Below are 72,089 nucleotides of genomic sequence, written 5' to 3'. Positions count from 1 at the left end.
TGCATGACATCTATTGTCCATCCCTCCCGTGGCAGCGGGGTCCAAAAGGACACTACGGGATATTAAGGTTCTCCTTTTAATAAAGAACTGGACCAATGCATTAGCACTTGGTGAACACATGAACTCCTCAAACTATGGTCGTCACCGGAAGTGGTTCTGGTTATTGTCACTCCAGGGTTGCCGGGTCATAACACATAGTAGGTAACTACAACTTGCAAGATCGGATCTAAAACACACATATATTGGTGACAACATAATAATTTCAGATCAGAAATCATGACACTCGGGCCCTAGTGACAAGCATTAAGCATGGCAAAGTAGTAGCAACATCAATCTCAGAACATAGTGGATACTAGGGATCAATCCCCGTCAAAACTAACTCGATTACGTGATAGATATCATCTTACTCATCACCGCCCAGCGAGCCTACAAATAGATTACTCATGAACGATGAAGAGCTTCATGGAATTGGAGAGGGAAGAAGGTTGATGATGACGATGGCGACGATTTCCCCTCTCCGGAGCCCAAAACGGACTCGAGATCTGCCCTCCAGATGAAGAACAGGATGTGGCGGCGCCTCCGTATCGCAAACGCGATGAAATCTTCTCTTCTTATTTTTTCTGGGATGAAAGTGAATTTATAGAGCTGAGTTTGGGGGCGGCAGGGCCACGTGGGCCCCACAAGCTTGCTAACCGCCACCAGGGGGGTGGCGGCTACAGGGCTTGTGGCCCACTGGCCCATCCCCTCCGGTGGATCTTTGCGCAGGTATTTTTCATATTTTCCAGAAATATTCTCCGTAAATTTTCAGGCCGTTCCGAGAACTTTCATTTCTGCATAAAAACAACACCAAGGCAATTCTGCTGAAAACAACGTCAGTCCAGGTTAGTTCCATTCAAATCATGCAAATTAGAGTCCAAAACAAGGGCAAACGAGTTTGGAAAAGTAGATACGATGGAGACGTATCAATTACCAGCAAGCAATCCATCGATTCAAGAGGAAAAGGAAAAAAGGAAAACGGCGAAGGTAACATAGAAAAGTTTAACGCCCTACAGGGCAGAGTTCATGATCCAACATTACAAGGGCAGGAAGACAAGAGCTGGGAGACGCCTAGGGGTAGAGGTCGCCGACACCACCCTTGGCACCGGCAGGCTCGGTGTCGGAGCCCTCCTCCTCACTGGAGACGGGAACACGGACGTACTGCTCCACCACGACGTCCACGTGAGGGCACACTTCGTCCTGGAGAAGACGTTGGGGCTCAGCGGGCACCGACTCGACGACGCGCTGGAGATCGAGCTTCGGGACGAGGTGGCGCAGGTTGGAGAAGATGAGCGTCAAGGCAAGGTCCAGATGCTCGTGCGCGTCGTACATGTTGTCCTCCTCCACACGGGAGACGCCGTTCTCCAACATCTCCACCACCTTCTGGAAAAAGGCGAGGTAGCCCCCGTCGCTGCTCACCCTTGGCAGCGCCGGGGCCTCCCCCATGAAGCGGTGCATTGCGCCCACCGCCCGGCCGGCGATGCCCTGGAATTGCTTGGCCCGCTAGGACGCCATCATCCGGGCGTACGCCGCCTCGTCCTAGGTGGCCTGGATAGCGTCGTCCGCCTCCTGGACCTATCGCTGCAGCGACACCAACTCCTCCTTGGCCTCCGCTTCGCCCTGGCGGCGGCCTAGAGGGGGCCTTGGCACTCTCGAGCCGAGCCCGCAGCCCCTCCGTTCCTCCTGAAGCTCGTTGAGCTTGAGCTTCTTGGCTGCAGGCACTATGAAGAAAAGGGAAGATCAACCACCAAGCAACGAACGGGACAATCGAAAAAGGAGATGCAGACCGGGGACTTCTCATCACTCAGGGGCGAGCGGTGGCGAACGCGCGGCGACCCTGAGGGCCCTCCGCTGCTCCTCCCGGGTGCGGACGAGGGCGTGAACGGATCCGAGCGATTCCCCCTGCCAGGGTCGCCACCTGGAGACGCCATGGAGGACGAAGGAGAAAAGGGGAGAAGAGGTTTTTCTCGGTGGATCAAGGGAAGCAGAGAGGAAGCTCAAGATCGCAGTGCCTCCCCCTTGACAGGGCGGGGCAGATTGATAGGCGAGCCGCGGCCACCAAGCGTCGTAGCAGCACGAGCGTCGCGCGCCCCTCGGGTGCCACGAGGTGGACCGGTAGGCGCGTTGCCGCCAACATCGCCTCACCTGACAACCGAGCGGACACGTCCGTGAGGGCCGTTGGGCGTGGGCCGGCCGCACCGATGCCATTCAATGAAACAATGACAACCGACACGGTTCATGGATATCGTGCCATCGTGGTTTGGCGCGCCCCGGACGCCTCGGGGAGCGAGGGCTTCGGTGCATGGCGGCTAGTCACATGTGCTGCCTAGCTCATAGGAATTTAGGGCCCACGATGCTTCAGGCCGCCCTCAAGGCTTCGCCACGAAGCCAGCCCGAGCGCGCCTTGGGCCCGGGGGCTACTGTCGGCGTTATAGGAATGGGGGTACCCAGACCTGCGTGCCTGTCGTCCAGGGTTGGCCCACTTGATCGACCAAAAACCAGCAGGCCCGGCACCACTCAGGACAAGGCCCTTGCGAGGAGCCAAGCCTCGCGACGAGGAACACCATCAAGACCCGTAGGGGTCCTCCTCTGGACCCCTCCGGAGTAGCGGATATTCCGTGGCGAGACCCGGCCTCAGGAGTCTAGGATGACGCGGGGAAAGGATGGACGAGCAACAGACATCAGGATGGTGGAGTTTCCCCTTTAGTGCAAAGGGGCAAGGACGCATGCAGGTCTCCAAGGCATCTCCCAAAGGTTTCCATTCTGGTGCAACAAGGCCACCACCGCCCGCCAGCACGGTGGACATCCTCCCTAGACAAGCCCCTGCTGCGCCAGCAGCCACTGTGCACGCGAAGACTACTTTTGGACACGGGGAGCATATTCCCCTATCCCCCTTCAAAATTGGCCGTTGTGGGATCCCTTCCAGCCGAATGATAAGGGAAGAGGACTGGGGCCATCACTATATATAGAGAGTAGGTTACTTTGTAGAGGGGGATACGATCCATTCATTCACCCACCGACACCACACACAGGCCACCCAGCCTCCGGAGGCTCTCGAACACTGTACTTGTTCATCCGCCAACCTCCACGAGAGGCAATCCACCAAACAGGAGTAGGATATTACACTTCTCAGCGGCCCGAACCTGGGTAAACTTCCGTATTCTGTGTCTTCCTCACCATCGAGTGAGTTCCCTACCATTTCCCGTGAGTAGCGAGTTAGGCGAGGCGAGCCGGTGAGAGATCTTCGTACACACCCCTGAGTTCGAATCTTTAGTGTTTTGTGGAGCCCGAAATCCGACAATCACCACTAAATCAAATCACTTACGCTGATAAAGGTAAAAGCAAGGTATTGGGACTTGGTAAAGTGGCTATCTCCAAGGACCGACACATGGAAAAAGTCATGCTTGTCGAATCCCTTGGGTTTAACCTCATGCCAGTCTCAATGCTTTATGATCTTGATATGATTGTCATCTTTGGAAAATATATATGTGTAGTCATCATGGAATCTAACAAATTCAAAGTCTGCGAAGGCTTTAGGAGAGGAGATTTGTATATTGTTGATTTTTTCACAGGTCCTCGACCAGCCACATGCTTACTGGCAAAAACCTCAGATGGCTGGCTATGGCATCGACGACTTGGTCATGCACGCATGCGGAATTTTCACACACTGGCGAAGAAGAAGCATGTCAATGGCATCGATTCCGTCAAATTCCTTGAGGACCATCTCTGCGGTGCTTGTGAGTGTGGAAAAATAACCAGATCCAAACGCCCCTCGAAGACTATCATGACTACTACTCGTCCGTTTGAATTGCTTCACGTGGATATGTTTGGACCTACTCATTATGCTACTCTATCAAATGCAACATCTTCATATGGCTTTGTCATCATTGATGACTATTCTCGCTATACTTGGGTACACATCATTCTGTATAAAACTGAAGTGCAGGAACTCTTCAAATGATTTTCCTCAAGGGCCTCGACCAACTTCGACTTCAAGATCAAACACATCAGGAGTGATAATGAAACATAATTCATAAATACTGGTCTTGATGATTATCTTTATGAACTTGGTATTACTCACAAATTGTCTGCTCCTTATACTCCTGAACAGAATGGCGTCGTTTAATGCAAGAACAAGACTCTGGTTGAAATGGCACGGACTATGCTTGAAGAATACCAGACCCCTCGTCGCTTTTGGCCTGAAGCAATCAACACTGCTTGCCACATCATCAACAGGGTATATCTTCACAAATTACTCAAGAAAACCTCACATGAACTCCTCATTGACAAGAAACCCAATGTAAGTTATTTCAAAGTCTTCGCTGCAAGATGCTCGATTAGAGATCCTCACCATAGCTCAAAGTTTGCACCTAAAGCACATGAGGGTTTTATTCTTGGTTACGGAAAGGACTCGCACACCTACAGAGTCTTCAACACCTATCACAACAAGGTTGTTGAAACTGTAGATGTGCGATTCGATGAAACTAATGGCTCGCAAAGAGAGCACCTGCCTCGTGTGCCACATAAGTTGACTCCTGAGGAAGCCATCAAGCTCAAAGCTACTGAAGATATCATTCCTACTGAGGAACAACCCCTTGTTGAAGAAGTCGTCCCCAACACTGAGGAAATTCAAGCAGGTGCACCTGAGGAAAATGCTACAAAACAAATTCCTGAGCCTAACCAAAGTCTTCAACTAGCTCATCCAAGGATTGCAAATGAAGTGGAACTTAACAAAATCCTCAATGACATCAATGCGCCATGTCCTCTCACATGCTCAAAAGCTTCACATTTAGCTAACTTTTGTGGGCATTCCTCGTTTGTGTCTATCACAGAACCCTCAAAACTTGCTGAAGCCTTCATGGAACCTGAGTGGATTCAAGGCATGCAAGATGAACTTCTTCAGTTCAAGCTAAATGACGTATGGGTACTCGTCAAAAGACCGGATCTTCGCAAGCACAATATCATCGACACCAAGTGGATCTACCGAAACAAGCAAGATGAGGATGGTCAGGTTGTGAGGAACAAGGCACGACTTGTAGCCCAAGGCTACACACAGGTTGAAGGAATTAACTTTGATGAAACTTTTGCACGTGTTGCTAGACTTGAAGCTATTCGAATATTACTTGCTTATGCTAACCATCACAATATTACTCTATATCAAATGGATGTGAAAAGTGCATTACACAATGGTAAGCTTGAGGAAGAAGTATATGTTGCTCAGCCCCCAGGTTTTGAAGACCCAAAGCATCCTCACAAAGTCTTCAGACTCAAAAAGGAACTCTATGGCCTCAAACAAGCCCCTCGGGCATGGTATGATACATTGAAGGAATTCCTCATGAAGAAAGGCTTCAAACCCGGTTCACTTGACCCTACTCTTTTCACAAGATCTTATGATAATGAATTATTTGTGTGCCAAATATATGTCGACGACATCATTTTTGGTTGTAATGACAAACGTTATAGTGATGAATTTGCCTACATGATGGGTGAAGAATATCAAATGCCCATGATGGGGGAGCTGAAATTCTTCTTAGGTCTTCAAATTCATCTACAACACAATGGCATCTTCATATCACAGGAGAAATACCTTAAGGATGTTCTGAGGAAATTCGGCAAGCATGAATGCAAAGGCGTCAAGATTCCTATGCCTACCAACAACCACCTATGCACTGACGAAAATGGTAAAGATTTCGATCAACAGGTATATCATTCTATGATTGGCTCTTTATTGTACGTCCCTGCGTTCTGAGAATGGGGCTACCCAGACCTGCCTGCATGTGGCCCAGGGTTGGCCCACTTCATCAAGCAAGCACAATCGGGCACGACACCACTCAAGGCAAGGCCCTCGCGAGGGGCCAAACCTCGTGAGGAGGAACGACATCAAGACCCGCAGGGGGCCTCCTCAGGACCCCTCCAGAGCGGCAGAAATTTCGAGGCAAGACCCGGCCTCAGGAGTCAAGGATGGCGTGGAGGAAGGACATGCGAGCAGCAGGCAGCAGGACGAAGCAGTTTCCCCTTTAGTGCAAAGAGGCCAAGGACGTACCGGGGTTCCCAAGGCATCTTCTAAAGGTTTCCCTTCTAGTGCAACAAGGCCGTCGCCGCCCGCCAGCAGGACAAACGTCATCCCTGGACCCGTCCCTGCAGCGCTGGCAACCACTTTGCAGGCGAAGACCACCTTTCGGCAGGGGAGCATGTTCCCCTGTTCCCCTTCAACATTGGCCGTTGTGGGATCCCTTCCCGCCGAAACGACAAGGGAAGAGGACCGGGGCCGCCACTATATTTAGAGAGAGTAAGGTACTTCATAGGAGGGAGAGATCCATTTATTCGCCCACTGGATTCACACAAAGGCCACCCAATCCCCGGAGGCCCTCGAGCACTGTACTAGTTCATTCACCGACCTCCACGAGAGGCAATCCACCAAAGCAGGAGTAGGGTATTACGCTTCTCAGCGGCCCGAACCTGGGTAAACTGCTGTGTTGTGTGTCTATCTCACCTTCGATAGAGTTCACTGCCATCCCCAGCGAGTAGCGAGTTAGGTGAGGCGAGCCCGACAGAGATCTTTGCACACGCCCGTGAGTTCGGATCTTTAGGGTTTTGCAGAGCCCGAAATGCGACATTTGGCGCGCTGGGTAGGGGGCTCTTCAAGGTTTCCTCCAAGCTCCGCCTTCATGTAGTGCCCCAGATGTAAACCTTGCCATACTTGGTACCTAACTCATGTGGTTCCACCTTGTCATGCTATGAGAGAGCCCATGCTCATTATTTCATGTGATGTCACCTTATTATTTTTCTCTTCCTTTGCATGCATGCATTCCTTATCATGCCATGTGTTCTTGTTGTTGCATTGTGTTCTTGTGATTTCATGTGTTGCCTTGTGGTGATGTTGCATGTGGTGTATAGCTTGTGTGGGGTGATGCTTGTGATAGTATTTGCTTAGGTTTCAAACCATCCTCCCTCTCTCTCTAATTTCTACTCTATGTCAAGATGCACTTCTTCCTTTCCCCTTTTAAAAATGCTCATGTGTTAGCTTTGAATTGTGGTGGATGAGAGATGTGAATTGCTGGTTTGAATGGGTGTTTTAAAGGTGCATAAAAATTACAAAACAGATCAACTAGTGCTGTTTTGTAAAATATTTACTTGCTCCTAAATTCTTGTTCTTATTTTTATTGATTAGGTCTTGATTTTCCATGCCCAGGGTTGTGCTTGTGTTATTTTTATCACTGGTATATTACCTTGGGCATTTCTTTCTACCCTAATTATTTCTGTAAATAGGAAACCAGCAGGGAAAGGTTTTCCCTTATCTGCCGCCCTGGTGGGATTGCTCCCGCGCAGGCGTGGCCCATCTACCCCCCACCTTGCGCACGGGAGCCCAGTCCCACGACGCCTCCCTCCTTCTTCTGACACCCCCCCCGCGCGCCTTCTTTTCGTCAGTAGCCGAGAGACCGAGAGAGTTGACGGCGCCATTGCACAAACGTCGAGGGGCCCCATATAACCTGGGCGTCCATGCCTCCCCCCTCGCCTAGGGTTCCCTCCATTCCCTTCTGCCGCCGCCATCTCTCTTCTTCCCCATCTCCATCTCTCCCTTCCTCCCCAAGGTAAGTGCTCTGTAGGAGTTAGCAGAGAAGTAGAGAAGTAGCCCGCCGTCGATCCCCTGCCTCCCGTCGTCTCCGGCGACGGCGGACATGTCCGGGAGCTCGGGGGTAGCCTCCGCGTTCCATTCCCGACCTTGGTGAGACCGGGGAACATCTTTGACGACGGCTAGCTTGACGTCAACCACCCTGCTCGGGTGCACCTCTTCTTCCTCGTCTCTACTTCATCTACATCACGTTCGGCGTCGGTTCTTCTTCCTCTCCAGCGCCACTTCCTCCGCAGATTGATCTCCTTCCTTCTCCAAGGTGAGGGACGTCTTCCCCTTGCTTCTTCCTCCTCGGACCCGTCATAGAACCGCCATGGAAGGTGCTCGCGTTTCTCTGTTCCTAGCAATCGGTAGCAGGGCGTGGTGCAGTTGCGGTGCAGTAGCAGTATATCGTGTGGTAGCAGCGTGTAGACGTGGTGCATAGCAGGCGCAGCCTTGCAGGGTGGTAGATCTCCTGCTGTGACGCAGCAGCAGCAGGCGTGCCCGGCGGCCTCCCTGTCGCTGGCAGCCTGTGTAGGCAGAGCAGAGAAGCACTACTAGATGACCTTGAACGCAACCCTCCTCTGATCAGTCATCGTTCTGTAGCGTAGTGGTAGTAGTAGTGGTACCAGTTGCCTGTTTCCTGTAGGAGGGCGTGGGTTCGAGTCCCCCCCTCGGCACCTTCTTTTGGTTGTTTGTTTTCGGGACAGAGATCTACAGGGAAGCCTTGCCCTGCTTATTCCATCCCTTTGTCAAAGGCAGTAGCAGTAGCGCAGTGGTTGTGTGTGCTGTGTTGCACCAGGGTCTCTAGGGTTCGAATCCCAGAGATACCCCATTTTTCTTTTCCTTCTTTCGAATATTTTTTTCCCTTGCTTTGTTTGCTATACTTGTGCCTAGATCAATGGGTTACAAGTGTCCTTATATATATATTTTTTCCTGTTGTTTGATGGAGGAGTGGCAGAGAGCATGTATGTAGTGTTCATGTGAGTTATGGTAGATGTGTGTGTTTATGTGTGGGTGTGTGAGTGCTTGAAAGTGAGTGTGTGTGCAAGTGTGTGTGTGGATCTACACACATGCTTGAGCAATTGCACAAGCACTTGAGATGAGCCTTGTGTTGTCTGTTCTAGTAGATTCATGTGCATGTGAAGATAGTGTGGTGATATGATGGTTCCATGTTTTATCTTGTTTAATAGATCCCCTTCATCTTGGTTCTTGCAAGTAAGTGCTTGCCTTGAGGTAGTGGTGGTGATATGTGTGTGGTGAGGCAGCTCCACTTTGCAACACTTGTGCTCCTCCTCATGTTCATATGAAAGAGGGCATGAGGTGTGTGTAAGATCTATGTGGTAGTAGTGTGTGGGTTGTTGATGTGCATGACACAAACATGGGGTTCAAACCCCCATGTCACTTTGTCATTGTGCACATGAACACAACCTTTGTAGTTGTTGTTGTCTTAGTAGGAACTACATGAAATGATGCACTAATTACTAGGCATGATTTGGAGTAGTTTCCTCTTCCTTAATTTGTGGTCATTTGTTCCAAGTAAGTGTCCACATATTATAGATGATTTTTGGGGTAGAATCTCCCAAGGAATCCAATGGTGAAGTTTGTTTTGCCATTAGGATACTTTATGGAGTTGACATATTCAGATTTGTTGCAAGTTTGTTCCTTGATTCCATGGATTAGGAGGAGTCAAAGGGCATGAGTTCTTGTGTGATAGTAGTAGCGATTTTGCTCTACACCATAGTGGAGTCATTTATCACTTGGTGTTATGTGTGTGCAAACTATGCCTAGACAAAGTGGGCATGTGGCTGAAAATTCGAGTTTAGTGAAATCTGGAATTTCACAATGTTTGGGATTCTGGAAACATTTTCTTCTCTTATAGATGAGGATGTGCTGGTCATTCTGTTGAGAACTAGCCTTAGTTCCGTGCTAGGGCTTTAGACCTGATATGTTTGTGAAGCTCCCTGTCAAATTTCAAATCATTTGGAGTCCAGTAGGTTGTGTTTTGGTTGCTGTCAAAAAGCTTCAGAACAAAGACAGAAACTCAGGTGCAGGAATTTTCACAAAGTCCCTGAGATCTGATGGTTTTGAGGAAGTTTGTGGCCTTGTATCTTCTAGAGTTTAATTCCTTTTGCTGTGATTCTTGCTAGTGCTTGCAGTGTTCTTGGTTGGCAACATCCACATATATCATTTGTCATGTTTGGAGGCATGTAGCTATGTTGCATGTAGCTCCCAAAGAGCTAAGATGCAGATTGGGGCAGATTATGTAGTATAGTCATTTTGATCAATGTGTGTGCTTGGTTGATGTTGTGGTGTTATTCCTTGCTCCAATCCATTCATGTTGGGTTGTTATATGTCTTGGCAACCTGGGAGTACCAGATTAGTGCCAATTGTGGGTGTGGTGTTGAATCTTCCATGTAGAGCTTCATATCTTGTTTCGTTGATTCCCGTTGATCCGTAGCTCCGTTTGCAAAGTTCTTTATATGGTTTTGCATCGTTTTCATGAGACGCATCTGATCATGCCATCCTCATGCATGTCAAAATAGCTTAGTGTACAGTTCTGTCCAGAAACTTGCAGCAGTTTAATTTGCTTGTGCTAGTGATAGAATTAGTGATGCATGCCCGTTTTTCATCTCATGCATCATGTGATTGTTGCATCTTGTGGTGCTGCTGTTCATTGGCTTTTATTATTATGTTGGGTAGCACCGGGATCGGAGAACGAATACGTGGAGTCAGGAGAGTACGTGCAGGACGAACCAGAACCATTCCAAGCTGAGGATATCACAGGCAAGATGATATGACCTTGATTCCATCTCTAGACTTGTTATGCTAGATTGCGTTTCCATGTCATATTGCTCGCTGCCTACCACTGAATTAAATTTCCTCTTGATATGCCATGAACCCAAACACCGTACTCCTTCCTAGCAAACTTGTATGGCTAAGCAGGCTTGCTCAGCTTCTAATGTTAGCGTTGCTAGTTGCAGGTGCTTTGACTCATGTGATAAACATGAGCTTGATATCATTATCTTAAATTATGTTATTAAATTAATTCACCTATATACTTGGTAAATGACGGGAGGCCTAGCGTTTTTCCGGGTGCTTTGTACCGTTATGGCCGCCTTAGTTACCGGTTACCGGTGTTTGATTCCATAATGATCGCTCCTAACACGTTCGGGGTTGTTATGGGGACCCCCTTGATAAGTCGCGTAGTGCTAAGGCTTGTCCGGCAGGACCCAACTTTGGTGTTAATTTGCTAATCACATAATAATAACCTGCATAGGGAATAGCTACCCCAAGGAATTTAATCAACAACCCGGGCCAGTGCTCCTCATGAGTGTTGGTCCAAACTGGGCAGACTATGGGGCCACCACAGGGCAACCCGAGGTTTGGTATACCTGTAGTGTGACTCATCCGGTGTGTCCTGAGACTGAGATACGCGACTCTTATCAGGGTCGTCGACACGTCGGGAGGTCCTGCTAGCCTTGTCTTACCTTAGCGGTATATCTTGCGAATAGGAATCCAAGTGAAGCTTTGGTTTCCCTCAGAGTTGAGGTTTTCCTCTAAGGAATCCGACGAGATCACGAGATTCGTGATAGAGGATGCATTTGCGGCCTGTGTTCGTTCATGATGGACTAGTTGGAGCACCCCTGCAGGGTTTAATCTTTCGGAAAGCCATGCCCGCGGTTATGTGGCAACTTGGAATATTTTATTAACATCCAGTATTAGAGAACTTAAACATAAGCTAATAAAATTGCCAGCTATGTGCGTAACCGTGACTGTCCCTTCGAAGCTCTCTTTTCGATCGGGAACATGGTGGGGTTATGAATGCCGTAGGTAGGTGTTCAGGATCACTTAGTGATCAAGTAAATCCGACCGCTAGTGTAGACCACCTTTCCTTCTAGTTTGCGTAAGTTAGCCACTTAATGAAGCATAGGATGCTGCAACCTGATACACTTCTCCCTTACCCTACCTAATAACATGACTAGTTCTGGCACCAAGGTCTTAGATTGTTCAGTCCCCGTGGATCACGGATTCCTCCGAAACTTCCAGCAGGTACAGGTACCCCAGAGACAGATGATCCCGACGGCACCCAACTGGCATGGCAGTACGACGAGGAGACAGACCGCCTCTACGTGAACTATCCAGAGGACTGAGGCGTGGTCGTGATCGTGGGCCTACAGTAGGGTAGCATAGCATTTTCCATGTTTTGTAGTCCGTAGCGGAACTACCTTGATTGTATCTATGTTGTACTCTGAGTTATTAATAAGAAGACAATTGAATCCCGAATTGTCTACTTTTATTATTGTTTGTGCTATGTTACTTGCTTGCGAAACGCTTAGATGCGCTTCTTTCCTATTCGGGGGCCTCGACCCCCAGATCGGAAAGGACCGCATCTTGGTCGTTACAAGTTGGTAATCAAAGCCTTACGACCATAGGAGCCTTTGTGTGATCGTACTTGGCCGAGTCGAGTCTAGAAAATGTTTCGAGTCTTAGTTATATCGGAGAGTAGGATTCTTTTTTATCCTCTTCTATGCTCTGGTGAGGTTCCCGTCTTAGGATATCTTTAACTCTACTCCTTTTCTCGCTCAAATTTTTTTAGGATCACGCGGGTATTTGTGAAATCTATATGATTTTGATGTGATGGAATCCTGTCCTGGTGCCTCCTATCTGCTCTAAGTATCAGGGGAGTTGAGTTCCAGGGATTCTTGCGCACATCGCCATCATTCAGCTTTCTGAGTATCTAAGAACGGAGGGTGTTCGTTATTGCTTCAATACGGGTAGTGGTGAGATAACCCCGATGTCCCCAGTACTGGTGTAGATTGTTCGGGGGTATTACCACACTTGGTATCGTTGTGATCACGAGGATCTGTTGTAGATGAAGGTCCGAGATGCTGGTTGTGTGTTGAAGGATGTGATATAGGTGACGGGTTAGTTTAGGAGTTGTGTGAAATATTCCTTGTATCCGTGTACCTGATTGCATGACCAGTTATTTCGGGAATTCATAGGTGGGATATCTAGTAGTATCTTATAGGACTATCTTCCTACAAACGCTTGATTGAGGTTTGGGAAATCTCGGTCTTATGTTTGTTCCGAGCAGTTCAAGCTCACACTTGTTTGCAGTGGTCCTTATCGGAATTTTGTCGTCTGTTACTTTGAGGATGCACTCTTGCTATGTTGTTCGAGTGCAATGCTAAATTCTGTTCAGATATTCCTATCTTTTGATTCAGCAATATCTTCAATTATTCTCTGGGCTAATATGTTGTCCGTCTTCAGGATGGCTCCACCGACTCGTCAGACCCCAGCGCGTGAGGATATGCCGCCTCCACCTCCTCCTCCTCCGCCGCCGCCTCCTCCTCCTGTAGAGGCCTGGCAGGCGATGATGGCAGCTACTAATGCAAACACTCAGATGCTGTTGCAGTTGATCCAGGAGAGAGCCAATCATCAGCAGGGCAATTTCCAGCAGGGTGGCAATCACTTCGCCAATCTGAGTCAGTTTTAGTCAAACCAGCCTAAGACATTCACTTCTTGCGACCAGCCGTTTGATGCGGAAGATTGGATCCGTGATATGAACAAGTATTTCGAGTGTAGCAATGTGCGTCCGGAGGACTATGTCAAGTTTGCAACATTTCAGTTGAAGGGGCAGGCTTCTATTTGGTGGCAGCAGCTTAAGGACTCCAGAGGTGGCAGGGTGATGTCTTGGGACGAGTTTTGTCGTGACTTCAGGTCCCATTACATCCCTTCCAGTTTTGTTGAGGAGATGCGTGAGAAGTTGAGGCGTTTGAAGCAGGGCAGCAATTCTGTGTACAAGTACAATGTCGAGTTCCACGAGCTGGCCTGTTACGCGTTGCAGGATGTCCCGGATCAGAAGAGAAAGATCTATCACTTCAGGGGTGGCTTAAAGGAGGATTTGCAGTTGGCACTTGCTTTGCATGATCCTGAGGAGTTTGACAAGTTCTACAACTTAGCTCTCAGAGCAGAGGTAGCCTTGCTCAGGGTGGAGAACTCCAAGAAGCGCTTCAGAGATTCCAGCTCTTCCTCGACTCAGGTGGTTCACAAGCAACAGAGGTTTTGGGTTTCTCCTCCTCCTCCTCGGCACTCACAGCAGCTGAAGCACTCAGGGGGACGTGGTTCTTCCCACCCACCCAACCCTGGCTTCCAACAGAGATTCCAGCATCAGAAGCAAGGGCCTCCTCAGACTCAGTTCCGGCAGCCAGCAGATGTCATTTGTCACAAATGTGGGCAGAAGGGTCACTATGCCAACAAATGTACTTCTCAGCTCCGTCTACCGCCTCCTCCTCCAGGCAAGCCTCCAAGCAACGCTCTTGTCAAATTCAACCCCAGATCAGCTCAAGTCAACATGGTGAATGCAGCTGAAGCAGACAACTCCTCTGATGTGATCATGGGTAACCTCCTCGTCAATGATATTCCTGCTAAAGTGTTATTCGATTCTGGTGCATCGCATTCTTTCTTGTCATATCCTTTTGCGGCAAAGCATGATTTCCATCTTCAAGAGTTGGCTAGGCCTTTGGACATTGTTTCTCCGGGTATGCTTATGAGTTCTCGTTGGGTTGCTCCGGATGCTTCTGTCAAGATAGGCAGTTATTCTTTTCTGGCCTCTCCATATGTGTTGGGCAAGTCCGACATCGACTTGATTTTCGGTATGGACTAGTTGGCCATGAACAAGGCGTCAATTGATTGTGAAGCTAAAGAAGTCAAGCTTACCCACTCTTCGGAGGATGTGATTATATTTGCGGCGCGCGATGATACAGTCCATTTGTTCTCCTTGAATGAAAAGGGGTGAGATCAATCCTATTGAGCAAGTTCCAGTAGTCTGCGAATATCAACATGTGTTTCCTGAAGAGCTACCAGGCATGCCTCAGAATCGTGAAGTTGAGTTCGTCATTGAGCTTGAGCCAGGCACAGAGCCAGTGTGCAAACGGCCATACAAGCTGGGTCCAGAAGAGTTGAAGGAACTCAAGAGGCAACTCGATGAGCAGGAGCGTTTGGGTTTGATCAGACCAAGCTCGTCTCCGTGGGGATGTGGTGTTCTATTTGTCAAGAAGAAGGATGGTTTGGACCGGCTGTGTGTCGATTACCGCCCATTGAACAAGAAGACAATCAAGAACAAGTATCCACTTCTGAACATAACTGAGTTGTTTGAACAGTTGAAAGGTGCTAAAGTATTCTCCAAGCTTGATCTCAGAATGGGCTATCATCAGATTCGCATTCGCGAGGAAGACATTCCGAAGACGGCATTCAGGACTAGTTTTGGCTCCTATGAGTATACGGTCATGTATTTTGGTCTGGCTAATGCTCCTTCGACTTTTTGTCGATTGATGAACTATATTTTCTCACCATACAAGAATGAATTTGTCTTGCTCTATCTCGACGACATTCTTGTTTTTTCTGAGGATGAGGAAGAACATGAGAAACATCTCAGGTTGGTGCTTGATAAACTAAGAGAATACAAGTTGTATGCCAAGTTTTCCAAGTGCGAGTTCTGGCTGAAAGAAGTGGTGTATCTTGGGCATATTATCTCTGCCGAGGGCATTAAGGTTGACCCGTTCAAGGTTCAAGCCATTGTTGAATGGGAACCTCCGCAGAATGTGAAGCAACTTCGAAGCTTTCTCGGTCTTGCCGGATATTGCAGAAGATTCGTTGAGAACTTCTCCAAAATCGCCAAGCCGCTCTCTAGTCTTCTTCAGAAGGGTGTCAAGTATGTTTGGTCTCCAGAGTGTCAACTGGCTTTCGATACACTCAAAGAGAAGCTTATCTCCACTCCGGTATTGGCCCCTCCGGATGATTCCAAGCCGTACCAGGTCTTTTGCGATGCTTCTCTCTAGGGTCTCGGTGCAGTCCTGATGCAAGATAGGAAGGTGGTTGCTTATACCTCCAGGCAGCTGAAGCCTGCGGAGAAGAACTATCCTGTGCACGATCTCGAGCTAGCAGCTATTGTGCACGCCTTGATGACTTGGAGACATCTCTTGTTGGAACATAAGGTTGAAGTGTTCACCGATCACAAGAGTCTCAAGTATATCTTCACTCAGCCTAACTTGAATCTTCGGCAAACACGTTGGGTGGAGATGCTCCAGGATTTTAATCCCAGTGTTGAGTACACGCCAGGCAAGGCAAATGTTGTGGCAGATGCATTGAGCAGGAAGGCATATTGCAACAGTCTGATTCTGCAACCTCTCCAGCCGGGTCTTTCTGAGTCTTTCAGGAAGCTCAATCTTCAGCTGGTTCCTCAGGGTTTTCTTGCGAACCTTCAGATCTCTCCTACCTTGGAAGATCAGGTCAGAGAAGCTCAACTACTTGACGCTATGGTGAAGAAGGTCAAGATTGGCGTGGGAAAGAGTCTTCCCAAGTATAAGTGTTTCACTGTTGATGCGAGGGACACGTTGTTTTTCGAGGACCGCCTTGTCGTCCCGAAAGGTGATCTCAGGAAGGTGATCATGGAAGAAGCTCATAACTCTCTGCTCTCTATTCATCCTGGAAGTTCCAAAATGTACCATGACTTGAAGCAGACTTTCTGGTGGACTCTTATGGAACGTGAAATTGCAAAATTCGTAAACGAGTGTGATGTATGTCGAAGGGTGAAAGCAGAACATCAAAGACCAGCGGGCCTCTTGCAGCCTTTGCCGATTCCCGAGTGGAAGTTTGATCACATTGAGGTGGACTTCGTCACCGGGTTTCCGAAGTCCAAGAAGGGCAATGACGATATCTTCATCGTCATCGACAAATTGAGTAAAGTGGCTCATTTCCTTCCAGTCAAGGAGTCCATTTCAGCAGCTCAGCTGGCAGAGTTGTACACCTCCAGGATTGTCTCTTTGCACGGCGTTCCTATGATGATCTCGTCAGATCGTGGAAGTATCTTCACTTCCAAGTTCTGGAACTCCTTTCAGTCTGCTATGGGCACGAAGATCCGCTTCAGCACAGCGTTCCATCCTCAGACTAGTGGTCAAGTGGAGAGAGTGAATCAAGTTCTTGAGGACATGCTGAGAGCCTGTGTTATCTCTTTTGGCATGAAGTGGGAGGATTGTCTGCCTTTCGCGGAGTTCTCGTATAACAACAGTTATCAAGCTAGTTCTGGCAAGGCTCCGTTTGAAATTCTCTATGGCAGGAAGTGCCGTACTCCGCTCAACTGGCCCCAGACAGGCGAGCATCAGATCCTTGGCAATGACATGATAGAAGAAGCTGAGGAGATGTGTCGGATCATTCGCGACAACCTCAGAGCAGCTCAGTCCCGTCAGAAGAGCTATTACGATAGCAAGCACCGTGACATGTCTTATGAGCTTGATGACTTTGTTTATCTCAAGGTGTCGCCTATGAAGGGTATGCAGTGTTTTGGCCTCAAAGGCAAGCTTGCGCCTCGTTTCGTTGGTCTGTTCAGAGTGGTTGGCAAGAGGGGTGACCTTGCGTACCAGCTCGAGCTTCCGTCAACCTTTGCAAATGTCCATGATGTGTTCCATGTTTCTCAGCTTTGGAGGTGTTTCAAGACCCCCGAGCGCACTGTGCATCTTCAAGATATCGACCTTCAGCCTGAACTTTCTTATCGTGAGCATCCAATTGTGGTTCTCGAGGCGACTGAGCGCAAGACCCGTAACAAGACTGTCAAGTTTCTCAAAGTGCAATGGTCTCACCATTCCGATAAAGAGGCTACGTGGGAACGCGAGGATCACCTCCGTTCCGAATTTCCCGATTTCTTTCAGTCTTAGATGTCGAGGGCGAGATCTTCTTTGTAGTGTGGGAGAGTTTGTAGTGCCCCAGATGTAAACCTTGCCATACTTGGTACCTAACTCATGTGGTTCCACCTTGTCATGCTATGAGAGAGCCCATGCTCATTATTTCATGTGATGTCACCTTATTATTTTTCTCTTCCTTTGCATGCATGCATTCCTTATCATGCCATGTGTTCTTGTTGTTGCATTGTGTTCTTGTGATTTCATGTGTTGCCTTGTGATGATGTTGCATGTGGTGTATAGCTTGTGTGAGGTGATGCTTGTGATAGTATTTGCTTAGGTTTCAAACCATCCTCCCTCTCTCTCTAACTTCTACTCTATGTCAAGATGCACTTCTTCCTTTCCCCTTTTAAAAATGCTCATGTGTTAGCTTTGAATTGTGGTGGATGAGAGATGTGAATTGCTGGTTTGAATGGGTGTTTTAAAGGTGCATAAAAATTACAAAACAGATCAACTAGTGCTGTTTTGTAAAATATTTACTTGCTCCTAAATTCTTGTTCTTATTTTTATTGATTAGGTCTTGATTTTCCATGCCCAGGGTTGTGCTTGTGTTATTTTTATCACTGGTATACTACCTTGGGTATTTCTTTCTAACCTAATTATTTTGTAAATAGGAAACCGGCATGGAAAGGTTTTTCCCTTATCTGCCGCCCTGGTGGGCTGCCTCCCGCGCAGGCGTGGCCCATCTACCCCCACCTTGCGCACGGGAGCCCAATCCCACGACGCCTCCCTCCTTCTTCTGACGCCGTCCCCCCCCCACGCGCGCCTTCTTTCCGTCAGTAGCCGAGAGACCGAGAGAGTTGACGGCGCCGTTGCACAAACGTCGAGGGGCCCCATATAATCTGGGCGTCCGTGCCTCCCCCTCGCCTAGGGTTCCCTCCATTCCCTCCTGCCGCCACCATCTCTCTTCTTCCCCATCTCCATCTCTCCCTTCCTCCCCAAGGTAAGTGCTCTGTAGTAGTTAGCAGAGAAGTAGAGAAGGAGCCCGCCGTCGATCCCCTGCCTCCCGTCATCTCCGGCGACGGTGGCCATGTCCGGGAGCTCGGGGGTAGCCTTCGCGTTCCATTCCCGACCTTGGTGAGGCCGGGGAACATCTTCGACGACGACTAGCTCGACGTCAACCACCCTGCTCGGGTGCACCTCTTCTTCCTCGGCCCTACTTCATCTACATCACCTTCGGCGTCGGTTCTTCTTCCCCTCCAACGCCTCTTCCTCCGCAGATCGATCTCCTTCCTTCCCCAAGGTGAGGGACGTCTTCCCCTTGCTTCTTCCTCCTCGGATCCGTCATAGAACCTCCGTGGAAGGTGCTCGCGTTTCTCTGTTCCTAGCAATCGGTAGCAGGGCATGGTGCAGTTGCGGTGCAGTAGCAGTATATCGTGTGGTAGCAGCGTGTAGACGTGGTGCATAGCAGGCGCAGCCTTGCAGGGTGGTAGATCTCCTGCCGTGACGCAGCAGCAGCAGCAGTAGGCGTGCCCGGCGGCCTCCCTGTCACTTGCAGCCTCTGTAGGCAGAGAAGAGAAGCGCTACTAGATGACCTTGAACGCACCCCTCCTCTGATCAGTCATCGTTCTGTAGCGTAGTGGTAGTAGTAGTGGTGCCAGTTGCCAGTTGCCTGTAGGAGGGCGTGGGTTCCAGTCCCCCCTCGGCACCTTCTTTTGGTTATTTGTTTTCGGGACAGAGATCTACAGGGAAGCCTTACCCTGCTTATTCCATCCCTTTGTCAAAGGCAGTAGCAGTAGCGGAGTGGTTGTGTGTGCTCTGTTGCACCAAGGTCTCCGGGGTTCGAATCCCAGAGAGACCCCATTTTTCTTTTCCTTCTTTCTAATATTTTTTCCCTTGCTTTGTTTGCTATACTTGTGCCTAGATCAATGGGTTACAAGTGTCCTTATTATTTTTTTTCCCATTGTTTGATGGAGGAGTGGCAGAGAGCATGTATGTAGTGTTCATGTGAGTTATGGTAGATGTGTGTGTTTATGTGTGGGTGTGTGAGTGCTTGAAAGTGAGTGTGTGTGCAAGTGTGTGTGTGGATCTACACACATGCTTGAGCAATTGCACAAGCACTTGAGATGAGCCTTGTGTTGTCTGTTCTAGTAGATTCATGTGCATGTGAAGATAGTGTGGTGATATGATGGTTCCATGTTTTATCTTGTTTAATAGATCCCCTTCATCTTGGTTCTTGCAAGTAAGTGCTTGCCTTGAGGTAGTGGTGGTGATATGTGTGTGGTGAGGCAGCTCCACTTTGCAACACTTGTGCTCCTCCTCATGTTCATATGAAAGAGGGCATGAGGTGTGTGTAAGATCTATGTGGTAGTAGTGTGTGGGTTGTTGATGTGCATGACACAAACATGGGGTTCAAACCCCCATGTCACTTTGTCATTGTGCACATGAACACAACCTTTGTAGTTGTTGTTGTCTTAGTAGGAACTACATGAAATGATGCACTAATTACTAGGCATGATTTGGAGTAGTTTCCTCTTCCTTAATTTGTGGTCATTTGTTCCAAGTAAGTGTCCACATATTATAGATGATTTTTGGGGTAGAATCTCCCAAGGAATCCAATGGTGAAGTTTGTTTTGCCATTAGGATACTTTATGGAGTTGACATATTCAGATTTGTTGCAAGTTTGTTCCTTGATTCCATGGATTAGGAGGAGTCAAAGGGCATGAGTTCTTGTGTGATAGTAGTAGCGATTTTGCTCTACACCATAGTGGAGTCATTTATCACTTGGTGTTATGTGTGTGCAAACTATGCCTAGACAAAGTGGGCATGTGGCTGAAAATTCGAGTTTAGTGAAATCTGGAATTTCACAATGTTTGGGATTCTGGAAACATTTTCTTCTCTTATAGATGAGGATGTGCTGGTCATTCTGTTGAGAACTAGCCTTAGTTCCGTGCTAGGGCTTTAGACCTGATATGTTTGTGAAGCTCCCTGTCAAATTTCAAATCATTTGGAGTCCAGTAGGTTGTGTTTTGGTTGCTGTCAAAAAGCTTCAGAACAAAGACAGAAACTCAGGTGCAGGAATTTTCACAAAGTCCCTGAGATCTGATGGTTTTGAGGAAGTTTGTGGCCTTGTATCTTCTAGAGTTTAATTCCTTTTGCTGTGATTCTTGCTAGTGCTTGCAGTGTTCTTGGTTGGCAACATCCACATATATCATTTGTCATGTTTGGAGGCATGTAGCTATGTTGCATGTAGCTCCCAAAGAGCTAAGATGCAGATTGGGGCAGATTATGTAGTATAGTCATTTTGATCAATGTGTGTGCTTGGTTGATGTTGTGGTGTTATTCCTAGCTCCAATCCATTCATGTTGGGTTGTTATATGTCTTGGCAACCTGGGAGTACCAGATTAGTGCCAATTGTGGGTGTGGTGTTGAATCTTCCATGTAGAGCTTCATATCTTGTTTCGTTGATTCCCGTTGATCCGTAGCTCCGTTTGCAAAGTTCTTTATATGGTTTTGCATCGTTTTCATGAGACGCATCTGATCATGCCATCCTCATGCATGTCAAAATAGCTTAGTGTACAGTTCTGTCCAGAAACTTGCAGCAGTTTAATTTGCTTGTGCTAGTGATAGAATTAGTGATGCATGCCCGTTTTTCATCTCATGCATCATGTGATTGTTGCATCTTGTGGTGCTGCTGTTCATTGGCTTTTATTATTATGTTGGGTAGCACCGGGATCGGAGAACGAATACGTGGAGTCAGGAGAGTACGTGCAGGACGAACCAGAACCATTCCAAGCTGAGGATATCACAGGCAAGATGATATGACCTTGATTCCATCTCTAGACTTGTTATGCTAGATTGCGTTTCCATGTCATATTGCTCGCTGCCTACCACTGAATTAAATTTCCTCTTGATATGCCATGAACCCAAACACCGTACTCCTTCCTAGCAAACTTGTATGGCTAAGCAGGCTTGCTCAGCTTCTAATGTTAGCGTTGCTAGTTGCAGGTGCTTTGACTCATGTGATAAACATGAGCTTGATATCATTATCTTAAATTATGTTATTAAATTAATTCACCTATATACTTGGTAAATGACGGGAGGCCTAGCGTTTTTCCGGGTGCTTTGTACCGTTATGGCCGCCTTAGTTACCGGTTACCGGTGTTTGATTCCATAATGATCGCTCCTAACACGTTCGGGGTTGTTATGGGGACCCCCTTGATAAGTCGCGTAGTGCTAAGGCTTGTCCGGCAGGACCCAACTTTGGTGTTAATTTGCTAATCACATAATAATAACCTGCATAGGGAATAGCTACCCCGAGGAATTTAATCAACAACCCGGGCCAGTGCTCCTCATGAGTGTTGGTCCAAATTAGGCAGACTATGGGGCCACCACAGGGCAACCTGAGGTTTGGTATACGTGTAGTGTGACTCATCCGGCGTGTCCTGAGACTGAGATACGCGGCTCTTATCAGGGTCGTCGACACGTCGGGAGGTCCTGCTAGCCTTGTCTTACCTTAGCGGTATATCTTGCTTATAGGAATCCAAGTGAAGCTTTGGTTTCCCTCAGAGTTGAGGTTTTCCTCTAAGGAATCCGACGAGATCACGAGATTCGTGATAGAGGATGCATTTGCGGCCTGTATTCGTTTATGATGGACTAGTTGGAGCACCCCTGCAGGGTTTAATCTTTTGGAAAGCCGTGCCCGTGGTTATGTGGCAACTTGGAATATTTAATTAACGTACGGTATTAGAGAACTTAAACATAAGCTAATAAAATTGCCAACTGTGTGCGTAACCGTGACTGTCCCTTCGAAGACCTCTCGTTGATCGGGAACACGGTGGGGTTATGAATGTCGTAGGTAGGTGTTCAGGATCACTTAGTGATCAAGTAAATCCGACCGCTAGTGTAGACCACCTTTCCTTCTACTTTGCGTAAGTTAGCCACTTAATCAAGCATAGGATGCTGCAGCCTGATAGACTTCTCCCTTACCCTACCTAATAACATGACTAGTTCTGGCACCAAGGTCTTAGATTGCTGAGTCCCCGTGGCTCACGGATTCCTCCGAAACTCCCAGCAGGTACAGGTACCCTAGAGACAGATGATCCCGACGGCACCCAGCTGGCATGGCAGTACGACGAGGAGACAGACCACCTCTACGTGAACTATCCAGAGGACTGAGGCGTGGTCGTGATCGTGGGCCTACAGCATGGTAGCATAGCATTTTTCATGTTTTGTAGTCCGTAGCGGAACTACCTTGATTCTATCTGTGTTGTACTCTATGTTATTAATAAGAAGACAGTTGAATCCCGAATTGTCTACTTCTATTATTATTTGTGCTATGTTACTTGCATGCGAAACGCTTAGATGCGCTTCTTTCCTATTCGGGGGCCTCGACCCCCAGATCGGAAAGGACCGCATCTTGGTTGTTACACTTCACCAAGCTTCGCCGCTCCGATGGCTGATCCTCGCCGGGCTCGCGCCGAGCTCCACGCCACCCGCGTTGCTCAGACGACACTCGTGGGCCCCGCCGGTGCGCGCTGGTCACCATCGCCCATGGTGAATGCCGCCACGGGCCCCGATGCTCAAGGCTCGTCCCAGCCGGCTACCGAGCACCCCGACGGCCGCACCGCCACTCCGTCGCTCCTCCGGGCTTCCGGGTTGGCCTCGCGCGCCTGGTCGAAGATGCCGATGGGCAGCACGTGCTTGGCATGGCCACCGAGCTGCTCCGCTACCGGCCCGCCCCTGACCGCCACATCGACGGGCTCTAGCGCATCGAGGAGCTCATCGCCACTGTCGGTGATTCCGCGGTGCTCACCTGTTCATTCCGACCCCAACCATCCATTGCAAACGACGAGGAGCAAGGCGCGCCACCCCCGCCTTCGCGGTGTGACGCGCGCCCTGAGCCCAGGCAGGAAGCGCATCCCCGCGACCGACCTCGCGAACCCAGGGCGAGGCCAGGAGATGAAGCAAGCTATCAGGTGGTTCCTCGGCCAAGCGCCGACGCTCGCGCGCTCCCAACTCTGCAAGTCCCGTGCCACGATCGTGCCCCCCTCTAAGCAGACCCATTGGAGCAGCAGGACCAGGTCGCCCCCATGCGCGCTGCACTCGTCGGGCTGGTGGGGTGCCTCACCATCGCACCTGAGCTCTACCCAACTGCGTGGCCCTGCAAGTTCAAGACAGACCTACCCCCGTGCTACGAAGGCACCCTGGTCCCGGCCGAGTTCCCGCAACTCTACACGCTGAGTATCAGGGCGGCAGGAAGGGGGCGACAAGGTCATGGCATACTGGTTCCCCATGGCGCTCAAGGGCGCCGCGCTCTCTTGGCTCCTCAACCTCCCAAGGGCTTCCATCACCTCCTGTGATGACCTATGCAAATGCTTCATCGCCAACTTCCATGGTACCCGCGACGGCGCTCCCACCGTGAACGACCTGCGGCGCATCAAGCAGCAGGAGGGGGAGACCCTGCACAAGTTCATACAGCGCTTCACATCCATGCGCCTCAAGATCCCCAAGGCATCGGACGAGGCCTTCATCTCGACCTTATTCGATGGAGTCACCGACCTCAGGATGAAGAAGGAGCTCGCCATGAGTGATAAGATGAGCATTGCACTGGAGATGTTTAACCTGGAAAACAAGTGCGCTAGGGCTGAAGAAGGTCGCCTGTCGCTCCTCGGGCCCCAAGCGGCGGAACCAGAAGAGAAGAGACCAAGGCCAAGGATACAAGGCACAAGGCTGCGATGGTGATCGCAGCCGAGCCTGAGGCGAAGCACGCCCAAGGGGGAGAGCGTCCGTTAGGAGGGGGGCCAACGTGCATCTTCCAAGGCACCATCGGCGATGATACCTCCGAGTGCCAAGAGCTCTGACTGGTCTGTGCCGAGCACTTCAGCAGGCGCACCAGATGGTTCGACAGAGGACCCGCGTGCGGCGATGGCTGCAGTGGAGGCCGCTGGGATGACCGAGAGCCGCGTCAGGGGTGATGTGAATAGCCTCATGAAGACTGTTGGCACGACCAGCCTCATGATGACCACTAGCGCGACCAGGCTCGGGACGACCACTAGCGCGACGACCCTCAGGAGGGGCAATGGCACGGTCAGCCTTGTGAGGCTCGACCTCGTGAGGCTGAGCTGCCCTCGCTGCCTCCGCCACCAAGAAGGAGGGATGAAGGTAGGCAGAACGATGGGGCTGGGGGATTCTAGGAGGTCAGGGCGGTGGCCTCCATCCTGGGCAGCGCCCAGACCCTAGCCTCGAACCGCGCCTTCAAGCAATTCCACCGGGAGGTGAATGCCGCTCTCCTGAAGCCTGAAGCGATGCGCCCCCTCAACTGGTCCCAGACCACCATCACCTTCGACCCAAGTGGTCATCTCAGGTGCTCGTTCATGGCTAGCAAGCTCCGTATGATGTGCACCCCGACCATCAGCAACATCCTCGTCACCAAGACCCTTATCAACAGTGGAGCGGGGCTCAACGTCTTCTCGGTCAAGACCTTCGAGACGCTCCAGCTGCCGTACGGATAGCTCATGCCGACCAAGCCCTTTTCAGGGGTCACGGAAGGGTCCACCGTGCCCATTAGGCAGGTGCGTCTGCCAGTCACCTTCGGCGAGCACAAGAACTACCACACTAAGATCATCGTCTTTGATGTCGCGCACATCCACCTGCCGTACAACATGATCCTTGGGTACCCGACTCTCGCCAAATTCATGGCAGTGGCCCACCATGGCTACAACATCCTCAAGATGCTAGGGAGCAGCGGCGTCATCTACATCGTCTGTGACGAAAAGGATGACGCATGTACACTCGAGCATGCCTACCGCGCCGCGTTGGCGAAGCGCTCAGTTGACAAAGATGACGAGCCACCTCGCGAGGACCCACGCAAGCAGAAGAAGCAGCTCCTCCCCATGGAGCGCCCTGGGACTTCGGGCTCCGTGCCCGTGGACGGGGCCATGCCTCCCATCGCATAGGAAGATGCGCACGGTGCCCCTTGGGTCGGGCCTGGGGCCTCCCACCGGGGAGGTTCCCAACCTGACCAGTGAGGTGAGGGTGCCGCTCGAGCATAACCCGAGGGCGCACTCCGGCGCGCATCCACCCAGCTCCCATGAGTCGGTCATCGGAGCAATCCAGGAACTTCGAGAGGCCCAGGCCATGCTAGCCAGGGACTGCCCTGCATCCCCAATCATAGTCGCCGTCATTGGCACGGTCGATCGGCCCCGCATCTGCATCAACACGCTCGCGATCGACAGAGCCACGGCTCGAGGCCCCTTCTGGCCCGCGCACACTGACCATAGGTGGGTTTGCCCGGGCGCTCTCACCCTCATGCGTTTCGGGCTGGGGAACGCGGCTCCTAGCTGCCGGCGGCTCCAGCAGGCCCTGCTCATGCCTTGCCTGCTGGGGCGTGGTGAGGAAGAGGAGAAGACGCTCGGGCCAAGCGAAGGCCCCGAGCCATTGGAGACGGTGGACCCGTGAGGGTCGTGATCGTGGAAGCCGGGGATCGGGCGACGACGGCGCCCTCGGCCCTTCTGCGGCATGGCCGCCAGGTTACTTTTTGTTAGCCGCCGCCAGGTAGCTTTTTGGCTCACTCTGTCCGAGGGCGCCCACAGGGCCATGTGGCCTCTAGGAGTTCAGGGCACTCCCCAGCCACCACTTTCAATTACGCATCCTTCAGTTGTTTCTGTCGCACCCACTTCGAACCCTAACGTTCTACCTTGCTTGCATCTTTGTGCGGTCGGCCCCCCGCTTGGGGGCTCCGGTCGAAGCTTATCCTTGCAGGCCTCCTGAAGCATCAGATACCGTGTCTCACTCCCGAAGAAGAAGAAGTCAGCAAGGTTTACCAATGACCCAAATGGAATCAGGCCCCTATGCCTCGGGGGTAGGGACACTCCCAAGGCCAAAGCATACTTGTGACCTCCCAGATACACCCCCCGTGACACTCTCACGTAATAACGAGCCGGGGCTGTATACGTCCGCCCCCAAGGATGGGGAGGGGTCCCTCCCATGCCGAGTGGATGACCTATGCTCTGCGCTGGGTGAAGACCCAAACGAAATCAGGCACCTATGCCTCGGGGGTGGGGACACTCGCGAGGCCAAAGCATCCTCGCAACCTCCCAGATACACCCCCATTGTGACACTCATGTAATAACGAGCTACGGCAGTATACGCCCGGCTCCCCAAGGATGCGGAGGGGTCCCTCCCACGCCTAGAAGCATCCCTATGCTCCGTGCTGGGGAGAAGACGAAGGCAATCAGCACAGTCCACCACTGACTATGTGTGCAGCTGGCCAGGAAATCAACCAGTCCACCAATGACTATGCCCACACCTCGCCAGGAAGTCAACCCAGTCCACCTACGACTACACCCATGCCCAGTGCGGGGGACAGACAACTGGACGCATGGAGACGCTCGCACGTCAAGGGCGACCCCTGAGCATCGCGACTCAGGGGCCTAACTACGCCCGTAGCCCCTTCCCTCTTGGGCCGTCCAGGAATCCGGTCGGTTCAACGGCGGTGGAGGTAAGCGCGGGGCGGGCCCTGCTGACGCAGAGCCTAGTGCGCTCAGCAAGCCACTTAAAATCTCTTAGGGAGAATGCTGGAGTCACTTGTACGTCAAGGGGGACTCCTGAGCATTGCGACTCAGGAGCCTGAACTGCGCCCGTTGCCCCTTCCCTCTTGGGCCGCCCAGGCGGTCCAATGGAGGCGGAGGTACGCGCGGGGCGGGCCCTGCCAACACAGAGTGCTGAAGGAGTTCAGGGGTCTCAAATTGTCAGTTTCTTAGGAGGGATATTGGAGTCGCTCGTACGTCAAGGGGGACTCTTGAGCATCGCGACTCAGGGGCCTAACTATGCTCGTAGCCCCTTCCCCCTTTGGGCCATCCTGGTATCCGGTCGGTCCAATCATGATGGAGGTACGCGCGGGGCAGGACCTGCCGATGCAGAGGGCTGAAGGTGTTTTGAAGATTCAAAATCCTCGTCGCGTTCCCCTCATGAGGGCTGCTCGCACGTCAAGGGGGACTCTTGAGAATCGCGACTCAGGAGCCTAACAGGACCCGTCGCCCCTCACCTCTTGGGTCGTCCTGGAATTCCGATTGGTTCAATGGCGGCTAAGGTATGCGCGGGCCGGGCCCTGCGGACGCAGAGTATCACAGCAAACATGAAAGAAACGAGGCGAAGAAAACATTCAAGCAGTCAACCAGTTATTACAAGCCTTAACAAGTTCTTGAAAACGCAAATGATTTTGACGCCTCCACGAGGCATGATGTACACTGCAGGGAAAAACAGAGGGAAGAAATCAGGAGGAGCCGCCGCCACCGGTCAAGCCACCTTCAGGGGCTTGTTGTCAGTGTTAGTGGCGTCGTCTTCCCCGCCGTCGGCTTCAACGACATCCGGAGATGAGGAAACTCCGACACGGGCGAACCTCTTCACCAACGCCTCCACGAGGTCCTTCACTGCCTCCGCAGTGCTATTGCGGGCCTCGATAGGGACTGGCAGGATCACGGAGTTGGAGTCCAACCCCGGGTCACGAAGATGAAGGTGACTGAAGACACGTGTCGCGGCCTGAGAAAAGATGTCGCCACACTCACTGTCCAAGATCTTGTCCACCTGGATGACGACGTCGTCCAACACCATGGCGAGCTCCGCCACGAGCACGGCAAAGCCGCTCTCCGGGGTGGCCAGAGGCTTGTCAAACCCGTCCTGGCAAGGGTATGGAGCGTCGTGCGAAGCCTGAGCTCAACATCGGGGAAACCGACCAGCTCCGCGACCTTCCTCTTCTCGGCCGCGACGAGGGCTTCCCCCTTGGCATCGAGAAGGGTCTTTTTCGAGGCGATCTCATTCTCCTGCTCTTCCAAGCGCGCCTGCTTCGCGCCCATGCAAGTTTCCTCTTGGGACATCTCTTCTTCTCGGGCGGCGAGCTTGGTCTTGCGGGAATTGAGTTCTGCCTTCTGCAGGTGAAGCTGCTCGGCTAGCTTGGCTTGTTCGTCTTGGAGGGCATTCAGCCGAGCCTCCGCTTGTTCGCAGCGTTTGGCAGCCGTCGCAACTCCTTCCATCGCTTCCTCGCGCGTGGTGCGAGCGGATTCGGCTTCCTTCATCGCCTCCTCATGCGCAGCGCGAGTGGATTCGGCTTCCTTCAGCGCCTCCTCGCGCGCATCGTGAGTGGCCTTGGCCTCCTTCTCGCCCTTCGCCATCACGATCGCGACATTCCCAGGGCACCGAAGGCCTCGTTTAGGACGCCCTGGACATACACCAGATTCCTCTAGATCTCCCCCTGAGGAGCCTCTATTGCTGTCGCAGGAGGTGTCCTCAGGGAGGCAGCGTAGCGACGGACATGGGGCCCTGAAGGTTGCTCAGAGATTGCGAGCATTGGCGTATCAGCGGACTGAGGGCACTCAAGAGCCTATCCCTCGGGCAACGGTGCCGCCACAACCGCCTCAGCACACTTCGGGGGCTTGGGGGCTCGGCGACCAAGGCCCGAGAGGTCGCCACATGAGCCTCCCCTTCTTCATCGGCAGGCGGCGACGCATTGGGGAGGGCCGACGGTGCGTCAGGTGTCGCCTTCGGCTTGTCTCCCGCCTTCATCCTCTTCTCCCCCGGCGAGAGAACGCCCCTGGACATCAAGAAAAAAGGGAATCACTCATGCATGGACGATGGGGCGCGGGGCGTGCCATGACAAGTCACTTACTCTTCGACGTCGATCCACCTCTTCTTCCTCTCCGCCCCAGCGACGGCAGGGGTGACTGTAGGGGAACGTTACATGGGAAACAGACATTTTCCTACGCACATGAAGACCTATCATGGTGATGTTCATCTACAAGAGGGAGGTTAGATCCACATACCCCTGTAGATCACTAAGCGGGAAGCGTTAAGAAACGCGGTTGATGTAGTGGAATAGCTTCGTGATTCAAATCACCGCCGTCCCACGATCCGTCCCGATCTAGCACCGAACAGACGGCACCTCCGCGTTTAGCACACGTACAGCTCGATGACGATCTCCGCCTTCTTGATCCAGCAAGAGAGAGAGGGAAGTAGATGAGTTCTCCTGCAGCATGATGGCGCTCCGGTGCTGGTGATGATCTATTCCTGTAGGGCTCTGCACGAGCTCCGCACAAAACCGATCTAGAGGAAGAACTACGAAGTAGAGGTTTAGGGCTGCACGTGGCAAAGTTGTGTCTCAAAAAGCCCTAAACCTCAAGTATATATAGGAGGAGCCAAGGGGTGGGGCTTGCCCTTGGGGCGCCGGCCAAAAAAAGGAGGGATACTCCCCCAAGTCGGTTTGGAGGGAGGAGTCCCTTCCTTCCTTCCCACCTCCCCTTTTTTTCGTTTTTTTTCTCCTTTGTTTTTTTGTCTTGGCTGAAATAGCTCTATTGGGCTGGCCTCACCAGCCCACCAAGGGCTGGTGCGTCACCCGTGGGATATTAGGTTCTCTGCCGGGTGGGTGGCCCCCTCCCGGTATAAACCCGGAACACATTCGTCACACCCAGTACACTGCCGGCAATGCCCAAAATCTTTCCGGAGGCCAAATGAAACAATCCTATATATCAATCTTCGTTTCCGGACCATTTCGAAAACCCTCATGACGTCCATGATATCATCCTCGACTCCGAACAAATCTTCGGTCACCAACACCTATAACTCAACTATACCGAAACGTCACCGAACCTTAAGTGTGCAGACCCTGCGGGTTTGAGAACTATGCATACATGACGTGAGACACTCCCCGGTCAATATCCAGCAGCTGGACCTGGATGTCCATATTGGATCCTACATATTCTACAAAGATCTTATCGGTTGAACCTCTGTGCCAAGGATTAATATAATACCGTATACCATTCCCTTTGTCGTTCGGTATGTTACTTGCCCGAGATTTGATCATCAGCATCCCAATACCTATTTCAATCTCGTTACTGGCAAGTCTCTTTATTCGTTCCGTAATACAAGATCCCGTGACTAACACTTTAGTCACATTGCTTGCAAGGCTTGTATGTGATGTTGTATTACCGAGTGGGCCCTGAAATATCTTTCCGACACACGGAGTGACAAATCCCAGTCTTGATCCATGCTAACTCAACGAACACCTTCGGAGATACCTGTAGAGAACCTTTATAGTCATCCAGTAACGTTGCGACGTTTTATACGCACAAGGCATTCCTCCGGTGTCAGTGAGTTACATGATCTCATGGTCATAGGAATGAATACTTGTCACACCCTGTTTCTGCTACCACCTTCTGTGTAAATCTGAGCTTGTTAAAACTTTTCTAAAACTAATGATTTGAGTGCCATGATTGTCATTGTATGCTTGTGTGTGTGATCATGTGATGATAAAAACCCCATTTCACAATATTGAATTATTTCTAAAAACCTTTACTTGATTCTGATCAAGGTAAAACCCTACTTGTGCTTGATGGCGAGGTTGGTTTCTACCCAAAGTTGGTGATATGATTTTTAACTTATTGTAGTATTTCAAAACCACAAAATAATTATTTTTAGAACTGTTTTCACAAGTTAATTGCATTTCTATTTCTGAGGCCAGAAATAGTATTCCTTCATGGAAAAATACTTTTCTGCCTGAGAAAAATCTGATTAAATTTGGTGATGATTAGAAGGATATACATTTTCCATACATAAGATTTTAACCCTATTTTATATTATAATTAAATGAATAAAACCCTCGAAACCATTTGTGTCTGTTATGACCTTTTGAAATATTTCCAAAGCAAATATTCTCAATAAAATCCAAGAAAGTTCCAGTGGTATCCCTAAGCCATATTTGGTGTCCACATAAAGTTTCACCTTGATCCAAAGTGATTAAGGACCCCAAATAACCCTAAAACCCCTTCTGTCCAGATTGAAGTTAGAGCAACTCTACATAGCAAATTTTGTCCAATGATGCTGAAACTTTGCAGGAGTGCCCAATACCTCAAATGAGGGTTCCACACCAAAAATGGAATTTGCGGGACTTAGTTTGCCCACACTCTCTTGGAAGGGACATATCTGGTCATATAGAGGTGTTTTCAAGTTTACAAAGCTAAACTTGTCCAATGGAGCTCAAACTTGGTGAAACCCCATGTTTTAGCACCAAACCCAAACCTGTTAAGTTGCAGCACGAGTGGTAGGGTGCAACCCCCTCAAACCACTGTCAAGCACTTTTTGACAGATGGGAAAAGCACTCTTAGCCACAGCTAAACCCAACCCCTTTGCTCGAAACTCATAGATTAGGTGGCCAGTATCAATACCCAACCCAGTCAACTGGCCCTCACTAGTTCAAAGTGGAAATGCCAAAAACCCTAATTTAAGCTTAAGTTCAAGCTGACAGCACCAGTATTTCTTGTCTCCCTTGATCAGCCGAAGCTCCCACGAGACCCAAATGGCTAGCCACACTCCCAGCCAGTGCCAGGACATGCTAGACATGTCCAAAGTGCCTCAGAGCGCACCAGCATGCCATGGCATGCCAAAACTATGCTCTGGGCGCGCTACAGGAAGCCACCAAGTTGGGGGCGACACTCTCGGCCAGTTCCAGCCTTCCCCGAGGTCTCCAACCTCTTCCCTGATAACCCCTCTGCGTCGAGCAACCCTCAGGGCCCTCCTGTCTCGCGCTAGAGCTCGTGCGACGCGTGCCCGCGCACACCAGAACCGGCCAAGGTTACCCAGCCACGGATGCTCGACTCCTCCCTCTCTCCCTCTGTAGCAGATGGTTGTGGCAGTCCAAAACCATGTCCTGAGGCTGTGGTTTCGACCCCAGTCCCTCTCTGCACCCCCATGTGCGCCACGGTGAGTCACCGGCGCTCCCGAATCAGCTCATCGTCGCGGGGCTATTTATAGCCCCCTCGCTCCAGCACCCCTTAGACAGCTTCACCTCGACCACTAGCACCTCCCTAGCCACCCCAGCAAGCTAGCAGAGCCCCGGTGCTCGAGATTGACCGAGGCCCCTCCGCCTCGGAGCTCCGGTCGATCTCTGGCTACACGTCTTCTCCTGCGTTCCCCGACCCACCAAACTGACCCCCTCGACCCCAGGAAGCTTTCCCCCAACTTTCCCGAGCATTTTCATGCCCCTAGCTACCTCCTCGACCACCTCGCGAAACTCCTCCGCCGCGGCCTTCTCGTCGCCGGCAAACCCCTGCCTATCTGTTGCTGTTCCGACCACCAACAAGTAGGCGGCGTCATGCCGAACCCATTCCTGTCCTTGTTGGGGCTTGAGAACGTCGGCAGCCTTACCGACGTGCTCCTCCTCCTCTTTGGCTAGCGGTAGGAGACGACCTCGACAGGTGTGCCCCACCTATTGGTGGCCCAGCGTCCTCCCCCGCGCTGCCCGCAGCCGCTGACCGCAGATCCCCGCACGTCAGGTTCAAATATGATAGCGCGCGCGCCTGGGCAGGTTGTCGGGTGGTCATGGGCCAGCCCAGTTCGAGGTCGAGCCAGGCCAGGGACTTAGCCCATTTTTCTTTATTTGAAAAAAATCTGATTTGAAAGATTTTTATAAAAATATTTAACCAGTGTAAAAATATAATTTTTCCAGTGTTATTCTTCTAAAATTATGTAGTATTTAATAAGACTATTGAGTGAAATCTTAAACACTATCCTGTTTTACAATAATAAAAAGGACTAAATTGGAATAGTTTTGCTTCTGTTTGGTTAATTTTAAAAATGTTCCTTCATGAGAATTTGAGGGAAATATTTTTCAAAATAACAACTTAGATTTATCAGTAATAAAGAACATTTTTAAAATAACTTTGTGATCTGTTTCTGAGTGAGCTACTTCTTATTTATTCTTTTATTGACGATAGAAAATCCGTGTGACGAGGGAATCAGAGCGGAAGACCTCGAAGACCCCGGATACCTAGCTGACCAAGGCAAGCATCCCTTTGGCCATGACTGAGCATATGTTATATTGCATGCTAAGATAGCAACTATTTCCATTGCATATGAACATAACTGCCGGTAAATCATTTGATGTGATGTTACCGATGGCTCCTCCGGAGCATATGCATTGAGCTTGATCCTACCCCTTTTGAGGATCACGCTTTTATTATGTTGGCAAGTAATGCTAGAGTAAATAGCATGAGCATGTTGTTGGTATAAATCAAAGATTTATGAAAACTCGTCGGGTGCCACTAATGCCCGAGGGTGATGATGAGTTGGTGGCCACTTTTGGTGAACTGGTGCACCCGATATTTGTGTGAGTATGGTTTTGGAAATGGGAATAGATTTATGATGTGTCGACCGTCCCAACCTTACCAGTACGACCACGTTACCCCTTATGGGACGGGGCTATGTTAACTACTCTGGTCGGTGCTAGCAAAGAGCCACATTACTAGTGGCGGGAGTGATGTGTGGTCACTCTCGTGATGAGGTCGTGCCAGGTAGGACGACTATGCCATTTTTATGAGTTCCAGGCACACCATTGGTCCCCGCATGGTTGTTAATGTCCAGAGTCGGTTCTCGTAAGACGTACAACATGTGGGCTGGGTACCAATCGAGTGGACCTCTTTGTCTAGTATCGCCAGGGGAAAGGCATTGATCGGGTACTTACCTCGGGTATGTTATATACCAAAAGTCCTGGATGACATGACAGTATCCCCGATCTTGTGGGTCCAGCGTACTACTTCTAAAGAGTGTAAAACTATTCGAATAGCCGTGTCCATGGTCAAGGATAGTTGGGTGGTGCTTCTTAAACTACGTCCACTTGTTTCCGCATAAACTAAGTGTGTGTGATTGGTGAGAAAAAGGTGTTGTTATGGGAGTAATGATATGACCAAGTTTGGTGACTTGGCATATAGGGTGAGCCCAGATGGTTCAGCCCTCGACAGATATATTGATATCTGTAACCTGTTCTTCAAAAGTAATTCTTTAACTTGACGCATATTCATGATCATTCCACCCAAATGAAACTCCACCAAAGATGCATGATATTGTTATCCTTCACTATCATTGTTCATGCCATGGGTTGCTTGCGAGTACATTCAAAGTACTCATTGACTTGCCACTGGTTATGTTATTGACCAGACATGGAAGGACCGAAGTTTGGAGATGAGTATGTTTTCAAAGACGCCCCTGCGAACTGGGACGCTTCCGAGTCAGAATGCCTGTCGGTGTAGGCTTGATGGCATGGGCACCCGCTTAGCCCCTATGATTTCTGCTATTAGATGTATCAGTATGATTTGGCCTTAGGCCCTGTTTATGAGCTTGACCATTCGGTCATGTGTTGTAATAATCGGTACTTGGATGTAAGACTCTTTTATTCGGTATCTGTGTTCGGTGAGCATTGATCTCTAGGATCACTGAGCACGGCGATCTCGACTCGTAAGTCGGGGTCCCCACAATACTTGACACGCAGAAAACAATAGCAACAAAATGACACGATCACATGCTACGTTTATAATTTGGGACTTGTCCATCACATCATTCTCCCAATGATGTGATCTAGTCATCAAGTGACAACACTTGCATATGGTCAGAAAACCTTAACCATCCTTGATCAACTGGCTAGTCAACTAGAGGCTTACTAGGGACATAGTTTTGTCTATATATCCACACATGCATTTATGTTTTCATTCAATACAATTATAGCATGGATAATTACGCCAAGGAATATCACGTGGATGTGATAGTGAAGGCTAACGACTCCCCGACTAGCTGGTTCTTAAAAGGGTCACAGATGGAGGATCTGATGTTGGCAGTGGAGACCGCAACATGAGAGGCGCTCGTGCGACTCCGCAACATCCTTCCCGAGATGGCTGACGAGCCAGCTACTCGTCACCTACCCTTCGTTAAGGATTGGATAGACGGGAGCTGAACACTCAACCCATATTCCGAGGACGTGACGCCACTGAAGTTTCAGACCTACTTCAGTCTCTCCTCCGACACTTTGACGCACCTTTTTTATCAAAGAGTCAACTCAAATTCGCCAAGAGTTGCACCAAGTCAAGAATCTTCTTCGCACGGAGAAGATGAAGAACCGCAAGGTGAAGAAGGAAGGAGCACCTGGTTTTGCTTTCCGAGGAGGAATACCACCGCTTTAGGCCACCCCTCTTCAGAGTCGTTGCCTGACTGCAGAAGAGTACACCGAACTCTTCGCTACCTCGCCAACCAAGAGATGTCGTGATGGTCCGATTCCTTCTCCTACTCCTTCAAAGAAGGGATGCACTGATGAAGAGTAAGATGAAGATGAAGACGAAGATCCCGCAGAACCCGCTTATGAGACCGCGTAGTCGCTTAGCATTAGTGGCGTAGGCAATTAAGAGTTACTCCCCGAGCGTAGGAGTTCATGTAGCGGTTCAGTGAACCACGAGTGTTGTGTAAGCATGTTGGATGCAAGTCACTTTCTTCCTTTGGAAGCTTGTGAGCGACTACATCGCCTGTTTTAATCTAATGCATTAGCTCTTTCAAAAACCATTGGCTTAAAATTTTCAAGTAGCACAACACCAGACCCCCTCATTACTAGAGCATCATCCCTCATGATTTCGGCCGGTTCGGCAAATTGACCTGTCTACTCCCCTGACAGGATGGTGAATGCTACTCGCAATAGCACCTTCGAAAACCCCGGCTCTGCCTGCTCAGGTCAGCAACAGGGAACCGAAGGGGAAGCTCAAGCTGGAGATCACTACGAGCAGCAAGACGATGTTCCACCGCCACCGCCTCCTCCCAAAAGCTTGACTATGGCTCAGTTGCTTCAAGCCCTTCGAGTGGAACGTCAAGCCAACAATGCCGCTATTCAGCAACTGGCTCAAACCTTTGTGAACAACCCGCCGCAGAACGGGAATGGCAATGGTCGCTCTACTCTCTCTGAGTTCATGCAAACTATGCCACCCATATTCACGGAGACGACTGAACCATTGGATGCCAATGACTGGATCCGTACTATCCAAGACCTCCTCGCGTTGGTCAAATGCACTGATGATCATGAGAACGTCCTCTATGCTTCTCACTGTCTCGGTGGCACAGCTAGAGCCTGGTGGGATGGATTTCAGACCATGCGAGCAGGGCAAGTCATCACTTGGGCTATGTTCAAAGATGGATTCCGCACTGCTCACATTCCTCCAGGAATGATGACCATTAAGAAGCGGGAATTCCGAGCCTTAAGGAAAGGTAGTGGACCCGTTAAGGAGTATTAGCATAAGTTCAACCTCCTTTCAAGATATGCACCTGAGGACCTCAACACTGAGGCTGCCAAAGTGGAACGCTTTATGGAAGGACTACAGCAGTCACTCCAGTATCAGCTGGTTGTTTGTGAATGTCGGACCTTCAGCGATCTGGTTAATAAGGCCCTTATGTTGGAAGACAAGCGTCGTGCTATGGACGACACCCGTAAGCGCAAGCTAATGGGTAGTGGAGGACCAAGTAACCCGAAGCCACGCCCATGGCAGTCAGCTCCAGCAAGACCCAACTATCAGCAGCAGTAGTACAAGTATCCAACATTTCGCCAGAACTACCAGCCTCAGCAGCAAGTCAACACCAAGCCAGCAATGAATCCGCCGAACAACAATGGATTCAAGACCAATCTTCCAGCGCAAGTTACCTGTTTTGGATGTGGACAAACAGGCACTATTCCAGATAGTGCCCCAATAAGAAGCCCGACGTACTGCACCCCAATGCGCCAAATCAAGGCCAAGGAGCATCAAGCAGGAATCAGGCTCCCCACAATCAGCATTATCACATTAGGGGGCGGATTAATCATATCTCCGTAAAAGTGGCACACGAAAACCGGACTGCATTCTGGGTACGTTCCTCGTCAACTCCACCCCAGCAACAGTATTATTTGATTGTGGTGCTTCACATTCTTTTTTTACACAAAGGTTTGCGGAAAAATGTGGTTTCAAACCTACCCTACTTTGCGGGAAAATGGCAATTCAAACCCCGGAAGCAGTATTGAGGACCAACCTAGGATGTAGGAAGGTCACAGTAGTTATCAATGGGACGAGCTTCTCAGCGGATCTCATTGTGCTTAAGTCACAAGGCCTGGAAGTATTTCTCGGCATGGATTGGTTGGCCAAGCATCAAAGCATCTTTGACTCTGCCAACAGGGCCATTACCATGACAAGCGTCCAAGGGGTCAAAGTCAAGTATGTCACTGAGCTAGTACCCGCTCGAGTACCACGGGTTAACAGCTTGTCAGAGTTAGAACTCGATCAAGTGCCAATAGTCTGTGAGTACCCGAACGTCTTTCCTGATGAGCTACCGGGAATGCCTCCTGACCGAGACTTCGAGTTCATCATTGAGCTCATGCCCGGATCAAGGCCTATCTATAAGAAGCCTTACAGGATGGGATCCGAAGAGCTGGCAGCTGGATGAGCAACTCAGGAAAGGGTTTATTCGACCGAGTGCGTCCCCTTGGGGATCACATGTTCTCTTCGTGTCCAAGAAGGATGGGACTATCGGACTCTGCGTCGATTACCGTTCTCTCAATGAGGTCACGATTAAGAACAATTATCCACTCCCCAAGATTCAAGACTTGTTTGATCAGCTAAATGGAGCTAAGGTATTCTCCAAGATCGACTCCGATCTGGATACTACCAACTGAAGATCCGACCCGAAGACATACCCAAGACTGCGTTCGTGACCCGGTACGGTCTGTACGAATGCACTGTCATGTCTTTCAGGTTGACTAATGCCCCAGCTTACTTCATGTACCTCATGAACAAGGTCTTCATGGAATACCTGGACAAGTTTGTCGTCGTATTCATCGATGACATATTAATCTTTTCCAAGTCCGAAGAAGAGCATGAGCAACACTTGAGGTTAGTGTTGGAGAAGCTTCGAAAGCACCAACTTTCTGCCAAGTTCAGCAAGTGCCAATTTTGGCTGAACGAAGTTGGATTCTTGGGTCATACCATGACATCAAGTGGATTGGCAGCTGATCCTTCCAATATTACTACGGTAACCAACTGGGAATCGCCAATTGATGTGAAGGAAGTCAGGAGCTTCCTCGGACTCACGGGATATTATCGCAAGTTCGTATAAGGATTCTCCCGCATTGCTCGATCTATGACTCATCTCTTGAAGAAAGGCAAGATGTTCGAATGGACGCCGGAGTGTGAAGCGAGCTTCCAAGAATTGAAGAAGAGATTAACTACCGCCCCGGTATTGGCCACTCCAGATATCAACAAGGAGTTTATGATATATTGTGATGCCTCCAGGACCGGGCTCGGTGGGGTTCTAATGCAGGATGGCAGAGTTGTGGCGTATCTATCACGGCAAATGCGCTCGCATGAGGAGAACTATGCCACCCATAATCTCGAGTTGGCAGTGGTAGTGCATGCCCTGAAGACATGGCAACATTACCTTCTGGGGAAGCGATGTGAAATATACACTAACCACAAAAGTCTCAAGTATATCTTCACCCAAAGGGAATTGAATATGAGGCAACGAAGATGGTTGGAGTTAATCAAAGTCTATGACCTCATCATTCAATATCACCCCGGTAAGGCCAATGTAGTGGCTGATGCCTTAAGCTGGAAGACTAGCACCTTGAACGTCATGCTCAAGGAAAGGCAACCCGCCTTATATGAAGAATTGGAGAACTTTGGGTTGGAGCTAGTAGAATCAGGAGTCCTGGCTAACCTTGAAGTCAAACCAACGCTGGAGGACGATATCAAGGAAGCCCAGAAGGGTCATAAGAGCATTGAAGGAATCAAGAAGAAGATTCAAGAATGCAAGACCCCAGGATTCTTGGTGGATGAACAAGGAGTAGTGTTGTTTGGGAAACGTTTATGCGTACCCAACAAGGCTGAACTCAAGGATTTGATCCTACAGGAAGCACATGATACACCCTACTCTATTCACCCTGGTGGTACCAAGATGTATCAAGATCTCCGAGAAAGATTATGGTGGCATGGCATGAAGAGGGAAATATCATCTTATGTTGCCAAGTGCGACGTGTGCGAACGAGTCAAGGCTGAGCATCGGCGACCCGCTGGATTTCTACAACCACTTCAAGTGCCAGAATGGAAGTGGGACAAATCGGCATGGATTTCATCACTGGATTGCCCAGCTCTAGCAAAGGGCTCAACTCCATATGGGTCATTGTCGACCACCTGACTAAGGTGGACCATTTTATTCCATTCAACACTACGCACGATGGAAACAAATTGGCCAGTCTGTATATCCATCGTATCGTGAGCCTTCACGGAGTTCCCAAAGAGATTGTATCTGACCGAGGCACGCAGTTCACCTCAAGATTTTGGAAGAAGTTCCAAGAAGCCCTGGGTACCAAGCTCTCTTTCAGCACCGCTTTCCACCAGCAAACGGGCGGACACACGGAAAGAGTGAATCAGATACTCTAAGATATGCTCTGCGTTTGCGTCTTGGCACATGGTGCCAAATGGGAAGACTGTCTGCCATTCGCTGAGTTTTCATATAACAACAGCTACCAATCCAGTGTCCAAATGGCCCCATTTGAAGTGCTGTATGGACGAAAGTGCTGCACGCCGCTCAACTGGTCCGAAACAGGTGAAGGGCTGATTTTCGGGCCTGATGTTTTGCACAAGGCAGAAGAGAAGGTGCAACTTGTCCGAGAAAATCTGAAGGTAGCCAAATCGCGACAAAAGAGCTCTGCGGATTCTCACCGCAGGGAATTGGAGTTTAACCTTGAAGACCAGGTGTACCTCCGAGTCACATCTCTCAAGGGAACCTAGCGTTTCCATGTTAAAGGGAAACTCGCTCCAAGGTTGATTTGGCCTTTTAAGATCACGGCAAGGCGTGGAGAAGTTGCTTATCAATTATAGATACCTTCGGAACTTTCGGGTGTGCACAACGTCTTCCACGTGTCGCAACTTCGGAAGTGTCCTCAAGCGCCAAATCGTCCCGATCTTTACAAGGACATTGACCATCAGACCATTGACTTTCAGCCTGATCTCACCTACCACGAGAAGCCGATCCGCATTCTGGATGAAGATGAGCGTTGCACCAGAAGTCGCACCATCAAGTATTTCAAGGTTCAGTGGAGCTACCACACCGAAGCCGAAGCAACATGGGAGCGGGAAGACTATCTCCGATCTGAGTTCCCGGACCTTTTTAGCACCTAGATTAGGAATCTCGGGGACGAGATTCTTGTAAGGGGGATAGGTCTGTCACACCCTGTTTCTGCTACCACCTTCTGTGCAAATCTGAGCTTGTTAAAACTTTTTCAAAACTAATGATGTGAGTGCCATGATTGTCATTGTGTTCTTGTGTGTGTGTGATGATGTGATGATAAAAACCCCATTTCACAATATTGAATTATTTCTAAAAACCTTTACTTGATTCTGATCAAGGTAAAACCATACTTTGAGTTGCACTACTTGTCCTTGATGGCAAGCTTGGTTTCTACCCAAAGTTGGTGATCTGATTTTGAACTTATTGTAGTATTTCAAAACCAAAAATTTATTATTTTTAGAACTATTTTCCCAATTTATTTGCATGCCTATTTCTGAGGCCAGAAATAGTATTCCTTCATGGAAAAATACTTTTCTGCCTTAGAAATATGTGATTAAATTTGGTGATGATCAGAAGGACATATATTTTCCATACATAAGATTTTAACCCTATTTTTATATTATAATTAATTGAATAAAACCCTGGAAACCATTTCTATCTGTTTTGACCTTTTGAAATATTTCCAAAGGAAATATTCTCAATAAAATCCTAGAAAATTCCCGTGGTATCGCTAAGCCATATTTGGTGTCCACATAAAGTTTCACCTTGATCCAAGGTGATTAAGGACCCCAAATAACCCTACAACCCCTTTTGTCCAGATTGAAGTTGGAGAAACTCTACATAGAAAAGTTTGTCCAATGATGCTGAAACTTTGCAGGAGTGCCTAATACCTCAAATGAGGGTTCCACACCAAAAATGGGATTTGTGGGACTTAGTTTGCCCACACTCTCTTTGGAAGGGACAAATCTGGTCATATAGAGGTCTTTTCAAGTTTACAAAGCTAAACTTGTCCAATGGAGCTCAAACTTGGTGAAACCCCATGTTTTAGGACCAAACACAAACCTGTTAAGTTGCAGCACGAGTGGTGGGGTGCAACCCCCTCAAACCACTGTCGAGAACGTTCTGACAGAAGGGAAAAAACCCCCTTAGCCACATCTAAACCCATCCCCTTTGCTCCAAACTCATAGATTAGGTTGCCAATATCAATACCCAACCCTAGTCAACTGGCCCCTCACTGGTTCAAAGTGGAAAGGCCAAAAACCCCATTTTAAGCTTCAGTTCAAAGCTGACTGCACAAGTATTTCTTGTCTCCCTTGACCAGCCGAAGCTCCCACGGGACCCAAACGGCTGGCCACACTCCAAGCCAGTGCCAGGACATGCTAGACACGTAGAATATGCCTCAGAGCACACCAGCATGCCATGGCATGCCAAAACTGCGCTCTGGGCACGCTAGAGGAAGCCACCTAGGTGGGGGCGACGCTCTCGGCCAGTTCCAGCCTTCCCCGAGGTGTCGAACCTCTTCCCCGACAAACCCTCTGCATCGAGCAACATTCAAGGGCCCTCCTCTCCCGCGCTAGAGCTCGTGCGACGCGTGCCCGCGCGCACCAGAACCAGCCAAGGTTGCACGGCCAAGGATGCTCTACTCCTCCCTCTCTCCCTCTGTAGTAGATGGTTCTGGCAGTCCAAAAACATTGTCCTGAGGCCGTGGTTTCGACCTCAGCCCCTCTCTGCACCACCTATGCGCGCCACTGTGAGTCACCGGCGCTCCCAAATCAGCTCACCATCAAGGGCATATTTATAGCCCTCCCCCTCGCTCCAGCACCTGTCAGACAGCTTCACCCCGACCACTAGCACCTCCCTAGCCACCCCAGCAAGCTAGCAGAGCCCCGGTGCTCGAGATCGATCGAGGCCCCTCCGCCTCGGAGCTCCGGTCGATCTCCTGCTACACGTCGGCTCCTGCATTCCCCGACCCAGCAAACTGATCCCCTCGACCCCAGGAAGCTTTCCCCCAACTTCCCCGAGCATTTCCGTGCCCCTAGCTACATCCTCGAGCACCTCCCGAAACTCCTCTACCGCGGCCTTCTGGTCGTCGGCGAACCCCTGCCTCTCCGTCGCTGTTCCGATCACCAGCAGGTAGGTGGCGTCATGCCGAACCCATTCCTGTCCTTGTTGGGGCTTGAGAACGCCGGTAGCCTCCCCGGCGCGCTCCTCCCCCTTCTCTAGCCAGTGGTAGGAGACGACCCCGACAGGTCTGCCCCATCTGTCGGTGGCCCAGCCTTCTCCCCCGTGCTGCCTGCAGCCGCTGACTGCAGGTCCCCACACGTTAGGTTCAAACCTGATGGCGCGCGCGCCTTGGCAGGGTGTGGGCTGGCCATGGGCCAGCCCAGTTCTAGGCCGAGCCAGGCCAGGGACTTAGCCCATTTTTCTTTATTTTTAAAAACTGATTTCAAAGATTTTTTTTAAAATATTTAACCAGTGTAAAAATATAATTTTTCCACTGTTATTCTTCTAAAAATATGTAGTATTTAATAAGACCATTGAGTGAAATCTTCAACAACTATCCTGTTTTACACTAATAAAAAGTTCTAAATTGGAATAGTTTTGCTTCTGTTTGGTTAATTTTGAAATTGTTCCTTCATGAGAATTTGAGGCAAATATTTTTCGAAATGAAAATTAGATTTATCAGTAATAAAGAACATTTTTAAAATAACTTTGTGATCTGTTTCTGAGTCAGCTATTTCTTATTTATTCTTTTATCGACGATAAAAAATCCATGTGACGAGGGAATCGGAGCAGAAGACCTCGAAGACCCCGGATACCTAGCTGACCAAGGCAAGCAGCCCTTTGACCATGACTGAGCATATGTTATATTGCATGTTAAGATAGCAATAATTTCCGTTGCATATGAACATAAGTGCCAGTAAATCATTTGATGTGATGTTACCGATGGCTACTTCGGAGCACATGCATTGAGCTTCATCCTACCCCTTTTGAGGATCACACTATTATCATGGTGACAAGTAATGCTAAGTAAATAGCATGAGCATGTTGTTGGTATAAATCAAAGATTTATGAAAACCAGTCGGGTGGCACTAATGCCCGAGGGTGATGATGAGTTGGTGGCCTCTTTTGGTGAAATCGTGCACCCGGTATTTTTGTGAGTATGGTTTCGGAAATGGGAATAGATTTATGATGTGTCGACCATCCCTACCTTACCAGTACGACCACGTTACCCCTTATGGGATGGGGCTATGTTAATTACTTTGGTCGGTGCTAGCAAAGAGCCACATTACTAGTGGCGGGAGTGATGTGTGGTCAGTCTCGTGATGGGGTCGTGCCAGGTAGGACGACTATGCCATTTTTATGAGTTCCAGGCACACCGTTGGTCCCTGCATGGTTGTTAATGTCCAGAGTCGGTGCTCGTAAGACATACAACATGTGGGCTGGGTAACAATCGAGTGGACCTCTTTGTCTAGTATCGTTAGGGGAAAGGCATTGATCGGGTACTTACCTCGGGTATGTTATATACCGCGAGTCGTGGATGACATGACAATTTCCCGGATCTCGTGGGTCCAGTGTAGAACCTCTGTAGAGTGTAAAACTATTCGAATAGCCGTGTCCACGGTCAAGGACAGTTGGGGGGTGCTGCTTAAACTACGTCCACTCGTTTCCGCATAAACCAAGTGTGTGTGAGTGGTGAGAAAAAGGTGTTATTATGGGAGTAATGATATGACCAAGTTTGGTGACTGGCATATAGGTTGAGCCAGGATGGTTCGACCCTTGACAGATATATTGATATCTGTAACCTGTTCTTCAAAAGTAATTCTTTAACTTCATGCATATTCATGATCATTCCACCCAGATGAAACTCCACCAAAGATGCATGATATTGTTATCCTTCACTTTCATTGTTCATGTCATGGGCTGTTTGCGTGTACATTCAAAGTATTAATTGGCTTGCCGCTGGTTATGTTATTGAGCAGACATGGAAGGACCGGAGTTTGGAGATGAGTATGTCTTCGAAGACGCCCCTGCGAACTAGGACGTTTCCGAGTCAGAATGCCTGTCGGTGTAGGCTTGATGGCATGGGCACCCGCTTAGCCCCTATGATTTCTGCTAGTAGATGTATCAGTATGATTTGGCCTTAGGCCCTATTTATGAACTTGACCATTCGGTCATATGTTGTAATAATCGGTACTTGGATGTAAGACTCTTTTATTCGGTATCTGTGTTCGGTGAGCATTGATCTCTGGGATCACTGAGCACGACGATCTCGACTCGTAAGTCGGGGTCCACACAATACTTGACACGCAGAAAACAATAGCAACAAAATGGCATGATCACATGCTATGTTTATAGTTTAGGTCTTGTCCATCGCATCATTCTCCCAATGATGTGATCTAGTCATCAAGTGACAACACTTGCATATGGTCAGAAAACCTCAACCATCCTTGATCAACTGGCTAGTCAACTAGAGGCTTACTAGGCACATAGTTTTGTCTATATATCCACATATGCATTTATGTTTTCATTCAATACAATTATAGCATGGATAATGAACGATTATCTTGAAACAAGAAATGTAATAATAACTATTTTATCATTGCCTCTAAGGCATATTTCCAACAGTCTCCCACTTGCACTAGAGTCAATAATCTAGTCTCACATCGCTATGCGATTTACATTGGAATGAATCTAACACCCATACAGTTCTGGTTTTGATCATGCTTCGCTCATGGAAGAGGTTTAGTCAGCGCATCTGCAACATTCAGATCCGTGTGTACTTTGCAAATATTTACGTCCTCTCCTTCGACATAGTTGCGGATCAGGTTGATGCGTCGTTTGATGTGTCTGGTCTTCTTGTGAAAGCTTGGTTCCTTAGCTAGAGCAATGGCACCAGTGTTGTCACAGAACAGAGTTACTGGATTTAGTGCACTCGACACAACTCCAAGATCCGTCATGAACTGCTTCATCCAGACACCCTCCTTCGCCGCCTCTGAGGTAGCCATGTACTCCACTTCACATGTAGAATCTGCTACGACGCTTTGCTTGGAACTGCACCAGCTTACCGCACCCCCATTGAGAATAAATACGTATCCGATTTTAGACTTAGAGTCATCCAGATCAGTGTCAAAGCTTGCATCAACGTAACCCTTTACGACGAGCTCTTCATCACCTCCATAAACGAGAAACATTTCCTTAGTAATTTTCAGGTACTTCAAAATATTCTTGACCGCTGCCCAGTGTTCCACTCCTGGATCACTTTGAAACCTGCCTGCCATACTTATGGCCAGGCTGACGTCCGGTCTTGTGCACATCATTGCATATATGATAGACCCTATGGCTGAAGCATAGGCGGTGGTACTCATCTTTTTTCTATCTTCTGTAGTTACTGGACACTGAGTCTTACTCAACTTTATACCTTGTAACACTGGCAAGAACCCCTTCTTGGATTGCTCCATTTTAAACTTCTTCAAAACTTTATCAAGGTATGTGCTTTGTGAAAGTCCTATTAGGTGCCTCGATCTATCTCTATAGATCTTAATGCCTAGTATGTAAGCAACTTCTCCTAGGTCTTCCATTGAAAAACATTTGGTCAAGTAATCCTTTACGCTCTCTAAAAACTCCACATTGTTTCCAATCAGCAATATGTCATCCACATATAATATTAGAAACGCTACAGATTTCCCACTCACTTTCTTGTATATACAAGATTCTCCAACAACTTGTATAAACCCAAAAGCCTTGATCACCTCATCAAAGCGCTTATTCCAACTCTGAGATGCTTGCACCAGTCCATAAATGGATCGCTAGAGCTTGCATACTTTGTTAGCATTCTTTGTTAGCATTCTTTGGATTGACAGAACCTTCGGGTTGCATCATATACAACTGTTCCTTAAGAAAACCATTAAGGAACGCCGTTTTGACATCCATCTGCCAGATTTCATAATCGAAAAATGCAGCTATTGCTAACATGATTCGGACAGACTTAAGCATCGCTACCAGTGAGAATGTCTCATCGTAGTCAACTCCTTGAACTTGTGAAAAACCCTTTGCCACAAGTCGAGCTTTATAAACGGTCACATTACCATCTACGTTCGTATACTTCTTAAAGATCCATTTGTTCTGAATAGCCTTGCGATCTTCAGGTAATACATCCAAAGTCCACACTTTGTTTTCATACATATATCCTATCTCGTATTTCATGGCCTCTAACCATTTGTTGGAATGTGGGCCCACCATTGCTTATTCATAATTCACAGGCTCATTGTTGTCTAACAACATGATAGATAAGACAGGATTCTCGTACCACTCAGGAGCATTACGTGATCTAGTCGACCTGTGAGGTCCGATAGTAACTTGATCCGAAGCTTCATGATCATCATCATTAGCTTCCTCTTCAACTGGTGTTGCCTCGGCAGAGCTTTCCCTCTGCCCTGCACCACCATCCTATTAGAGCAGAGGTTCTAGAACCTCATCAAGTTCTAACTTCCTCCCACTCAATTCTTTCGAGAGAAACTCTTTCTCAAGAAAAGCTCCGTTCTTAGCAACAAACACTTTGCCCTCGGATCTGAGATAGAAGGTGTACCCAACTATCTCTTTTGGGTAACCTATGAAGATGCACTTTTCCGTTTTGGGTTCCAGCTTTTCAGGCTGAAGCTTTTTGACATAAGCATCGCATCCCCAAACATTAGGAAATGATAACTTTGGCCTCTGGCCATGCCATAGCTCATATGGTGTCGTCTCAATGGATTTTGATGGTGCCCTATTTAAAGTGAATGCAGTTGTCTCTAATGCATAACCCCAAAACGATAATGGCAAATCGGTAAGAGACATCATAGATCGCACCATATCTAACAAAGTACGATTACGACGTTCGGACACACCATTGCGCTATGGTGTTCCAGACGGTGTCAACTGTGAAACGATTCCACATTGTCTTAAGTGAGCACCAAACTCGAAACTTAAATATTCGCCCCCTCGATCAGATCATAGGAACTTGATCTTCTTGTAATGATGATTTTCAACTTCACTCTAAAATTGTTTTAACTTTTCAAACGTTTCAGACTTGTGCTTCATCAAGTAGATATATCCATACCTACTCAAATCATCAGTGAATGTTAGAAAATAACGATATCCGCCGCGTGCATCCACACTCATTGGCCCGCACACATCAGTATGTATGATTTCCAACAAGTCACTTGCATGCTCCATTGTTCCAGAGAACGGAGTTTTAGTCATCTTGCCCATGAGGCACGGTCCGCACACATCAAGTGATTCAAAATCAAGTGACTACAAAAGCCCAATATGACCTAAGCGGCAGTGCCACAAAAAGGTGGCGCTATCATTATTAACTCTACATCTTTTGGTCTCAGTGTTATGGATATGTGTGTCATCACAATCAAGATTCAATATGAACAAACCCCTCACATTGGGTGCATGACCATAAAAGATATTACTCATACAAATAGAACAACCATTATTCTCTGACTTAAATGAGTAACCGTCTCGCAATAAACAAGATCCAAATATAATGTTCATGCTTAACGCATGCACTAAATAACAATTATTTAAGTTCATCACTAATCCCGATGGTAACTGGAGTGAGACTGTGCCAGCGGTGATTGCATCACACTTGGAACCATTTCCCACGCGCATCGTCACTTCATCCTTCGCCAACCTTCGTTTATTCTGCAGTTCCTGCTTCGAGTTGCAAATGTGAACAACAGAACTGGTATCAAATACCCAGGCACTACTACGAGAGTTGGTTAGGTACACAACAACAACATGTATATCACATATACTTGGTTTTGCGTTGGCCGCCTTCTTATCGAACAAATACTTGGGGCAGTTGTGCTTCCAGTGACCCATCCCCTTGCAATAATAGCACTCTGTTTCTGGCTTACGTCCAGCCTTGGGTTTCTTCGTCGGAGTGGCAACAATTTTGCCGCTCTTCTTGGAGTTAAACTTCTTGCCTCTGCCGTTTCTCTTGAAACCAGTGGTCTTCTTGACCATCAACACTTGATGTTCTTTCCGGAGTTCTGAATCTGCGACTTTCAGCATCGCAAATAACTCGCCGGGTGACTTGTTCATCCCTTGCATGTTATAGTTCAACACAAAGATCTTGTAGCTAGGTGGCAGTGATTGAAGAATTCTGTCAGTGATAGCCTCTTACGGGAGTTCAACTCCCAGCTCAACTAGACGGTTTGAGTACCCAGACATTTTGAGCACATGTTCACTGACAGACGAATTCTCCTCCATTTTGCAAGCATAGAATTTATCGGAGGTGTCATACCTCTCGATCCGGGCATTATTATGAAATATAAACTTCAACTCCTGGAACATCTCATATGCTCCATGACGTTCAAAGCGTCGTTGATGTCCCGGTTCTAAGCCATACAAGACCGCACATTGAACTACCGAGTAGTCCTCCTTATGTGCTTGCCAAGTGTTCAAAACATCTTGTTCAGGCGTAGCGGGTGGTTCATCTCCTAGCGCTGCATCGCGGACATAATTATTTTTCCCAGCTTTTAGGATAAGCCTTAGATTACGAGCCCACTCTACAAAGTTGCTACCATCATCTTTCAGCTTAGCTTTCTCTAGGAACGTATTGAAATTCAGGGTTGCTACTGCGTGAGTCATTGATCTACAATATAAAATATTGCAAATTGGACTTAGGCTATGTTCAAGACAATTAGAGTATAGCTAATCATATTACTAATAAACTCCTACTCAAATAGACATCCCTCTAGTTATTTGAGTATGCCATGATACAAATTCACTACCTCAAGTCTGATCATCACGTGAGTTGAGTGTAGTTTAAGTGGTAAACATCTCTATGTTAATCATATCAACCATATGATTCATGCTCGAACTTTCGGTCTCTTGTGTTCCGAGTCCATGTCTGTACATGATAGGCTCGTCAAGTTTAACCCGAGTGTTCTGCGTGTGCAACTGTTTTGCACCCGTTGTATGTGAATGTTGAGTCTACCACACCCGATCATCACGTGGTGTCTCGAAACGACGAACTGTCGCAACGGTGCACAGTCGGGGAGAACACAATTTTATCTTGAAATTTAGTGAGGGATCACCTTATAATGCTACCGTCGTCCTAAGCAAGATAAGGTGCATAAAAGGATTAACAACACATGCAATTCATAAGTGACATGATATGGCCATGATCTTGTGCTTCTTGATCTCCATCACCAAAGCACCGGCATGATCTTCATCGTCACCGGCGCCACACCATGATCTCCATCATCACGATCTCCATCATCGTGCCGCCATCGAGGTTGTCATGCTATCTATGCTATTACTACTAAAGCTACAACCTAGCAATATAGTAAACACATCTACAAACACAAATGTTAGTTTAAAGACAACCCTATGGCTCCTTCCGGTTGCCATAGCATCGACGTGCAAGTCGATATTTAACTATTACAACATGATCATCTCATACATTCAATATATCACATCATATCTTTGGCCATATCACATCACATGTATACCCTGCAAAAACAAGTTAGACGTCCTCTAATTTGTTGTTGCATGTTTTACGTGGCTCCATGGGTATCTAGTATGATCGCATCTTACTTACGCAAAACTATAAAAGTGGTCTGCAAATTGCTATTTAACCTCTCTACAAGGACCGCCTCGGTCAAATCCGATTCAACTAAAGTTGAAGAAACAGACACCCGCCAGCCATCTTTATGCAACAAGTTGCATGTTAGTCGATGGAACTGGTCTCTCGTAAGCGTACGAGTAAGGTTGGTCTGGGCCACTTCAATCCAACAATACCGCCGAATCGATAAAATACTAAGGAGGGCAGCAAATCGAACATCAACGCCCACAAAAACTTTTGTGTTCCACTCGAGATTACATCTATGCATGAACCTAGCTCATGATGCCACTGTAGGGGAACGTTGCATGGGAAACAAAAAAAATTCTTACGCATATGATGACCTATCATGGTGATGTTCATCTACGAGAGGGAGATCGGATCCACATACCCTTGTAGATCGCTAAGCGGGAAGCGTTAAGAAACACAGTTGATGTAGTGGAACAACTTCGTGATTCAAATCACCGTCGTCCCACGATCCGACCCGGTCTAGCACCGAACGGATGGCACCTCCGCGTTCAGGACATGTAGAACTCAATGACGATCTCTGCCTTCTTTATCCAGCAAGAGAGACGGGGAAGTAGATGAGTTCTCTAGCAGCGAGACGTCGCGCCGGTGATGGTGATGATCTATTCCTGCAGGGCTCCGGCCGAGCTCCACAGAAAACCGATCTAGAGGAAGAACTACGAAGTCGAGGTTTAGGGTTGCACGTGGCAAACTTTTGTCTCAAAAAGCCCTAAAAATCAAGAATATATAGGAGGATCCAAGGGGTGGGGCTTTCCCTTGGGGCGCCGACCGAAGGGAGGAGGAATCCTCCTCCAAGTCGGTTTGGAGGAAGGAGTCCTTTACTTCCTTCCCACCTCCTTTTTTTCTTCTTTCCTTTTTTTCTTTCTCCTTTGATTTTTTTATCTTGGGCGAAATATCCCTATTGGGATGGCCTCACCAGCCCACCAAGGGCTGGTGCGCCACCCATGGACTATTAGGTTCTCTCCCGGGTGGGTGGCCCCTCCCGGTAAAAACCCGAAGCCCATTCGTCACTCCCGGTACACTGCCGGCAATGCCCGAAATCTTTCCGGAGGCCAAATGAAACAATCCTATATATCAACCTTCGTTTCCGGACCATTCTAGAAACCCTCGTGACGTCCATGATCTCATCCAGGAATCCGAACAAACCATCAGTCACCAACACCTATAACTCAACTATACCGAAACGTCACCGAACCTTAAGTGTGCAGACCCCGCGGGTTCGAGAATTATGCAAAAATGACCCGAGACACTCCCCGGTCAATATCCAACAGCAGGACCTGGATGTCCATATTGGATCCTACATATTCTACGACGATCTTATCGGTTGAACCTCTGTGCCAAGGATTCATATAATCCCGTATACCATTCCCTTTGTCCTTCGGTATGTTACTTTCCCGAGATTTGATCGTCGGTATTCCTATCCCTATTTCAATCTCATTACCAGCAAGTCTCTTTACTCGTTCCATAATACAAGATCCCGTGACTAACACTTTAGTCACATTGCTTGCAAGGCTTGTATGCGATGTTGTATTAACGAGTGGGCCTTGAGATACCTCTCCGTCACAGGGAGTGAAAAATCACAGTCTTGATCCATGCTAACTCAACGGACACCTTCGGAGGTACCTCTAGAGCACTTTTATAGTCAGCCAGTAACGTTGCGACGTTTGATACACACAAGGCATTCCTCCGGTGTCAGTGAGTTACATGATCTCATGGTCATAGCTTGACACGCAGAAAACAATAGCAATAAAATGACACGATCGCATGCTACATTTATAGTTTGGGTCTTGTCCATCACATAATTCTCCCAATGATGTGATCAAGTCATCAAGTGACAACACTTGCATATGGTCAGAAAACCTTAGCCATCCTTGATCAACTGGCTAGTCAACTAGAGGCTTACTAGGGACATAGTCTTGTCTATATATCCACACATGCATTTATGTTTTCATTCAATACAATTATAGCATGGATAATAAACAATTATTTTGAAATGGGAAATACAATAATAACTATTTTATCATTGCCTCTAGGGAATATTTCCAACAGTGACAGGGCCCCCCATGGAGGGGGGCGAGTCCGGCGCCTCAGACTTCTTGTCGGTGGAGGCAGGATGCATGAGGGGCGATTCAGCCCCGTGCTTCGGGGGTGGGGGGGTGGGAGCACGCACGCGGACCTCATGGTGCACGGGGCCTACACGGGTCCCTTGGAGACCCCGCTCTGGCGCGAGGAGATCACCGCAGAGACTTCACCGGTGACATCATCGTCTTCAAGGTCGCGCAGAAGGACGGCCTCTGATAGGAGAGGCATGCTCGCCAGGCAGTCGTCGGCGGTCTTCTCCGAGTCCTCCCCGCCGGAGGCGTCATCCAAGGACACCTCCACTGGGCTGGAGCCTTCGGCCGAGAAGATCCCCCGCTCATCAAAGACACGCAGCGTGGCAATCAGGTCGGCCCGGTTGCCAAAACGGTACAGCGGACCCAGAGCCTTGGGCAGGTCATCAGGGTCATCGCCCAACAGGGTCGCCACAACCCTGTTCAGTTCCTCAGTGGAAATGTACTGGGGCCGGAGCCTGAGCTCGTCGTCACCGGACTGGTAGTACCATAGGGGCCTGGAGTGAGCCTCAAGGAGCACCAGGCGTTGCAGCAAGAATTCCTTCACTATCATTCCACCGATCAGCCTCTTGGCGCTGATGTCTCGGGAGAAGCTCTCCAGGATGGGCGCGACCCGAGGGTAGGAGAGCTTCGCTGAGCTCCACGCAGAAGTCTTCTCCTGCAGCCGCTTCGGCATCTCCAGCTGAGGGTTGGCATCCTTGAGGCTCATGAAAACCCAATGGTGCCTGAAGCTTTCCACCTTCTTCCCGGCCTTCTGGAGCGAATTGCTGCACTCGGACGCTATGAAGGAGACGCATGCCGACAAATGGGCGCCGTCGTGCAGGCGCATGCTGAAGAAATGGCGGAAGAGGGCTACTGAAGGCCGCACAGCTACGAAGGCCTCGCAGTAGAAAGCAAAGACGGACAATAGCAAGATGGAGTTAGGCTGGAGGTGAACGGCATGTATCCTATAGTGGTTGAGGATGGTGGTGAAGAACGAGGAGAAAGGCGACACCAGCCCGACAGAGATGCTATGGAGAAAGAAGGGGTATGCCGCCTTCGACGGGGCCGCTTCGATATGGCGCTGGGCCAGATCAGGGTCCGCCAGTGCTTGTTGGACTCGGCCACAGTCCATGGGAGCACGGGGGTAAAATCCACATCCTTGGAGAGGGCGCGCTCCAAGAGCGGAGGAGCCGGGGCATGACCTTGCGTCTCTGGCTTTTTCTTGCCGGCGGGCGCCATCGCTGAACCGGCAAGGGAATGGAGCGATGCTAGATCTGAGAGACGCCGGTTGGAGGTGGAGACTGAGGAGGAAGAGCGAGTGCGGGAGAAAGGTAAGCAATAATGGAACAACTCAACGAGTCAGAGTCCTAATAGCCCGGGCGAAGACACAAGACAAGGGAGGCCCGGCATCAGCCGTGTGACGCGCTCCGGCTTGGCCCACATGCATTTAAGGCCCGCGATGATTCAGGCCGCCCCCCCGAGACTTCACCCAGAAGCCAACCCGAGCGCGCCATGGGCCCGGGGGCTACTGTCGGCGTTCTGGGAATGGGGTACCCAGAGCTACCTGCCTGTGGTCCAGGGCTGGCCCACTTCAACAAGCAAGCACAATCGGGCACGACACCGCTCAAGGCAAGGCCCTCGCGAGGGGCCAAGCCTCGCGAGGAGGAACGACATCAAGACCTGCAGGGGGCCTCCTCAGGACCCCTCGGGAGTAGCGGATATTCCGAGGCAAGACCCGCCCTTAGGAGTCAAGGATGACGCGGAGGAAGGACAGGAGAGCAGCAGGCAGCAAGACGGAGCAGTTTCCCCCTTTAGTGCAAAGGGGCAAGGACGTACCAGGGCTCCCAATGAATCTTCTAAAGGTTTCCCTTATAGTGCAACAAGGCCGCCGCCGCCCGCCCATAGGACAGACGTCATCCCTGGGCCCGTCCCTGCAGTGTTGGCAACCACTTTGCACGCGAAGACCACCTTTGGGAAGGGGGAGCATGTTCCCCAGTTCCCCTTCAAAATTGGCTGTTGTGGGATCCCTTCCCGCCGAAACGATAAGGGAAGAGGACCGGGGCCGCCACTATATATATAGAGAGTAGGTTACTTCGTAGGAAAGAGAGATCCATTCATTCACCCACTAGCTTCACACAAAGTCCACCAACCTCCACGAGAGGCAATCCACCAAAGCAGGAGTAGGGTATTACGCTTCTCAGTAGCCCGAACCTGGTTAAACTGTGTCTATCTCACATTTGAGTGAGTTCTCTGCCATCCCCAGCGAGTAGCGAGTTAGGTGAGGCGAGCCCGAGAGAGATCTTTGCAAACACCCCTGAGTTTGAATCTTTAGGGTTTTGCAGAGCCCGAAATCCGACAGTACCTATGTGCATCTAGGCCAGATATTATGCTTAGTGTTTGCATGTGTGCACGTTTTCAAGCAAAACCGAATGAATCACACTATAAGGTTGTGAGACATATTCTTCGATATTTAGCTCACACACCAACACTAGGATTATGGTACCCCAAGGGCTCAAATCTTCACCTCGTTGGATATTCTAATTCTGATTATGGTGGTGACCGTGTGGATAACAAGTCAACCTCAGGAACATGTCATTTTCTCGGAAGATCATTAGTCTGCTGGTCCTCAAAGAAGCAGAACTATGTATCACTCTCCACTCCCGAAGCTGAATACATTGCTGCTGGATCTTGCTGTGCTCAACTCCTATGGATGAAGCAAACCCTCAGAGACTACGACATGAACATGAAGAATTTGCCCCTCTACTGCGACAATGAGAGTGTAATCAAGATTCCCTACAACCTAGTACAACACTCGGAGACCAAGCACATCCAGATTCGTCATCATTTTCTTCGAGACCATGTCCTCAAGGGCAATATCATCATCGACCATGTGAAGACTGATGATCAGCTAGCAGATATCTTCACAAAGCCCTTGGATGAGAGAAGATTTTGCAAGTTGCGGTGTGAGCTAAATATCCTAGAATCTTCAAATGTTTTGTAAACATGCACACTTCCTAACACTTATGCAAAAATGATGACTTAGATGTGCAACACACAAAGTAACGATTTTCTTCAATCAATGAAGAATATCACTCTAAGTGTGAAGAAATCAATGAAGAATTTGGTTCTCAAGGCCCTACAACAATTGTACGCGGCGTCTGAAATCATCATTCTTATACGGTGGGTCACGCCACCACCCAACTTTGAAATTCTTCAAGCTGGAAATTCTTCAATCTGATACTTTTTCACAAATTCCTCAAAATTTACAAAATCATCAAATTCTTCAAATTCTTCAAAACTTTCTGTGATGATCTTCATTCTTCAATTTGACTATATATATATATATTATTGAACTTTCAATGTCCTCAACATCATTCACTTATTGTTAGTCTTAAATTTGGTATTTCTTCTAAGTGAATGTGATCGGACCCGACTCCCCTCTATGCCAAGATCAACCGAGTCCATTCGTAATTCTTCATATGCGATCTGTTTGACACTTGTTGAAAATCCTCTCTGAGTCCTTGTCAGCTGAGGACTTTGCAAAAAAATCCTCAAAAAAATAGAAAAAATAACATTACCATAGTAACCACACCCACTACTCACGAACGGATAACCATGATCTCCACCGCTTCGATCGTGGGTAGCATGTGTCATCCAGAGACGACGGGACAAGGGCAGTTACATCCGAAGTTTTTGCTTCACACCGTTTTCACGTGAGCTATAAATAGCGCTGCCGCTCTATTCTCCGCTCTCGTATTCTCCGCTCGAGCTCAAAACCTTCCTCCCTCTCGTATTCTCCGCTCGAGCTCAAAACCTAGCGCTGCCGCTAGCATCTTTGTCGCCGGTGAGGAAAAGCTTCACTGCCTTGACCTCGCCATCACCGAACTCATGCCGACCACGGAATATCTTCCTCCTCTGCCGCTATAGCTATCTTCAGTCGCCAAGATAGGGCACTGAAGATCTGGACCGAAGAACTTCTACTTTTACTTCTCCAGTTCATCGGTTCTTCACACAGGGTAATTAAAATCCTATTTAACTGCCGCTGTTAATCACTTTATTCTCTTAAACTTTGTGAAATCAGTTTTTCCTCAGAAAATCTCTCACGTGTGCACACCCATGTCTAGAACACTTGATGAATTTCACTAAGCCACTAAATTCTTCACGAGATTCCTCAATTGTGTAAATTTTTGAATCTGCACAACTCTGGAACCCAAGATCATAATGCTTAGTCAAATTCCTCAACTCACTGGTCAAATTCCTCAACTTAAGAATTTTTTCTATTTCCTCAAATCTGAGAACCCATATGACCTTCCCAAATTCTTCGCACCTACACTCGGTTGACAGGTACAAAATGTCAGCTGATTAATCAGTAGGTTCTCATCAACATAACTCATTGCATCATTTCTAGAAGAAACATTACCTGTGTCCTCAGAATCATCAAGAATACAAATTCCTCAGCTGAAGAAAATGGAGGAAGACAGAAAATAGAAGGGTGGCAAGAAGCCATAACAGAACACTGCCTTTGAGATATCTGAAGAGAGATATGCTGAGTACTGCACGCCAGATGAGGAAATTCATGGCAGAGAGACTATGGCTAAATGCAAGATAAGGCTTCAAAAGATTGAACGCGGATGGGTGAAGGAGTGGAAGGAATATAGATATGTCACTCCAAAATATGCCAAGAAGTTTGCCCTCAAACCTCCGTGCAAAAGGTTGCCGCAAGGAGATCAACAAGCAGCACATCCCTCAAGTGTAGCCACAATTGAGGATTATCCTCATGAAAAAGACAAGTATTTCTCAAAGCTGAAGAAAAAGGCTAAAGCTGTTGTCACAAAATTCAATGAGGACTCTGCTCTACAGCTACAACTGCCACTTCTTCTGCTGTTGAGGCTTCTGCTATAGAAAAACCACAGAAGAGGGCTCTGTTGAAGAAACCAAGTCTCAAACCAAAAGCCTCATCAACAGTATCAAAAGAGAAAATTCCTCAAAAAATTGCAATAACTCCCAAGTCTTCACCTCCTCTGCAGTCACATCTGGCTGAGAATCCAGGTTCCTGTGTACCATCAGCCATAGGCTCAGCTTCAAAATCTTCACCTAGTCTGTTGAAGACTAAGATAACTCCTCGTAGAGGTACCAGGCCAAGTCCAAGCAAAGTCGTCAACATTCCTTCTGCATCAGAAGGAAGTGAAGAATATGATGATGAAACTCTTCAAGCCATCATCAGGAACAATAAAGAAAGAGTTGAACAAGCTACTGGGAGCACCATTTCCCTCGCACTGGATCCAAAAGAGCTGCTGAACTTCATTTATATTTGGCATGAGGATCCAAACACACCAATTGATGAATTGAAGCTTCCTCCTGGAGTCAGCCATATGGTTGCTTCATTCATTAATTAAGCAAAATGGAAGGATCAACAAGCCAAACAAGCTAGGCTTGCAAAGATTAAAAATGAGAAATACTTGAAGCAAAACCTACTTAACCTGTCACGTGAGGAACTTGTTTCTACTCAGGCAGAGCTGAGAACCCTCACTGACAGATACACAAGTCTTCATGCTGATCAAAAGGGTGTCAAAGTGCAATTTGTCAAAGTTGCAACAGCTGCAATTGATGAATACAACAGGAGGGTTTCCTCTCCAAAGCAGCCAACAAATCCTCAGCCAAGCTATACTCTGCAAATGGCTGAGGATGATGAAAATGAAGAACTAGCTGCTCATGAAATTCCTCAAAATATTTCAGCTGAAGAATCTGCCAGATCAGACACTGACAAAGCAATGCCCGAAGAAAATGTTACTCCACCTAAGTCTTCAAAGGTGAAGAAAGTGACTCCTCCGTGTGCAGTAGACGTGAAGAAAACAAAAGCTGCTGAAAAAGAAGCTAAGAAGAGAAAAGCTTCAACTATTGAGAGTCTTTAGAAGTGAAACGCCTGAAGACTATGCCTACTTGATCATCAGGTCCAGTGGATGCTACTCCCCTCAATGTAGCACCATCATATATGATTTTTCCATTCGGTGAAGAATACATCATTCCAGAATAGGATGAGGAAATGGACGATAATCGCTCTGCTACGTCCATGCCAATGGATGAGGAAATTCAAGCAAATGAAATTCCTAAAGTCACAACACCTCCAATGACTGGTGAAGAAATGGAGGGTGATGAAGACATTGGATGCAGCACACGTGTTATCCGTGATGAGTTCTGGGAAGAGGCTCACACAAACTTGCCAAGAACAGTTCCAAATCCTCAAACTCATGTAGCCACTGAGATTCTGACTGTCTCTGAACAAAAGAGCTCACATGTGCAATCAGCCGCATCAGCTAAAGAAATTAAAAAGGAAACTGCTGCACCAAAAACTGCATCTGCTCCCTCGGATCAGCAAATCCCTCAAGCTGAAGAACATGCTCCTGCTCAAAATGTTGAAACTGGAATTGTAGTTGTAAATCTCGAAACTACAATTGTGGTGGCCACAACTCCTCAAAATGAACAGCATCATAATATTCAACCAAAGCCTCATCAACCCTTCTCCAAAACGCCAACGTTTTAGAAGAAAGACTTCTGTGATGAACATCATTTCTTCATAGGAGAAAATCCTTATGATAAGCTTTGCATCAGGCACAGAAAGTTCTGGACCAGAACTCAACTCAACTTCTATGCTTCTGTGCTCTGTGGAAGAAGGAAAATATTTCATCACACCCATATTCCTCATTGTGAAATGGAGGAAATTCCTTGCTTCACCAGATTACTCAGTGTTCTTCACGATGCAGGGCTATTGCCATTCTGCACATCTATTGGTGATTGGAATATTGACATCATTCTTCAGTTCTATGCCACACTACACATCTCTGGTGATCCAAAAGACATCATCTCATGGGTTCCGGACTTGATGACACAACACACTCACTACACAGCTCCAGCCACAGAATTGCTTCGCGCTACTTCACTCCCAATTCCTTCAGATGAAGCAATTAGACTCTATGATGAAAGATAACTGCCAAATCATTTAATGGAAGTCCTCATGAAACCTTTGGCTCCAGGTTAACCTCCCGGGACAAATTCCCGGTGAAGGAATTGCAATATGTGCCCAGGAAAGTTTGCAGAATACAGTCATATTCCATCGCACCAATCGAGGGGCATGATAAGGAAGAAGATGTTGTTGGGATCATGAAGAATATCCTGTTTCACGTTGTTCATGGCAACAAAATGAATCTTCTTGATTTCTTCTTGAGGACTTTGGTTGACAATGCTTTGTCACCATTTGAACTGAAGATTTATGCACCTTGGATCATGAGATTCATCAGAAACAGATTTTCCATCAATTACCAAGCTAACTTTTAGAATCACCTCGGCTTTCTACCGCTTCTCAAAGTCATCAAGAGCACTTTTGAACCTGTTGAAGGCAAAGGAAAATCCATGATTGATGAAGGAAATCGAGCCCTGGATGGTCAATTTCGCAAGGCTACCTCCTATTCCTCAAATGATGACACTGCCACTCAAGGGTCTGATGGTAGAGCAAAACCTCCAAGCCCAACTGCCCCAAGAGTGATGACTAACAGAGAGCTTCTCCTCAGTCTTCACCAGAAAGTCGATCGCAATCACAAGTGGGTAAAACGCCAGTTTAGCTCCATTGTGAAAACCCTCAACGAGACTCAAAATGTTGTGAAGAAAAACCACTATTATCTTCATGAGGTGTTTGATCGCACTTGGGCCACACTGGATCACCCGAAGACTCCTGAGGAACTTGAAGAAATGGAATTTACTCAGGACTTTGACTGGTTGTGGCCTCCAAAGAAGAAGCTCAAGCCTATTCCAGTTCCTGACTTGGAGGACAGCTCATTTTCTTCATTCCACACTACAGAATCAGATGAAGAACCTGAGGATACTGCAACTGGTCCATCAAAGAAGTGTGCCTCCAAGGATGCTCGTGCCTCTACATCAACACAAAAGTGAAATTCTTCACGGGCGTTAGTCCTCAGTTTTGTCCCTTTTCGTCACTTGATGACAAAGGGGGAGAAATCTGAGTTAGTCTTCAAGCAGGTTCCAATTATGGGCTTATATACTTTATTAAGTTACAAACTCTTGGTTCTTCTAAAGTTTTTGATGTAATGAGTTGTAATTAAGCCCGATGGTGTTCTGACTCTTTGAACGTTTTTCCTCGCATGCTTATTCTTCAAGTTAATTAATGCATGCATGCTGAAATTCGTCACACACCATTTTTCATCATGCATTTAAAATTCCTCATAATACATGTCAAATGCATGCAGGAATTGCAAGATATAGGGGAAGATCTCCATGACATAAATCATCAATGTGCATCTGCTGTTCAAAGCAAATTCCTCCAAACATGAACATCTTCAGGGGGAGTTTCTCTCTATCTTCATATCAAATTCCTCAAACTCTGTACTTACATTCCATACTATTATCCCCATTGAAAACTTAACCTAATTGTCATCAACCATCAAAAAGGGGGAGATTGTAAGTGCATCTAGTGCCCCTTGGTGATTTTGGTGGTTTGAAGACTTATAGGTTAAGAGACTGATATGTTTGTGAGTGTACACATGCTCTATAAGTCGCCGAGGAGTTTGAGTTATTCGATGAACATCGACCCCTAAAATGTATTTCTTCGAGTGAAGACTTTGGTCATTCCTTGAAGACTTTGATCGCGAAGAAATTGCGAAGAAATTGATATTCCTCATGAAGATATTGAAGATGAGGAATTCGGTGTGTCCTAAAGAAAACACTCTGAAGACTTTGAAGCATGAATATTTACTCTTTCCGTTTCATTTTCTTTACACTCGAGTCATAGGAACAACGTACTGTTAAAGGGGGTCGAGGTAAAACTATGAAATGATTTTCCTCATGATGCTCAACCCAAGCCTAAATCTACCAAAGCCTCAAAGTGAGGAATATGAGAGACATGAGGACTTTCACAGTTGAAAGTTCGGACCATTGCCACGCCACATGCCACCTCACAGATCTTATCCACCCAACGGTCATATTATTTAAGGACATTTATGTCAAATCATGCATGGATGACCCAAGCTATAAATAGCCGCCCCCACAACTACCTGCTATCTGATTGCTCCAAGAGAAACCGACACTAGTCATTTAGATCCACCCAAATTCCTCAGAGCCGTCGAGAGAAAATCATCAAGTGAGGAAATACCCCAAATACTAAACCCAAATCAAAAACCCAAGTGATTGAGCATCACTGACGTTTGTTACCTTTGAGGACCGTGTATCCTCCAGACGGTTAGGCGTCATGGTCTAGAGCATCCAGCAGTCAATTGTGGATCGACGGGTGCTCGAGTTTGTGAGGTTTGGAATTCTGCCCTGAAGACTTACCACGAGTGTTGGGAGAGGACTATGCGTCCTTAGTTCAAGGAGCATACGGTAGGGAATGTGTGTCCTTTTGGTTTAAATACCAAGCCGCTCCGAACCAGACGTACAACTATCACATCAGTTGGAACTGGGTCATCAACAACTGTCTTCATCGAGCTACGGGTTCTATTTCTTCAACGTTCTCATTTCCTCAATTGTATGTTGAAGACTTTCACTTGTACTGTTTGAAGAATTTGTCTGAAGACTCTCTCTAAATTTCCCCAACCTCACATTCTTCACTTGAGTTAATCTTCACCTGCTTACTCTGTACTTGCGAACTATGCAAACAGAATCTCTGAAATCTCATCGAGTACTTGATGTAGACGTTTTTGCACACCTAATCCTGTACTATTTCGGCTGCACTCACTTCATGACTGAGGACTTTCCTCACTCGGAATTTCCTCAGTGATGAAATTATAAAAATCTCCTATTCACCCCGATCTAGTAAGTATAACACACTTTCAAACTTTGCTACTATCCTTTACCACACTTGTGCCTCAAAGTGGCACCATGTTCTTCATATAGAGAGTCTCTTGTTTTGTCACTTCCATATGATAGTGGGAATTTTCATTATAGAACTTGGCTTTTATATTCCGATGACGGGCGCCCTCAAATGCCCGAGGTCTTCAAAAGAAAGCAAGTTGGATGCACACCGACTAGCTTCAGTCGAGCTTCCATACTCTTATAGCTCTGGTGCATCCGTTGCAAGGCAATCCCTACTTCACGCATTGATATCTATTGATCGGCATCTCCATAACCTGTTGATATGCCGGGTTCATGCAAGACTTTCTTCTCCACTTTTACCCCTTTGAAACCTACCATCGCATTCTATTCCACCTATATGCTATGTTCATGGTTCACGCTCATGTATTGCATGAAAAATAAAAGTTGATGCATACTGAAAAAGTATGATCCAATTGCGTGACTTGGGCACCATGGTGCTTGATATTTATATTAATGTGGTGAATATGGAGCCATGCCTTGCTAATATAATAAGATGAATGTGGTTAAACTTTCTTTGAGGACCGTATACTTTGAAAGATTGATGATCTTGTTCCTTGTGCTTATAAATACTACTATGTCAACGTTTGTTTATTCATCGTTCTCAATGATCATACATGCAAAATATTACATATTGGGTAGCATGTCACGTCAAAAATTCTGTTTTTATCATTTACTTACTCGAGGACGGGCACAAATTAAGCTTGGGGTGCTTGATACGTCTCCAACATATTTATAATATTTTATTTGTTCCATGCTATTATATTACCATTCTTGGATGCTTTTTGAGTAATTGTTTACCAATTTATATTATTTTTGAGCACTAACCTATTGACCTAGTGCCTAGTGCCAGTTCTTCTCTTTTTTTGTGTTTTTTCGCAGGAGATCCAAATGAAACAGACTCCAAACACGATAAAAAATTACACAGATTTTTTTAATATATATGAATTTTGGGAGTCGGAATCAACACAACACGGTTCCCGAGGGAGGCACAAGCCAAAATGGTGTGGCCTGTTGGTAGGGCCGCGCCTTGATGGCTTGTGTCCAGCCCTTAAGTCGGTTGGATCTCTCTTTTGGCCTCAAGAAATATATTTTCGTGGTAAAAATCCCCTCAAAATTTCAGCCCGATCGGAGTTACGGATCTCCGGATATTTAACAAATGGTGAAGGGCGAGGAAACAAGTGACGAAAATAGGAGAGAAACAGAGAGGGATCCAATCCTGGAGGGGCTGCTGCCCTCCGGGTGCCATGGCGGCCATGGACTAGAGGAGAAACCCTCCTCCAACCTAGGAAGGTGGCCAAGGAAGAAGAAGAAGGAGGGGGATGAAAGGCCGTGGATGTCGCCAAGAGGGGGGGGGGGTGAATAGGCGCTTTAAAATAATTACGGTTTAGGCTTGAACAAATGCGGAATAAAACTAACGTTTAATTTGTCAAGCACAAAACCTAAAACAACTAGGCTCACCTATGTGCACCAACAACATATGCTAAGCGAGATAAACAACTAAGTTATAGCAATATATTTGACAATAAACAATATGGCTATCACAAAGTAAAGTGCAAAACTAAAGGGTCTAGGTAAGAGATAACCGAGGCACGCGGAGACGACGATGTATCCCAAAGTTCACACCCTTGCGGATGCTAATCTCCGTTTGGAGCGGTGTGGAGGCATAATGCTCCCCAAGATGGCAATAAGGCCACCATAATCTCCTCACGCCCTCACACAATGCAAGATGTCGTGATTCCACTAAGGTACCCTTGAGGGCGGTCACCGAACCCGTACAAACAAGGTTGGGGCAATCTCCACAACTTAATTGGAGACTCCCAACAACACCACGAAGCTTCACCACAATGTCATATGGATTCGAGGTGACCTCAAACCTCGGGGCAATCTCCACAACTTAATTCGAGACCCCGATGCTTGCCCGAAGCTTTACACCACAATGATTGAGCTCTGAGGCACGACCAAGCTTCAAGGATGCCAAAGAATACACAAAGAACAATCTCTAGGGGTACCAAGTACCCAAGGGTAATAAGCTTCTCAATTCCACGTATCACCGTGGAGAACTCAAACCGATGCAACTAATGCAATGGCAAGAACACACAAAGTGGTCTAGTCCCTCACACTGAAATCCCTCCACAACAACAAAAGCTATGGAGAAATATGACAGGAAGAACAAGGAGCTCACAAAGAACTCCATGATCAAGATCCAAGGGGTTCCCCTCACACAGAGGAGACCGTGATTGGTGGAGGTGTGGATCTAGATCTCCTCTCTCTTTTCCCTCAAGAACTAGCAAGAATCTTTGGAGGGACTGAGAGTTAACAAGCTCTAAGAAGGTCCACAATGGGGGAAGAACATGAGCTCAACAGATGAATCAGATCCAATGGGGAAGAAGACCCTCTTTATATAGTGGGGGAAAGAGTCCAACCGTTACCCCCAGTCCTAGCCCGAGCAGAGCGGTACTACTCCTGCGAGGAGCAGTACTAGCGCACGGTAGGTTCACCAACCACGGTAGTAAAAAATTACTTCCGTGCCTACCACCGCTGAGGCTGCGGTTGTACAAAAGTCTGACGGCATGGTAGTACCGGAGAGTACTACAGCCACAGAGCAGTAGTAAAAAACTACTACCGCTCGCACGTGCGGTACTATCGGTGGCCACTAAAACTGCCATAACTTTCGCATACGAGCTCTGAACCGAGAAAACTCAAGCTTGTTGGATTCAGGACGACAAGAGATATCCAAACAGCGATCCCTATGAATGAAGAACCAACAAAATCTTACAACATCGAAAACTTCATAGAAGATGCATATGGACTCCATTTTTGATGAACTCGAGCTTGTCATGAAGATGACCATAAGCTCTAAAACTCACAAAGAGAAACACCAAACAAGAACCAAGAAATACGATGCAAGGATGCAAATGGTTTGAGATCTCAACAAATGATACGATCAAGCTACTCACTTGAGAGCCCCCTTGACAGTATGGTAATCTATCCTAAAAGAAAAACCTATCAAGGGCAAACCTATACCTTGCACCTAGTCCTCTTGAGCTAGATGATGATGATCTTGGCTTCCTCAAGATTGACAATCTTTCTTGATTTCTCCCCCATACACTCTATGGGTGAGCCACTCTTCAGCACATCTTGACAAGTCCATTGCCACCACAATGGATATCAAGCTTCAAGCATGATATATTTGTGATGCTCTACTTGAACTTGCACACCGCAATGTTGATGACGATCACCACTTGATGTCATCCTTAATAGGTTGAACGAGATCTTGAATGCAAACCCATGGAAACACACCTAACCCCACATAGAACTCTCACGAAGACCATGGGTTGGTACACAAAAGCGATATGGACAATGCTTACATACCATGGGATCACTTGATCCTTCTCGATACATCTTGTACGCTTTGTGTGTTGATCATATTGATTTACTCTTTATCTTAGTCTTGATCAACCTTGTGTCTTTATGACCATTATTTGGATAATACCTTGAATACCACCTTGGTCATCATATAAACTCCTGGAAACCAACAGATGGACTTCAAGAAGTGCCTATGGACAATGTTGGGGAACGTCGCATGGGAAACAAAAATTTTCCTACGCGCACGAAGACCGATCATGGTGATGTCCATCTATGAGAGGGGATATTCGATCTACGTACCCTTGTAGATCGCATAGCAGAAGCGTTAGTGAACGCGGTTGATGTAGTGGAACGTCCTCACGTCCCTCGATCCGCCCCGCGAACAGTCCCGCGATCAGTCCCACGATCTAGTGCCGAACAGACGGCACCTCCGCGTTCAGCACACGTACAGCTCGACGATGATCTCGGCCTTCTTGATCCAGCAAGAGAGACGGAGAGGTAGATGAGTTCTCCGGCAGCGTGACGGCGCTCCGGAGGTTGGTGGTGATCTAATCTCAGCAGGGCTCCGCCCAAGCTCCGCAGAAACGCGATCTAGAGGTTAAACCGTGGAGATATGTGGTCGGGCTGCCGTGGCTAAGTTGTCTCAAATCATCCCTAAAACCTCCGTATATATAGGGGGAAGACGGGGAGCCTTGCCTTGGGGTCCAAGGACCCTCAAGGGGGTCGGCCGAGCCAAGGGGGGGGAGTCCTCCCCTTCCAAACCGAATCCAACTAGATTTGGAAGGAGGAGTCCTTCCCCCTTTTCCCACCTCCTCTTTTTTTTTCTTTTCTCTTTGATTTTCTTCCTATGGCGCATAGGGCCTTCTTGGGCTGTCCCACCAGCCCACTAAGGGCTGGTGCGCCACCCCCAAGGCCTATGGGCTTCCCCGGGGTGGGTTGCCCCCCAGTGAACACCCGAAAAACCATTCGTCATTCCCGGTACATTCCTGGTAACTCCGAAAACCTTCCGGTAATCAAATGAGGTCATCCTATGTATCAATCTTCATTTCCGGACCATTCCGGAAACCCTCGTGACGTCCGTGATCTCATCTGGGACTCCGAACAACATTCGGTAACCAACCATATAACTCAAATACGCATAAAACAACGTCGAACCTTAAGTGTGCAGACCCTATGGGTTCGAGAACTATGTAGGCATGACCCGAGTGACTCCTCGGTCAATATCCAATAGCGGGACCTGGATGCCCATATTGGATCCCACATATTCTACGAAGATCTTATCGTTTGAACCTCAGTGCCAAGGATTCATATAATCCCGTATGTCATTCCCTTTGTCCTTCGGTATGTTACTTGCCCGAGATTCGATCGTCAGTATCCGCATACCTATTTCAATCTCGTTTACCGGCAAGTCTCTTTACTCGTTCCATAATACAAGATCCCGCAACTTACACTAAGTCACATTGCTTGCAAGGCTTGTGTGTGATGTTGTAATACCGAGTGGGCCCCGAGATACCTCTCCGTCACACGGAGTGACAAATCCCAGTCTCGATCCATACTAACTCAACGAACACCTTCGGAGATACCTGTAGAACATCTTTATAGTTACCCAGCTACGTTGCGACGTTTGATACACACAAAGCATTCCTCCGGTGTGAGTGAGTTATATGATCTCATGGTCATAAGAACAAATACTTGACACGCAGAAAACAGTAGCAACAAAATGACACGATCAATATGCTACGTCTATTAGTTTGGGTCTAGTCCATCACGTGATTCTCCTAATGACGTGATCCAGTTATCAAGCAACAACACCTTGTTCATAATCAGAAGACCCTGACTATCTTTGATCAACTGGCTAGCCAACTAGAGGCTTTCTAGGGACAGTGTTTTGTCTATGTATCCACACATGTATATAAGTATTCATTCAATACAATTATAGCATGGATAATAAACGATTATCTTGATACAGGAATTATAATAATAACTATATTTATTATTGCCTCTAGGGCATAATTCCAACAGTCTCCCACTTGCACTAGAGTCAATAATCTAGCCCTCACATCACCATGCGAATTAGATTTTAATAAATCTAACACCCATACAGTTCTGGTGTTGATCATGCTTTGCCCGTGGAAGAGGTTTAGTCAGCGGGTCTGCTACATTCAGATCCGTGTGCACTTTGCATATATTTACGTCCTCCCCTTCGACGTAGTCGCGGATGAGATTGAAGCGTCGTTTGATGTGTCTGGACTTCTTGTGAAACCGTGGTTCCTTTGCAAGGGCAATGGCACCCGTGTTGTCACAGAACATGGTTATTGGATTCAGTGCGCTTGGCACTACTCCAAGATCCGTCATGAACTGCTTCATCCAGACACCCTCCTTAGCCGCCTCCGAGGCAGCCATGTACTCCGCTTCACATGTAGAATCTGCTACGATGCTTTGCTTGGAACTGCACCAGCTTACCGCACCCCCATTAAGAATAAATACGTATCCGGTCTGCGACTTAGAGTCGTCCGGATCTGTGTCAAAGCTTGCATCGACGTAACCCTTTACGGCGAGCTCTTCGTCACCTCCATACACAAGAAACATCTCCTTAGTCCTTTTCAGGTACTTCAGGATATTCTTGACCGCCGTCTAGTGATCCAATCCTGGATTACTCTGGAACCTGCCTGCCATACTTATGGCCAAGATAACGTCCGGTCTAGTGCACAACATTGCATACATGATAGAACCTATGGCTGAAGCATAGGGGACGGTGCTCATATGCTCTCTATACTCATCAGTTGCTGGGCACTGAGTCTTACTCAATCTCGTACCTTGTAAAACTGGCAAGAACTCTTTCTTGGACTGTTCCATTTTGAACCTCTTGAAAACTTTATCAAGGTATGTGCTTTGTGAATGAACTATCAGGCGTTTCGATCTATCCCTGTAGATCTTAATTCCTAGAACGTAAGCAGCTTCTCCTAGGTCCTTCATAGAGAAACTTTTATTCAAGTAATCCTTTATGCTCTCCAAAAACTCTACGTTGTTTCCAATCAGCAATATGTCATCCACATATAATATTAGAAACGCCACAGAGCTCCCACTCACTTTCTTGTAAATACAAGATTCTCCAACCACTTGTATAAACCCAAATGCTTTGATCACCTCATCAAAGCATTTGTTCCAACTCCGAGATGCTTGCACCAGCCCATAAATGGATCGCTGGAGCTTGCATACCTTGTTAGCATTCTTAGGATCGACAAAACCTTCGGTTGCATCATATACAACTCTTCCTTAAGGAAACTGTTAAGGAACACCGTTTTGACATCCATCTGACAGATTTCATAATCAAAAAATGCAGCTATTGCTAACATGATTCTGACGGACTTAAGCATCGCTACGGGTGAGAATGTCTCATCGTAGTCAACTCCTTGAACTTGTGAAAAACCCTTTGCCACAAGTCGAGCTTTATAAACGGTCACATTGCCTTCAGCGTCCGTCTTCTTCTTAAAGATCCATTTGTTCTGAATAGCCTTGCGGCCCTCAGGTAGTACTTCCAAAGTCCATGCTTTGTTCTCATACATGGATCCTATCTCGGACTTCATGGCCTCTAGCCATTTGTTGGAATCTGGGCCCACCATTGCTTCTTCATAATTTGCAGGTTCATTGTTGTCTAACAACATGATTGACATGACGGGATTACCGTACCACTCTGGAGCAGCACGTGGTCTCATCGACCTGTGTGGTTCGATAGGAACTTGAACCGGAGTTTCATGATCATCATCATTAACTTCCTCCTCAACCGGCGTCGCAATGACACAGGTTTCCCCTTGCCCTGCTCCACCATCTAGAGGGATGAGAGGTTCGACAACCTCATCAAGTTCTATCTTCCTCCCACTCAATTCTCTCGAGAGAAACTCCTTCTCGAGAAAAGCTCCGTTTTTAGCAACAAACACTTTGCCCTCGGATTTGAGATAGAAGGTGTACCCAACTTTCTCTTTTGGGTAACCTATGAAGATGCACTTTTCCGCTTTGGGTTCCAGCTTTTCAGGCTGAAGCTTTTTGACATAAGCATCACATCCCCAAACTTTAAGAAACGACAACTTTGGCCTTTTGCCATACCACGGTTCGTATGGTGTCGTCTCAACGGATTTTGATGGTGCCCTATTTAAAGTGAATGCAGCTGTGTCTAATGCATAACCCCAAAACGATAACGACAAATCGGTAAGAGACATCATAGATCGCACCATCTCTAATAAAGTACGATTACGACGTTCGGACACACCATTACGATGTGGTGTTCCAGGCGGTGTCAACTGTGAAACAATTCCACATTGTCTTAAGTGAGCACCAAACTCGAAACTCAGATATTCACCCCCACGATCAGACCGTAGGAACTTGATCTTCTTGTTACGATGATTTTCAGCTTCACTCTGAAATTGCTTGAACTTTTCAAATGTTTCAGACTTGTGCTTCATTAAGTAGACATAACCATATCTACTTAAAACGTCAGTGAAGGTGAGAAAATAACGATATCCGCCGCGTGCTTCTATGCTCATCGGACCGCACACATCGGTATGTATGATTTCCAACAAGTCACTTGCACGCTCCATTGTTCCGGAGAATGGAGTTTTTGTAGCGACCCGACTCAAAACGAGTCAAGCCTCTGTGTTTCAGTGCCATCCCTGGATCAGTATGCTGGCACACACAGTACATCAATGTATATATCAAAGTGCAATCACATGTAAATAGCGTAAAACTGATATATACCTTAAATATTTCAGCGGAAGCAGTCAAGGGAGTGGAGTCCCAATAAACACCAACGGCAAGTTGAGTGTAGACCGTAACCCTGAATCGTACTCTTACTCGTCGAAGAAAAATATCTGCAACATAAGACGTTGCAGCCGTGTAGGTCAGCATATTGAATATGCCGGCAAGTCACATAAGAGAGGGGTGAAAAGTAATCATCTATACTATATGCATATATGGCAGGTGGGGCTATAAGGTTTTAGCGAAAAGCAAGTTTTCTCCTACAACAAGAGGGGGATAAAAGCAAAATGTTACTACTTTGTTGGTTGTTAACGAGATGGTTCCACCAACCAGTTCTCGTACCCGAGTTGTCAATAATTACCGTCATCAAATATATTTAATGGTGTTGAGAAATCCAGATAACTTCAGTTCCTTTGGCTCAAGTTGTCCATGACCGTGGACACGGCTAATCGATTAGGTTTGAGTACTCTGCAGAGTTTTGCACACGTTCCCCACAAGATTTGATCGCCTCCGTGTATGTCCTGACACTTCAGGGTGTTTGAAGAACGGATGATCAAAACATGGTCTTTCAACGGGTCCCTCTGAATCCCTGTCGGTGCCCATCCATTCCTACCGTTCTTCTACATCTGCTAGCACCGCCTGTCCAGAGTCGCCGCGTTGTCCAACCAAGCCAGAGCCCATAATGACTTGTGGCTGTGCAGGTAAGCCTTGGGTCTTGAAAATATCCGTCCGTCTCTTTGAGCCTGGGTGAAGCTTTCCGCAGGATGTCATGGCCTCTCCAGCATCCCGGGTCATCCACTGGGTTCTCCAGGGAGCCGATCAACCGTCCTTCACCCAGAGTTGCATCGCGTCCGAGGTCTTGAAAATCTTGTCTTAACCGGTCTTGATTATTTAATCAACCTCGCATCACTCATTTTATGCACTCAACCGAAATCCCGTCTACTCAAGCATAGCAATATGAAATTTGTCGTCCCGGGGCCAAGTATCGGGGTTGTTGTGTGCTTACCACATGATACTACAATCTATACTAAAATTTCCAAGTACCTAAGCAGCATGCAATTGGGCATAGGATGGTAGAACTATGATGCATAAAACATAGGTGATAGTATGATCAAAGTGACTTGCCTGGTGATGTTGACAAAGAAGAGTTTTCTCGAGACATAACTTGATAGACTACTCGTCATTCTCCGATGAAATCTATATCACAAACATATCATTCACATAAGCACTCCTACTAACAATCATTCTAGCAATCAAAACAAAAGAGAGAGCGAATAAGAATCCGAAAGAAACTTCACTAAAGCTAGGAGTCTTCTACGACATCAAACACTAAATAGTTTTTGTCCAACAGGAAAATAGTAACAAGGAACTAAGATATAAATTTTGACTAAGATAAAATAAAGTATTTTTCACAAAACTATTTGAAAGTATTTCCAAACGGGATTTGAAACAGTGGAGAAACCAATTGCAAGTTACTAAGGAACTTGAATTGATTTCATGATAACATATAAAAGTAAAATCAAAACTTGTTGCAAAACTACTGTTAACTAACAGAAACTAAACATAATATTTCTGAAATAATAAAGAAGATATTTTAAAAGCAATTATAGAAAAGTAATAGCCATAATCCTAAAAAGAGGTGAAACAGAAATTGTTTCACAACAAAACATGAGCTAAAGTACTCAAATAAATCTGAAATTTTTACCACTGATACATAAGATCACTAGTGATCAGTAGCAAAAGGAACAAAATTAAAAGCTATTTGTAAACTCCTGGAATAGGCAAAACAAGGTTTAAACTAAATCTGATCTAATTCAAATTTGAAAATTTCAAACATAGACAAATTATATGTTTTTAAAAACTACAGAAAATTTGTGATCTACGGGAAAATAAATCAACCTCATTGGAGTTCTGGATCAAAAGTTATGATCAAAAGAAAATTGAAATTCTCCCTGTTTTGGAATTAAAACAGAAAAAGAAAAAAACTGATTTGTGGACAGGGGTCCACGTGGCATCTTTTGATTGGCTAAGGGGGTGAGTGCTGCGGGGACAACTAACAAACGGCCGCTATTTAACTAATTCGCTTCGGCTAAACTTAAGTGAAAGAAAAACCGATCGGTTTTATCTAAAAGACC

The sequence above is a fragment of the Hordeum vulgare genome, chromosome 7H (genome assembly GCF_904849725.1).
Source record: "Hordeum vulgare subsp. vulgare chromosome 7H, MorexV3_pseudomolecules_assembly, whole genome shotgun sequence".
NCBI lineage: Eukaryota > Viridiplantae > Streptophyta > Magnoliopsida > Poales > Poaceae > Hordeum > Hordeum vulgare.
Note: the sequence above shows the minus strand (reverse complement) of the source record.